The 72,089-nt window shown below is 40.3% G+C and overlaps 3 protein-coding genes across 5 annotated transcripts in view; 1 reads left to right on the top strand and 2 right to left on the bottom strand.

The window, feature by feature from the left end:
- sytl3 (synaptotagmin-like 3) overlaps positions 1-3,240 on the bottom strand; it is a 9,197-nt gene extending 5,957 nt beyond the window's left edge. For all 3 annotated transcript variants that reach the window (XR_011105409.1, XR_011105410.1, XM_068737372.1), the window contains exons 1-3: positions 3,151-3,240; positions 468-730; positions 1-116 (exon numbers count right to left, since the gene is read on the bottom strand). The exon at positions 1-116 is cut by the window's left edge and continues 100 nt beyond it. Coding sequence is in view for 1 of the 3 variants with exons in the window: in XM_068737372.1 (XP_068593473.1) it covers positions 1-116; positions 468-565 (214 nt within the window). In the remaining 2 variants the exon portion in view is untranslated. The remainder of the gene's footprint in view (positions 117-467; positions 731-3,150) is intronic.
- Positions 3,241-3,404: 164 nt separating this feature from the next.
- On the bottom strand, positions 3,405-27,936 carry enpp1 (ectonucleotide pyrophosphatase/phosphodiesterase 1). The gene is made up of 23 exons (XM_068737305.1): positions 27,601-27,936; positions 24,030-24,102; positions 20,385-20,448; positions 18,865-18,962; positions 18,702-18,781; positions 17,851-17,970; positions 16,474-16,583; positions 16,284-16,349; positions 16,112-16,184; positions 15,692-15,800; positions 14,752-14,883; positions 14,604-14,635; positions 14,339-14,466; positions 12,569-12,638; positions 11,622-11,709; positions 10,465-10,649; positions 9,656-9,695; positions 9,418-9,578; positions 7,747-7,882; positions 7,013-7,087; positions 5,815-5,947; positions 5,118-5,262; positions 3,405-4,953 (listed from the first exon to the last, which is right to left on the bottom strand). The coding sequence occupies exons 1-23, from the start codon at positions 27,733-27,735 to the stop codon at positions 4,801-4,803; spliced, it is 2,406 nt and encodes an 801-aa protein (XP_068593406.1). The 5' UTR covers positions 27,736-27,936; the 3' UTR covers positions 3,405-4,800.
- Positions 27,937-39,176: 11,240 nt separating this feature from the next.
- On the top strand, positions 39,177-68,570 carry kcnk3a (potassium channel, subfamily K, member 3a). The gene is made up of 2 exons (XM_068737368.1): positions 39,177-39,531; positions 66,954-68,570. The coding sequence occupies exons 1-2, from the start codon at positions 39,249-39,251 to the stop codon at positions 67,859-67,861; spliced, it is 1,191 nt and encodes a 396-aa protein (XP_068593469.1). The 5' UTR covers positions 39,177-39,248; the 3' UTR covers positions 67,862-68,570.
- The last annotated feature ends 3,519 nt before the right edge of the window (positions 68,571-72,089 follow it).

The raw sequence follows: 72,089 nt of genomic DNA, 5'->3' as shown, positions 1-72,089 counted from the left end.
AGTTCCAGAACTTTCCCAGCGGCCTCTGGCAGCGGGCGCAGGTCCGCTCGCCGTACTGCCGGGTCAAACTCTTTGCGCCTCTCCTTCGAAGCTCCTGGAGCTCATATTTCATCCTCCTGAGATGAATATGGAAAGAGTCAAACATTTTTTTAAAGCTATTTTCATGAAGAAAACATTAAAGTGTAAAACCTATTTTCAGTTTATTTGCAAAAATCCTTTCTTTATAATTTGATATCCAGATTATAGAATGTACTGAAAGACAAAGTAGGAACCAAAATGCTTTTGGTAACAGAAAAAATATAGATATAAACATTTGTTTATATCTATATTGCTGAAATTACAATTGTTTTTTGTTATAATCTTGTTTGTTGTAGGTCTCATGATGATCAATGAAAGAAGGATACAGCCTCCCTTCAGCATCAGTGAGAAGTGCTTGACAGCCATGAAAGTGGTAAACAAAGCCTCACCTTATTCTGTCCTCTTCAATAGTACGCAGCTGTTTGTCTCTCCGAAGAACCTCCAGGACTCTTTCTCTCTCCAGAGCTTGAAGCGAACTTAAATCCATCGTTAAACAACAGTCTCAGTCTGATTATCTGTGTCACTGTCACTGGTCCTCTTCTTCTCTGTCTCTCTCTGCTTCACCGGCTCTTGTTTTTGTTCCTGTCTCCGCCTCCTGTCCTCTTTAACCCTCCCCTTACTGGACCCAGACCTCCTCTTCAGTTCTCTGGAGCTGAAGAGTTAAAAAGAAAAAGAAGTGAGATAGTAAAGGTTATTCAACAGTAAGTGCTGTAGAAGGTCCCCCTTTTTCCTGATTCTGATCTCCACGGAGACCCCGTCCACGTCAGAGCCGGATATAGACCTCCTGAGCAGATACTTGTATTGTTTCCACTTGGATGAAACTGTAGAAAAACCCTCTTTTGATATTCTTTTCCCAAGAGGCGAGTTAAGGACTACAAGTTTGCGACCTGATGACGCAGACAGTCAGTCTACTAGAGTAATCTCAGACCCTCTACGATACAAGTTCTGATGACATTTAAAACAATCTGCACACTACTGCTTTTGGCCAATATTTTAAGGTCCAAATCCTGATTTTATCAAACTGCTCATGTCCTCATCTTGATTTTCTATGTCAGCGTCACAGCCCCCCCCCCCCCCCCCCCCCCCCATTATTCAACCCCTCTCCTGGCAAACCACCACCGATTCCTCAGCTGCAGGAGGAGCAGTGATGCTTCACTGATGGCAGAGCTGCAAACCAAACCAAATGCCAACCTTTGCATTATTGATGGCTGACGTGCGTCTGTGTTCCAGTTTCCTTCTTTCCTTTTTTTTTTTTTTGCAGGTCACTGCACTTCAAATATGAATTTCAAAAAGAAATTCATCACCTGAAGCCTAACATTGTGTGAATACAAATGAGGTATGTTTTTGTAAAACATAAATTAAGAACCTAAATTCTTTATTTTAGAGGTGAAATTCCTAAAATATGCTCATTTGCTTCTTTTTTTGTTTTGTTACCAGGAATTAGAAGAGAACATTGAGATTACTCTCATGTGTAGGAGTGCTATCAACCTTTCCCCACCTCTTGGCAAGAAAAGGGAATAAACTAAATGTCAAACTATTCCTTCAATGTCTCCTTGATAAGAGGGACTCATTTTCAAACATCTCAATTTGGACCACACCACTTCCCCTTTCAGTAGCAGACGAGTGAAGCGTGGGGAGTGGAGAGGAAGCGGCCAGCTGAATAGCTGGATGCCAGCCTGTGTTGATAGATAAGAGCCTGTCCTTGTTACTATCCAGAGCTGGAGGCCGGAGAAAACAATCAGCGTCAGCCGTAATTAGGCCTCATGGCTCACAGAGGGACACAGCTGTTATCTGTCCTCTGCTGACGTGCGCCACGCCTGAAGGGATTCTCTCAGGTTGTAAATAGAAATGAGCGAAGATGTGAAATATGCTCAACAGGATGGACGTTTTAATTCGTCATTCGAAGTAGCAATAGCTCTCAGTTTGACGGTTTGATAAGAGGCTTTTTTACTTGTATGGAAAACGATCATCATCACGTCAGTGCGAGTCATTTCACACACGCCTGTATGCAAAGGAGCACGATGATACAAGCGGTCCGTGGTTCAGTGGTCACTGCGAGTTAACATCCGAGAAGAGAGGGTGGGAGCACGTATCTGCCCATCACAGCAGTGACAGTAAAGGACATCGACTGATGACACTGGGACCCAAATACGGAGTCTGAAAGCCGTGAGAAAGACCAAACCAGTCACGAGGTCTCTGATGCGTTTCCCACCCAGAGCGCAGTTTCCTGGAAGACCTGTGCAAGCGACTGCATTACCTCGAGTCAGATCTGGCAGCATGTCTAAGCTCACAACCAGACTCATCACCACAAGCAAATTCCAAATTAAAAACCAAACGACTGACGTGGTCACGAACGCACACCACAAGGGCTGAGGGTCCTTTATCTTTAAGAGGTCACACAAACCACTGCTGTGAGCTGGAAGTGTCAAAATACCTTGCAGGATCTTTTTTAAGTCATGGTTTTGACATCTGTGTACTTTTAAAACCACGTAGCGCGTTTTCTAGTAATTCTCAACGGCTCATCACAGAAATGTCGTGTCAGCTAATAGTAAGCAGAGCAAAGTTGGAGTTCAAAGGAAATTCACTTGTTTCATTTTCACTGTGCTGAGAGCAACGCTCAAACATCCACAGATTACACATGAAACAAATGAGGTTACTAAACAGGACCTCTGGTTTTCCTCTACATGTCCAGATGTGCCTCAGTCAATGTGTGACGAAACAATGCAGAACTTCGATACACCTCACACAGTCAGCACGACACCAGGAGATGAGTAACAATGATAAACTGCGCAGAGAAGAGGGACTTCCACTGAAACGGAGCATTCAGACTGAGTTTACTCATTACTGCAACAGTCATAGACTTTTCCATTGACGATGACTTAACTGTGAGCTGCGATTACAAAACATTTGCTCAACACTACCACTTTCTTGTTAAATCTCAACTGGGACATCGCTTTGACTCCAACAAAAAAACAAAAGGAACCTAAAAGGGAAAGTAATCTGAAGTTTGTGACAAGAGAACTAGGTCAGAGTTAAAAGTGGTGCAGAGCAGAACGCTGCAAGATCTCTTACCTTCAGGCGGGCGCTGCACCGCAGTAGAGGTCAGCCGGAGGAAGTAGCAGATTTTATACACGGAGGAAACCATCTAGAGCTCAGTTTCCTTCCTTTTTGAGTTCACTCTACAGCTGCAATCTGGGGAGGGCCAACAGAGAGCCGGCTGGTTGGTTATTTCTCACATTTTGTTGGATACTTTATGCAGGAAGTGTTTCTGTGCAGCCCTGATCTCTTTGTGTAGTGGGTAAGGAATAAAGAATACAAGTCACGAGGTCAGTGGAGAAGAGTTTTTATATGAAATTGTGTATCTGACCGTAATTGCCATTTCTGATAATACCAACAAAAAAAAACTGGAATACATGATTGAGGTGACAAAATCTGTTGAACTTTTCTTATTTTCCACAAACTACCTGCCAACCTTAATTTCAAGACAGTCGCTGTTAAGAGCAAAGAAATGATGTTGATCCCAGAACACACACACACACACACACACACACACACACACACACACACACACACACACACACACACACACACACACACACACACACACACCATTGATTACCGATACTGGGCACAGACAGCTCTCCTCATCTCCAGCATAAACTAATTACTGAAGTTCAGCAGTGGTTTTTCAACAAACAGCTGCATCTGACAGTTCTGCTGCTTCACCTGCAGAATTTCATTAGAAGCAAAAGGATCATGAAGAGATGCAAAATTACCCAAAAGAAAAAGACATAAATGGCTACAATGAGACAAAAAAAAAATATGGAAAAAAGGCGTGAAAGAACTTTAAAGTGAAAACAAGCACAGAATTACACAAAGCAAACTTAAAAGGAACCACACTGTTTGCAGTCATTTAGTCTCTTTCAGTCTGGGTGTCTTGCTCCTATGTAGGGGAGGTGAGAGGCTTGTCACATGTCAGCACCCTGGGGCAAATCTGTCTTATTATCCATCCATGCACACAGTCTACACACACACACACACACACACACACACACACACATACACACACTCAAAATTGTAGAATTATCTCCAAAATGGCATTAACCAAACCAAAAATTCACAAAATACTAAAAACAACATTGGTGAAGTATAAAAAAAATAACAACCATAAACATACAATGACATCTGGCAGGCTTCTTTTTGTACTGCAAAACCTTTTTTTTTTTTTTTTTTCTTAAATTCTCTGGTGTTTTTGAGGCTGCTGCTGGCAGCTGTCTAGATGTGTGCCACCAGACACATGTGTTTCTTAATGTGCCCATGCCAATAAAAGCAATTGTAGTATAAATAGAAGTGTCTTTCATCAATAATTCTTTTCCCTTTTATTTTGTTCCCATCCGAGGAAATGCTTCGGAGCCACTCAGCAGATGTGACGCCGTCTTTGGTTCAGTGCTGCAGAGCTCTAAAGCTATAAAATCATCCATACAAAAAAACATCCTCAAAAACAAATATACAGCTATCACACATTGACTAATTATACACTTTGGGGGGAATCAGACATATCACAAAAAACCCAGATGGAACTTAATGTTGTGCTCAATTTGGTTTGGACACAGGAAACAAGTGAGGCACCCGTTAACTGTGTCCATGTGGACTGAGGCCTGTGGTGCAGACCAATATGGCTTCCATTGGAAATTAAAGCTTCATTTGATAATGTCTCAGATTTCACGCAGTCTGCAGCAACGTCTTGAGCTGTAGCGTCTCTTCCACTGATAACCTGTCGTGGTAGAAGCTGAGTCCCGCCAGGAGCTCGATGTCTCGGACTCGTGCTGTGTGAAACTGCAGCCAATCTTCCACCCACGTCAAGTCTGACCCGTTCTGAGGGGAAAAGTAGAAAAAAGGGGAAACATAAGAGAGAAAAGAGGAACAAAGAAAACGTATTAATTTGTTTGTTTTTTTCCACTGTAGGATCTGTCAGCAGGTTTCTACAGAGAGGCTGATGTGTAGAAAGGCGTAGGAGAGGACTCAGTGGTGTAACTCACAGCACAGCTCTCAGTGTGGTCAGGTCTGTGGGGCAGGATGAAGGACTTGGCCTGCAGGGGACCCTCGCAGTCAACGGGGCCGAAGGTCGAGTTCCCACAGCTGGTCAGGATCACGAAGAAATGTGTCGGGATAGGAGCTTCATTCCTGGAGAAACAAGAGATCTCAGGTTTTTTTTAAAAAACTGCTGCTTCCGTTATAGAAAGCTCTCATTTTAACTTAATGATTTGTGCTTAATTTATATGAGCTCCGCTGAGGTGGACAGGGTCAAAACTAACATGCCAGTCATGTTAAAGCCCCTCAAAAGTATTTCATCTATAAGGTAAAATAATCCTGTATTAGTCCCGCAGTGGGGACATTTACAGGATTACAGCAGCATAGTGGATAGTGCAAACAAGAGACATAGTAAAAAAAATAAATTAAAATGAATTAATTAAAATATAACTATAACAAAAAAATATTATATATACAGACAGAATAATTGTTGTATGACATCAAAATGAATAAATGCAGCTTTTGGGCTGTTAGTCGGACAAAACAAGTTATTTTAAAATGTCACTTTGGACTCTGAGAAGATAAAATCGGGCATCTTTTTCACCTACAAAAAATAATTAAGAAAATAGGAAGATTAATTGCTCATGCAACTAATTGTTGGATGCAGCCCTAATCGATCGCCTGAAGTACGTGCTGCTGACTTACCCTGAGATTGCTTTGAGCGCGTCAACATTTCCGTCATAGTCTTCATCAAATATCGGCCCACTCATGACGGTAACTCCGTTCAGCTGTTGTGAATATTTTGGAAGAAGGACATCATGGACATGGATCCAAACATCTGTGGAAAATGCACACATGAACCTTTTAGTTCTCCAAAGTTACCACACAACTGATGATGCTGTCGTCATTGGAGGGATACAGGTTCAAACTGAAGCTTATTAATAAGTGTTACCTTGTTTGTTTAATCTTTACTAAACACTACTGTGAGAACAAGATATAACGTGTTAATCAGAACTCATCCATAGAGGTTCACACAGTGCGGGCACAGCGATGTGCCACCAGGGGGCAGCATCTGTTCACGGCTTCATATATAGGCCTCAAACATACACAAACAACAGTTACATGGACGGGGTTTTCCTTCCAATGGGACCTCATACTAGTGAGAGAGAGAGTTTCCATTTATAGTGTGGGTGGTCCCAGTGGAAACCCGGCCAGAGCTGTGTTCTCTGAAACACTCAACTTTTCAATACATTCATCACACAACACCAATTTACAAGTTATCAAATAACATTGATCATTTAAAACACAAAAGAACGATTGCACGCGTACTCCCGTCTACTGTTTGTTAGAGCACAGTCTGGTGAGTCAGACCATCTAAAAAGTGAATGTTAATGTGAAGAAACCTTCAGCGCCTGCAGTCAGATGGCACAAGGATTAACTCTGGAAATGCTCCTCTAGCAAAACCTTTTGATTGTGCTTTAGATGAAGAGCTTGACTAAATTAAAGTACAGTAGTCCCACATAACCACAGGGGTTGGATCTTTGGACTCCTATCCTGTGTATTTAAGAACCAAAAGTACAGCATGTTTTTAAGAAAAAAGTATAATATTGAGCAATAAAAATGGTTCACGAGAACGGACAAACCACAATATCTGCACTCGGAAAACTAGAGTGTTTAACGCACAAAACAGAGTCTGACATAATGTCTGGTTGTGATCCAGAGTATCTCTTCACTCCACTAGATTCATTGAATTGTTCAGCTCTCATTCAGCTCTAAAGCTCCCATTCAGTCGGCAAATGAAGCCTTCTGACATCTCTGGAATTCAATATTTAACTCGTGCATCAGCATGATTCCCAGCTGCAGCTAGAAAACCAGGAGCAGAGATTTTGGAAGACTGACTCACCTTTAAATGCAGGGAACATTGGTGCCATGTTGCTCGTGATTAGAGAGTCTGTCTCGGTTCCGTTGGCGCTCAGATCTAAAGGGAGAAAATGAGAAGTGAAGTAAAATTGTATGCGTTTGCAATTTAGGTGTGGAATTAAAACGTTAACTGTATGTTGTAAAAGTCTGGCGTATACAGTCAGACTGGCTGAAACGGATACTTCACATGTTGGTGGAGATAAATACAAAGAGGTAAAATCATTTACAGCTGCAACTAACATTTCTTTTCAAATCTGCTTAATTTTATTCAATCCATCTTTTTTAATTCTTTTTCACAATAATCACAATAATTCCCGGCCAATTGACTTATCGATTAAGCAAGTCACAGCTCAGATTTCATTTAACTGCACAAATCAGAGCCATGAGGGAACTAAAATGTCTCATTTTGGTAAGACCAACATTCTTACAGCTCTTTCAGAGCTTTTACTTCTCTCTTTCAGTCAGTCACTTCCCTTTGTGGAGCTACCTGAAACCTGAATTTCATTAAAAATACAGTGAATCTACAGAGTCTCAATAAGGGGGGGGGGGCACTCTTTACTGTAGCAGACAAAAAGCATGGGTGCATTTTTACATGAGAATGTGGCTCTGAAACACGTCAACTTGAATTCAACACCCGGCTGGGGACGGTGTGCTGTGACCCCCTCCACTATTTACATACTCACTAACACTAACACACACACACACACACACACTCACTGGGGGGATGCAGCAAGCCGAAGGACAGAGCAGAGTTGTTTCTGTAGCGCAGACACAGCTGGCTGCTGGCCGGTGGGATGCGTACGTCAGCACGAACGCAGTCCTCCAACTCTGGGCTCAGGGGTCGGACTCTGGTCTGAGAGAGAGGATCAGTCAGTGGTTGGAAGTTTGGAGCGGGACACTTGCGTGTTGCGTAAGATCACTCGGCTTGGTTTTGCTTTGTCAGTGTCAGCGAGGACACTGCACTCGTTCTGTTTGCAGAGCTTTCTAAAGATAAGCTCTCAGCTCACTGCCCTCCCCTGTCATAGAAGACAATGTCATTTTTAATAAATCAAATTTGCGATTTTTGAATTTTCTTTATTCTAGGGCTCATAATTTCTAAATAATTTCCAAGAAGTTTCCAGGTATGGACCATATAAAACTTGGTGCTCATTATAAAACAATAAGACTGTTCACTTTGTAAACCTGACCTCCTATTTCAATCAACTGCTAGAGTAACGTAAAGAAACTCAGCGAATAGCAGGTCAGCTGTTCTTTTTACTAAATGCTAACATCAGCATGCTAACAGCTCGCAATGAAAGTATATATATATATATATATATATTTACCATGTTCAACATTTTAACTCAGCATGTTAGCACGCTAACATTTACTAATTAGCAGGAAACACAAGGTGTAGCTGAGACTGGTAGGAATGCCATTAGTTTTGCTGATATTTGGTCATATACCAAAATACTGGACGGATTGAGAGTTTTGACTAATTGATGGTGCTAAATAAAAGGTCATATGTTCACCTAATGCACTAGGATTCATGCTTTGAGGATCATGAATGGCTGTAAAAAAAAAAAAAATCATGGCAATCCATCCAATTGTTGTTGTGACATTTCACTCTGGACCAAAGCGGTGGACCAATATTACCATTCATACACAGTCAAGCTGCTAGCGTGGCTAAAAATGTAAAATTTGTTTACAGGCGAGCATACAATTCAAAATCAATGGGGAATAAATCTACACAAGTTTATAGAGCTCGTTATTGGAAACGTCTGTGAAAATATAAGGAAAATCTGAGATCAGCATTGTGTCTGAAAGAAAGGATAAAAAGCTGTGCATATTTTCAAACTATCCTATATGTGCAAGAATAGAAACGTAGCATGGCCTCACGCTTTTCAATGATTAATTGATTTTCTAGTGGGCAAATTAGCTTGAAGCTAGCGTCATATGGAGTTGTTAACTTTGACAAACTGTGAAATTGAAGTTTTCCGTGGGTGTACAAGTGAGTTGGGCAAAATACATAAAAAAAAAACTCAATCTAAGCCATGATTCTTTCAAGACAAAACACAGAACAGAGAATAAAGTACCACCATATTCAGCTTGAACTATGTTTGGGTAAAGCCGGAATGAAAACAAATCCTCACTAGCTCCATCATTCAGACAGAATAGTACAAACTCTCCCGGGAATGTATCACTCCGCCTGAAGTCATGATTTACACTAAACCTCAACCGCATAATGAGAAAGACAAGAAGTGTTTGAGCCAACATGAGCGCAGAAGATGAGTAACAGCTGCGTCAGAGAAGGGATTCAGATACTCAAAAACAATCTCCTGCCGTGCATCAACCACAGATGAAATACAGCTGGAACCATTCAACCGTACAGGCTATGTTTAGACTCACCAGAGGCTGGATGGTGTACGACACCCACAGGGGCATGAGGCGGTCTTTGCTGTATCCGTTGAGGTAGTTGGATTGGTGGAGAAGACAAAAGGTGGCGCCTGGTTGGACGACTCGAGGGGTGCCAAAGGGATGGTGGAGGCGACGTAAACTGGCTTTGACACCTAAAAAGGGAAAACGGATAAACATGACACAAAGTTTTCTGACAAGAAAATGAAAAGAAAAACAAAACAATACTCACTGGAATTAGTTGTCATGAGATCCCTGTTCATATCGGTCACCTGAAAATAAATTCTTGTCAGTATGCTTGTGGTAAATACATTCAAATCGACACTTTCACCATTCAGTGTATAAAGCCTGTGACGTTTTAAAAAAAAAAATATATATATATATATATATATATATATATATATATATATATATATATATATATATATATATATATATATATATATATTTATATATATATATATATATATATATATATATATATATATATAAATATATATATATATATATATATATATATATATATATATACATATACTCGAACGGGCTGAAGCACATGGAGAGGGAAACATTAACTGTAACACCAAAAAGGTTACGAAATAAGAGTCCACAGCCATGTTAGCGGACTCTGTGAGGCTATACATGGTGGATACACTGTGCTTTGAGCTACATGCTAACATAAATAAATAAAATGCTAACTTTTGCAAATTAAAACACAACTCAAATCCCAGCTGTGGCCGATGGCTTTGCAGGTATTTAGTATTAAAGATTTTAAACTGTTAAAGCACTTTCAAAAATTACAATTCATCCTGAGGGGATAATGAACGTGTGTATTTCTGTATTTCTACGGATAGAAGTTGAGACATTTACACCGGATAAGTGAAAACTGAGTGGCATTTATCCTCTGGGAACATCAATATCTTCATCAAATTCCATGTTAATACATCCAATAGTTTTTGAGATAGTTCAGTCTGGACCAAAGTAGTGGACTAATCTAACAGACAAGCACCGCCATGACCTCACTAACTTGTTGGCACGTACCGCTGCCTTGTTCTGGGATGTGCAGGTACACTGCAGATCGTCTGCAGGGACTGGGTCACTGGCCTCACAGGGGGTGTCATGGGAGAGCTGCGCTGGGTGGACCGGCAGGTGGACGGGATTCTTCAGAAGGTGGTTCAGACTGCCGTGGGTGCCGTTGTTTGGAGCGGGACGAATACCGAGAAGATCTAGAGCAGAAAGAGAGAAGCACTTTGTTTCTATCACACACACACACACACACTGGACTGAACACGGCATGTCAGCAATATTTTTGACAAACCTTTTCATGAATTCGGCCAAGTTAAAATAATATAATCATACAGTAGAGATACAAGGATTTGATGACACTAGTGACATAAGGGATCACACAGATTTCAAACTACTACATTTAAGCAAAAACAAAGGAAGAAAGTGGCCTTCATAAAAGGTTTCTTCATATCATATAGGTACTACCAGTCATATAGGGCTTTTTTTTTTCTTTTTGCAAGTCATATGTAACGGCCCATAATTGAATCGTATCATCTGAACAAATTACTTGGAAGAGAAACTGTGTACAATGAACCGTCTGTTGCTAACATGTTAACTAGATTTTGGAGAGCTTAACTTAACTGTAGTTGTGAGCAAATATAGTTTGTTCGTGTCATGCATGTTTTGTGTGTTACTCTTTGGTTGAAACACCTGAGTTAAACTGTGGATCTTCATCTGATGGTGTCAGTTCCTCTTTTTTTGACGAAATTTGGTTAATGTGGCCGCTCTATATTTCCTGCTTCTCTTTTTTTTTGGAGGCCCCAAACTAACGGAAAGTCGGTGGAGGGGAAGTGCACCTGTTTCATTTTCTGAACCGTGTTTGGAGATTTCTGTAAGAATTGCATTTTTCAGCAATTGGATGGCAAGCCATTCACCTCCAGAAACAGCTCAGAAACACAATTTTTGTCAATATACCTAAAAAAGTCTCTGGATGCCCAAAGTCAAAATACACCATTTAAACTGTTTGCAAAATGTGTGGGATTATCATAAAGTGGACATGTCTGCAAAGGGCAAACTCGTGGGTAAATATAGAACCCATTTTCATTCACTTAGTGGAAGTATTCCTTTAAATACTAAAATAAAAGACTAAAGAAGAAGCTACAGGAAAGGAGGATAAAGTACAGTTCCCTTACCACACATGAGGTTATATAATTCAATGTTTTCAAAAGGAGGCACAACAGTGTTTGCTTTCAATCCTGAACCGTAGCCAATGAAGATCGCCTGGAAAAAGTAGATACACGTTAACACATTGACATTAATGCATTTATTTGGAGACATTTGAAAATGAGAGAGTACAGTGAAGTATCCAAACAAAAGCGTTGGGGCCGCAAAGGGAAGCTTAATTTAAACTCTTTCTGTAAATAACACAATGTCTAACACGAGTAAATATTTGAAATGAACTAAAGCAGTACAATGACCTTACACAACCCTGAGCACTCTTCTAGGAAACATTTGGGTCGGGTGGGTTTGGGGATATTTGCAGGTGACTAAACTCTATTTTCAGCACACTTTTCTTTGCTGTGTGTAGATCTTTTTTTATGAACACACAGGTCTTTCTCTTAGAGAAGTCAGCACCTTTGTAAGCTAATTTAACCAGGTTCAAATTCCAGAGTGAACCACGTACGGAAACATCCGCTCACGTCTTGTGATGACTAACGTGAAGGTGGGCAGACACTAACACATTTCAAAATTAAACCAACTCCATCCACAGCAGAGAATGTGAAGGTGGAGAGCAACTTCTGAAAACAACTGGAATTACTGCACTAGAGTAGAGTTTTAGAGCTCCACAGTATTTTTTTGTTTGTCTTTGGTGTTATTCACAAACATAAAACAGCAAATACAGAGATGTATCTGTTATTTAGACTCAACATTAACTCCTAAATCTAGTGACAACAGTGGACCAAGTGTAACTGAAGCAGAAACACTTTCTGGAGGCCAGTCCAAGCACTAAAACATTCTACAAGTTCAAGGCCTTCAAGGCCTTCAAGGCCTTCCAGACTCCCCTATTTTCCAGGATTCAGGATATCGTGATAAACATGTATCATGCTGGATGAACACACAGTTCTTTCCTGCCTCTGACCTGCATGTTGGTGAAGAGGTTATCTGAGCCGTGGAATCCACCGTTGCAGTACTTGAGTTCCTGTCGGTTACTGTCGGAATAGAACAGAAACATTTTTATCTGAGGACTTCAAATAAACACAAAGTCAGAGAGAAGTGAAGGGTGGACGTTACAAAAACACTGATAGTTCTTTGCATGTGTTTTCATCTCACATTCAATTTCAATTTCACGGTCAGACGAGTTAAAATCTATATAAGCGAAAGAGCGAGCCGTTTCGCACTGCAACTGTATTAAAGTGGACTGAATTCTTCAGCTTGAAACAATTTTCCATGATTACATGGTTGCTATCCATCAAACGAGTTGTGCAACTCTTCTTCAACATACTATGCCTCATTCATTATAAATTATGGCAAACACTAATTACTGTAAATGCTTCAACTTCTGTGTGGCCAGAGAAAACTCTTTTTTTTGACATTTACGTTCGTAAACACACTCTGGTAAATTCCACTGCATATAAACTAAAGCTGATCTTACTTTGTACTGTCCAGTCCTGTGTTAACTCAATGGTAAGCACCATGGCTTTATATTTATATTATTTCAACTTTGTATTTTAGTCTTTTACCAAGCTAAAAGAATACAGTCGTAGCTCATTTGTTTTCTAGCTTTGGCTTAACTTTTAAGATTGACATTAAATTAAATGTACGGTAAAGGTAGTTTTGCATCCCTGCTGCACTTTAAATTCTCATTTAAATTCAATTAATGGAACAAAAATAACTGTGTTATTGTTTTTTTGTCATTTTTTTTCAAACATAAAGCACATGATTGCAAAATGCTTTTTACGTCACAGAGTAAAAACAAACCATACAACCATAAAACAAAAGTGGCTTATTTAAATGTTCTCCCTTCCAGTCAGTTAGAAAGCTTTTCTTGCTGGCAGGCCCTCCTTGCCACTGATTAGCAAGGTAATGACAGAGTCATTGTATTTTCTGTTTTGAAAATAATAAAGGAACATCGTAATCCTCCCCAAAACAAACAGCTGGATCAGCCCTTTTGGCTATTTTTATGCCACAGATAGCAGTTTGGAGAATGTTCTTTTTATGTCTTTTTGAAGGAACAGAGGAAAACTGAACATGTGCAAAATAATATAAGCTCAAAAGGTCCACAGGCTAATTTTTGAGTTTTCAACCACTTCTAATGTTCTTCTTCAGTGAATGGAGCTGACTTCTCCAGGCTGCATGTAGGTGAATATACACATGGGTTGTTTGGAGATGGTTGTGTAGCTTTTTCTTTTGTACTTCTACAACTGCATATTGTTTTTTTCATTTTTCAATAATGAGAGCGCCAGCAGCCAGAATCTGGCAAGTACATTCTGTGGCGTCATTCATTCCAAGGCCATGTCAGGACACCGGACATGGCCTGATTTCTTCCAGCATGCCGGGTTTGGACCGAAGCTGAGCCAGGCTCATTAAGGTACCTGGGTCTGCATGACATATTGTTGAGATTTTGGAGGAACTACAGTTACTCCCTTTTCTGTGTTGTTTTGAAGAGACATTTACGTGCGTTTTGGCAGAATCACTGTATCGGCTGGTGATAACATGCATTTGTATGAGGTCATAAAGTTCAGGAATGACTTTCCAAGCTCAAACGAACAAACACCAAAGGAGTTTGTCTGATTTAATGTTGGCTTGAACTATGCCTGTATTAGGTTTACTCCCCAGCACCACATGCTTTCCAAAAGTTGTCGTCTTTTCAGCTTCTTTATTCCATTCTTGACAAAGTTTGGTGACTTACAGCGCAGCCTGCCAGCCATTCTTCATGTAGAGGTGTCCTCTCTCTATGCGTTTGTTGTTAGCAAAGTGCATCCTTTTGGGGAGATTTTCTTTGAGGTACGGCCTCATTGGCTGGTCATCGGTCCTGCACTTCAGAGTAGACACAGCAGAGGAGAATCAACACACAGCACAGGCAGAATGGGATTGTTTGACGTGAGTTCAAGCAAGCAGATAACTTTTCATTGTTCTTATCAACACAAAAGTCACATTTGGAATACTTCGCATACCGACAGGTTCTTCATCAGACCTTCATAGTCAACTGAGGAGCAGAACACAGGGACAAGGTCAGCCACACTGGTTACAAACAAACTGACTCTGAGTGATACTGCAAAGCTGGGAAGAAGGGGAAGTCGGGTGTTATCAACAGGAACTCACAGGAGAAGAAATCCTCTGGGAGGCGACTTGGTCGGATGCGAGCAGCCGCGCCCTGGATGACAGCAAAGCCATCAGTTTTGTTCAAGTAGGTTGACATATATGCTGCCTTTTCACATGAAGCCTCCTCCATGCCTGTAAAAAAATAATGAATTTGTCCTCAGTTTTTGTATTCATATATGGTGAAGATTTGTGTTTGAATTTGTAAAGACTTGACAAATCTAGCTATGATTGCATGAAATATGTGAAGTTTGAGCACCAAAATCCATGACTCTACTGTGTGTGTATGATTTTTTTTTGTTTTTGCTGCTGTTGTTTAACTTGAATGCTCTAGGGACATAAAGGTTGATCTAGTCAGAAATGCAGTTACTTTGTCAGTTTCCCGGTTTAACAGCCTTTAAAATTATAGATTTATATTTGTGTGATATGTGAACACTGATGAATCCTTCTTGTTTCTTGTCCTTGATGGCTGGCTGCAAACTAATAACTACGACATCACAACAAAATGCATATCTTCTCTTGGAAATGATGTCTTAACTGGGCGTCGCCCCTAAACCACATTGATTCCCGCGCACAAAACATATGGTCTCCAGATGTCCAGAGACACTTCTCGTCACAAAGTATCCTGCTAACATACCACTGAGGACAGGTTTTACCAGATAACACACTAATTTTTCATCAGATTACTCTCTAACATGGAACTGTAGTTTTCTCATGTACCAGGTGCAGTCACTCAACCAAGTCAAACATTTGAAGAAGACACTAAGTCTCTGAAGTCCCTTTGAAACACAAAGAAAAAGACAAAAAGGGACGGAAAATATGACTTCCTCCGTTTGTAAAAATAATTCTCATTGCACATTTTAAAGAATTTATGGTATTTTACCTGAAAGACGGACTTCACTTAGACACTATAGACTGTATCACAGCTGTGTGGTTATCTCACCGTGGTCTGATACGATTATGATGTTGACACAGTGGTGCAGGTCTCTCTGTGTCAGGCCATCCATCAGCAAGCCCACAATCTTGTCCACATTTTCCAAGGCCCGAAGGACCTGAAGGCACACCAGCATTTAAAGCTTTCACAGAGTTCACGCGTTACTCAGGAGAGCAGGAGAACAATATTCAGGGAAACCATAAGTCCACCGTGAAAAACATCTCAAGAATAACTTGATTCAGCAAATAAGTAATTATCAAATTCAATGGACTAAAATGGCTTCGTCAGCATGGTTCATAACCTTGACTATTGTTTCCAAGGATAAAGAATGAACTTCATATATGTAGGTGTTCTGTCTCGTCTGTTGTTCTTGAAGGTAATCAACAACCAGCTTATAGTTGCAGGTTTAATGTTTAGCGGCAGGCTAACCTGGCTGCTCGCCGGTCCATAACGATGTCCTGATGAGTCAGGTTCCTCCAGGTACAAAGTGTAGAAGTCAGGTCTAAAATGTAGAAGGCAACAGTTAGGTGAGATGTTCAGTGGGTTTTGGTGGTGACTCACAACATAATATTTTTGAATGATGATGGAGAACATGTGATACCTTTCTCCCTGAGGTAAACTGAGCCATTCAAACACTGTCGACACTCTCTGCTCAAAAGGAATGCTCCTGTTCCCAAAAAAAAACCATATTATCTATGAACACATTAAAACACCACTACGGTATGCCATTAATATTCTTGTCATGAATTTAGAATTGTCGGAAATTTAGAACAAAATGGCATCGCTCTTACTTGTCAAACAACTTGTATAAGTCTGGGAAAGTGCCATTGATTCTTACATCTGAGCCAGGCCAGAAGAAGGTTCCTGCTTTTAGTTTCTGACGCATGGCAGTGATCCAGACCTGAGGAGAGAGGAGGGGAGGAGAGGGAAGGAGAGGAGGACAGATGAGGAGAGGAGAGGAGATTGAAGGAGAGGAGAAGAGATCAGGAGAGGAGAGAAGAGGAAAGGAAAGGAGTTAAAAGAAGAGGAAAACAATAGAAAGGAGACGGAAGGGAAGAAAGGAAAAGGAAAAAAAAAGGAGAAGACATAAGAGAAAAGGAGAGGATATGAAAGGAGAGGAGATGAGGAAATGAAAAAAGAGATGAGGAGACAAAAGAAAAGGAGGTGGAAGAGAAGAAAGGAAAAGGAAAGAAAAGGAGAAGAGATGAGAGGAAAGGAGAGGATATGAAAGGAAAGGAGATGAGGAGAGGAGATGAAAGCAGATGGAAAGGGAAAAAGGAAAAGGAAAGAGAAGAGATGAGGGGAAAGGAGAGGAAAGAAAAGGAGAGGAAAAGAAAATAAAGAATACAAAACCAGGGGAGATGAGTGTCATCTGGGTTCATGAATAATTCAGAGAGACTAAAACATAGCAGACTATTACCTCATTCGTTCATCTCAGCACATCTCATGTTTAGTCCATTAAGATAAAAGTGTAATCCCTCACAGCCCAACCAAGACTGATGGAAATCTAACTGCATATGTGGATGTTAAATCAATACTTATGAGACTGATCTGCAGGTGGAAGTGTTTTGTTTATGCAGCAGACTTGTAAACATGCTTTGGCAGATGCACTTAGTTGAATTGCTTCATTATGAATGAATTCATTCCAGGAGTCGTCACTCATTTATTTCTCCTTCACTCCTGGAAAGCTGCTGCATGGAGTATTTTCTAGAGGAGCCGCCTGTCACACAGTTGAGGAATTAAGGATTTAAGAGACCTCCCATTTAAACGGGAACCACAAAGCGTCTCAACAAGCACAACTCGCAGATCCTCACAAGCTGTCATTTTGCTCCAGCAGAATCCATAATTATATCAAGAAACTCATTACTGCAGGTGGGGGAGCGGAGTCTCGGCTAGGAAAATCTGAGCGCTGTGTTTCACATTTCTTACACAAGACAAGTGGCTTCTCCCGATTCATGTCAGGTTGACCCCTAAATCAGGGTGTTGTTAACGTCTATATGTTCCAGAAAATACTGTCTGGCTCAGAATCTCCATGAACTGTCCTGCTGTGGCCCTGATCAATGAAAACGTAATTCTGCTAAAGATGTGGGTATTAAGTTAGTTTTGGGACCAATATTCACAGAACAGTGAATTTCCACCTTTGCACACAATATCAAGGTTGCACTTACCGGCTCTCCTTGGTACCATTTTGGGTTGTATTTCTCGTCAGTTTTCAAGCTGAAGAAAGCGTTATGGGTCACATCGTACATCTTGTTGTCCACAATCCCATGAGATTCAGGATAAAGACCCTGCAGAAAAAAAACAAGTCAAGGCGGGGATTTAAAGTGATTATGTCCTCTCTCCTATATATATATATACTATATATATATAACTGGTAACCACAGCTGTTTATTTTAATTGCGGGGTCTGTTTTCAACCAAGAGAGGTAAAAGATGCTCTGTAAGCCCCTCAGTTCTGCTGCTGATCTTCTACAAAAGCTAACATAAGCCATTAAACCTCCACTGTAACATCTGTGCTACTATGAAGAGACACTGGGGGGGAAAAGCACCAATTCTCACAGTGCAGGAAAAAAAAGTACATTTACTCAAGTTGAATTTTTCTGTATTTTCCAAAAGGGGCATAATGCACATTTTACCCCACTCTATTTATTTCACAGCTGTAGTTACTTTTCAGGTTGGAATTTTGCATTAAGAATCAGATATATTAAACATAAAAAAATAAGATAAGATAAACTAATGAAATGAAATGCAATGTTAAAGGTTAAAGCAATGGTTTCCAACCATTTTTGACTTGTAACCTCTCTCTCAGAGTTTCTTTTTACGTTTTAGATATCATGACAGGAGCCTGTATAGTGAGTACTCTTTAATACTTAACTGGAAGTGAATATTGCTGCATACTTCTGTTTTGAAAGCAGGACTTTAATGAGTTTTCCCTCCACCACTGACAAAAAAAAGTCAGACAAAACAACATGTCCACTAAATCAGCACCTGACCCAGTGACCTGCCCAGAAAAGACTTACAGTCACAATGCTGTAGTGGTTGGGAAAGGTCTTTGTGGGATAAACAGGCCTCATGTATGGCGTCGTTGTTCCGTCATTTCCTGCAACACAGTAAAGTTCAGTCACACCGGGATGCTTAGTAAACCACGAAGAGCTGCGCGAGTCAACAACGTCGGTGACTTACGTAACTTGCTGATGACAGGAAGGTGGCTGCTGTGATCTTTCAGGTACTCCGCCCTGAAACCGTCCAAGGACACCAGGATGAGAGGAGGCCTGGAGAAACTGTGTGGGAAGACCGAGAGGAAGAAAGATGCTTTAAGTGGACACTGAGGTGCTTTTGTGAATGGGAAACAGAACAACTACTCAGCAGGAGACATGGATATCTTTGGCACCGGGAGTGTTGCAGTAGTGTTGTACAGTAGGACTGTGTAGAGAATACAAAGCAGGTCTTTCACTGGACAGGCAAGAGGAAAAAAAAGTGAATCACAGACCACACAAACACACAGAGGAGGAGAACAGGAAGAGAAATGTGACTAAGAGACGTCTGTCGTTTACTGAAGCAAGGCATCGCCCATATATTGGGAGCGCTACAGTCATTTAATTATCTGCAAGAGTTACAGGTTATTAATGCTTTACAGCGTGTGATTAGTTATACAGGCATCAAAATATTGCAGCGACATAGGGCTAGGTATTAATTATCAACCAGAGGTATCGGATAGGGTCAAGTAATGCAGGATGTCGTTAAATGATGGGTCATGTGACTGTCATTCATCTAATGTCAATATATTAAAAAATATTCATGTGTCATGTAAATGATTAGAAACCATTCCAATAATTTGTATATAATTGGACCATGAAATCAGGAATGAATTAAAGATTTTACAAATTGATTATTAATACAATAATATTACACAATAATTGTATATTAAAAAAATGAACATGTTGGAACTGCTGATTGAACATTGAAAACATGTTCAATCAGCAGTTTTGAGAAGAGCTTCCTCTTAGCGTGTTAAGTTTTCATAAAGTAAACGTGTGGTTTACCAACAGAAACAACAGAGACAAACCCGAGACAACAAGTGACTTTGAGATAAAAGTACAGACAACATTCATTTCCTTAAAGACACTTTCAAACCAAAAACAGCTTCGATGGAGCCACGGGTTTTCTTTTCCATAGTATAATAAGTCTGTCTGGGGTTACTCCCTTACCAAAGCAGAAAGACACAAACATGTGACCACACACTCATACACACACACACACACACACACACACGCACATACACTCACTAACACATGCCTGATTACTCAGAGTCATTAGCCTGGATTCCATAAAAATAGTTGCTTTCTTTTTTTTTTTCAGAAAACCAACACCGTCATAAAAGAAAGAATCCTGTGTTTGGGTTATTTACACACTGCTAGAAGACAGACAGTGACAGAAAAGCCTTTCTATTTTTCTCTGTGGTCACAGTTTAATTTCCACCAAGAACTGCCTGCTGGGAACAACGGGCTCAACTCAGGAAAAACTGTGGGAGTTACAGATGAAAAGCTTCATTCTCAGCACCAAAACATGCTGAGAGATATTGCACAGAGGAGGAGAGAAGCTGCTGTAATCCAAACTAGGCCAGCTGAGATTTGAGGTATTGTTGTCCATTAAAACCACATCAGTTCTCACAGTACACCAGCAGAACAAGAGTATTGCATTACCCAGGTGGACACTGTGACTGTTGAATTCCCTCATCTGCTGCCTGCAGCCAGAGCTCACCTTCAGCTGGAAAAGAGGAGTGTTCAGTCAGTGAAAAGAGGCACATTATTATAGAGTTACACCCAATACTGAAAGACCAGACCTAAAAAAGACTAAAGAACCAGACTGTTGGGAGATAAAGTGTGTTGGGACTGAGCCGAGAAATCCTATAAGCCCCCAAAAAACTATCTATCTTGAGGTTGTTTTGTTTTAACTTTTATTTTTACCAGGATATATTCCCATTGAGATTAAAAAAGTCTTTTGCAAGGAGGTCATGGCCGAGACGGCAGCATACAAGTTTCAAAAAACAGACTTAAAACAAAACAGCAAAAGAGTTAAGAAACTACATAAGAGAGAAAACAAGTTTTTACACACAATATGTATTTTGTTGAAAAAGTCTTACATTAACAGCATATGCCAAGACTTATATAAGTGTAACGCCCCAAAAAAATGTGGTTTGTATTTCCTCTTAAAAGAAAAAAAGGGCCGAATGCTAAAACTTCTGACGTGAAAACACCAATTCTAGAGTCCTCGAGCCAGTGTTTGGTTTGTCCATTCTGGGCTACTGTAGAAACATGGAGGTGCAACATAGCCGACTCCGTGAAGAGGACCCGCTCCCCTATGTGAAAAATAAATAGCTTATTGCAAGGTAACAAAAAACAATTCTTATTTTTAGGTGATTATACACTGAAGAAAACATAGTTATTGATATTATATTCCATTTCTGCCAATAGATCCCCGTAAACTCTACACTGTGGCCCTTTAAGAGTTCACCTGGGTGGGGCGTGGTTGGGATCAAGTGCTGGCGACTGAAGGAAACAACCCCACTACTGTCATCATATTTTGATGAAAAACTCATCAGCTGTTTCCAACTGAGAAAATATGTTTTCAGGGCCATTATTGCCCATTTAATGGAATAATTCGGTCATGTCAGTGGAATACAAGAGGATGTGAAAGTGCAGAAATGCCACATTGTTATCCACAGATTCATGACACAAAGAGACTGAATGTGTCCGGTGTTCCTTGTGGCCACTGAAGTCTTTCCACTGCTTTTGAAACTAGAAGAGAGCAAAACTCTGCGAACCACATGAATATGTTGCGTAAGATCACAAATGGATGACGACACGGACAGACTCCATGAACCCACGACGACACACTCGACCAACACATTACTCAATCCGATTTTGTGCTGGAGGGGATTGTTGTCATGCAACAAAACAGGGAGAAACAAAACAGTAAAACAGCTTTTCTTAAAAGAGGTGTGGTCATTTCACTAGTGACCACATCATCAATTGAGGCCACACATTCATGCGAAACAAGAGACATCACTATCTTTGACTCATTTAATGTACGTAATCTGAGAAAACTACAGCACCTACAACATGCGCAGATCCTTTAAACCTGCAAGCAGTCGCCCTATTACACATCTGGCAGACACAACAACATTAGCATTACACAGTAGCTCTCCACCACAAACACATCTGGCTCTCTAGCTGCCAAATACTCCACTATGTTCACTAGCTAGGCGTTAACCGCGTCAGCCCGCAGAGTGCAGGGTGACATCTCTTCTCTCTTCCTGTAAAACCTGAATGATATTTTTGGGGGACTCAACTCTAACGGTTACGTAAATGTGATGATAAATGTGTGACTTGGGGTGATTAGCCGACCCCACCTGTCGAATATATAACAACACTTGATCATTCGCTGTGTGAGGAAGCTCGCAGAGCAATATCATAGTGAGTGTGTTTAGATTTCACCAGACAAAACCTTTGATTACATTTCCAAAGAACGAGGTTTAAATTATACATTTAACCTCTATCCTCCTCCTCCTCCTCCTCCTCCTCCTCCTCCTCCTCCTCGTGATACAACAACGTGGGTGAAGAGTGAACAGTTTACAGAGTCTACAGCTCGCTATATTAAGATGTATTCAGAAAAAACAAACACAAAATCTGGGATGTAAACAGAGGATGATGCTTTTAGTGAGGAAACAAAATGAAAGACAGAAAGAATCACATAAATAAGACTAGTGTTTATTTTGGTGTTGCAATAAAGTGTGATTTTAAAGTAAATCTTCAAGTATTTGTCAAGCACTTGTAACACCGGCCTAATACAAATGGAATGTATCCTCTTATTATTTTCTCCGGAGCATTTGGAAACAAACTATGTCTTGCTCAAGGTCATTCCGACAGTATAAGTGAGTCTCCTGTTAGCAGGAAGCTTTGGACCACCTCTTTCACCTTTACAGCAACCCGTCCTCCCAAAACAATCTGTCAAGTCTGCTGCTAACTGGACACATGACAGAGGGAGTCTTAGCACGTCGGTGAGAAAGCCCCTCCTCACTGCCTCTCGAGGCCAGCAGTGCGGTTTGGACCGAACACAGGGATGCCCCGTCTCAGGAGACAAGTCGCTGTGGTCTGTAAATCCACGGGAAAAACCACTCTCAGCATTTTCATGCAACACACTGGGAGCCTCAAGGAAGAAGTGGAGTCCTGGGTTATTTTCATTTCTTTTAATCTGCGTCCAAAGGCCTTACCAAGAAAGCAGCGTTTACGAAAGATGTAGACGTTCCAACAAAGCTGCATAGATGTGGAAAAACGGCAAAATAAGAGTCTGGGTGAGGGCAGAGTCCAGATTTATGCTTCCCAAATGGCTTTCATGTCAGCTGGGTGGGGAATATAAGTTAAAGAGGAATGCCGCAGCAGAGAGCACACCCCGCCCAGGGCTGGCGACAGTTGCCCACAGTCACCACCGCCGCCCCCGAAATGGAAGAGGCGTGTTTCGGCAAAGCGGTTTGCAACAAATGAATGTACTGCACCGCTGGCCCACGTATAACCAGAGGGGATCTATAGCTGCAGATGACATGCCAACGTCGGGTGAACATTCCTGTCTCGCTTAAATGCGTGTTTACGGCGCGTTTTGCAACAGTGGCTAAAAATAAAAAAAAAAATAAAAAAAACTTGGATTGCACCGCCCTGATAGAAACACATCCTGTAAACAACTAATACGCAGTTTCGGTATGAAATCTTATCTGTAAGAACAGCAATATTTGCAAATGGGGCTCAACAGGTTGTTCATAAAGCCAGTCAATAAAGCCCATATTTGTACGTTTTTTACATGATTATCTTTTCAATCATTTTAATGGTAGTTTTTTGTTTGTCTTGTAAAAGATAAACTAATCCTTATAGAAAGTGCTGTCTAGTGTGCACAGATCAATTAGTTAGTTAGTTTAATGTATTGCTGGTTCAGGACACAACAGGAAGACATTTAACAGCAGAGTGCTCCACGACAACATCCCAAACAATCACGAAATAAGTACAACGAAATGTGTGTGACACACATTCATAATAAGGACACTGCTGGGTGTCAAAATGGTCTTAAAAACACAACAAGGGTGTCGCCAAATTCAGAACTGTAAAACATCTCAATTGTAATAATAATTCTCTGTATTTTTCGTATTTCTCACAGAAAAATCATATTGTGTATTCTTGAAGTCTAAACAATGGGTTCATTGCATTTCTTAAGTTAGACTAAATAACATTTGCTAAACCATTCATTTTCAAAACGGAATCAAAAACACGCTCCAGCTGTGAGATGAAGACAGCGCTCACCTTTTTCATCGCTGCTCTTTCTCAGTGAAAGCACCACCACCAGAATGACCACCAGCAAGCACAGCAGCAGAACCTGAAATCCAGAGAACAAATCAGCACATTTTGAGGAATCATAAACTTCCACCCTCCCATTGTTGTCTAAGGACGGACAGTGTTTGTTGTTCAGTCCACCAATTCGGTCCAGACTGCAGTCTCAACTGCTATTGGATGATTTGCCATAAAATTCAATATGAAAATTCATGTTCCCCACACGATGAATCCTACAAACTTTGGTGATCGTCCGACTTTTCCCTCTAGCACCACGATGAGAACACAATCATGTTTTTTAGTGAAATGTCTCAACGACTATGTATGGACTGGTGAGAAATTGGATTCAGACATTCGTGCTTCTGAGATCTACCGACTTGTCAAAATTGAGTCCAATATTTTGGTTTATGACTAAATACCTACAAACTAATTCCCATAATCCTCAGATGTGCTTTACTAATGCTAACATGCTAACCCGCTAAACATCTGCATGTTAGCATTGTCACTGTGAGCGTCTTAGCATGCTGATGTTAGCGTTTAGCTCAAAGCACCACTGTGGCTCACAGCCTCACAGAGCCGATAACAAGACTTTTAGTAATATTAACTTTATTTGTCCAATATTTGATTCATTCATTTTTTTGTACTTGTTTTTTTGGTGAGAGTTCATCTTTATTCAAGATGGAATAAGGGTCTTGCCGCCCTGAGCGAGGGTGGGACTGTTATTTATTTCTTTAACACTGCCCAGTGTAACCGAAGCATTTGCGGCTTCCCCCATACGCCATCTACAACGATCCAAATGTAATCAGTAACTGAAAAGTGAAAGAAGAAAGTATAGTTTAGCTGCTTTTTATCAGACGCTCGACTCATATCGGCCCAGAGATGGCTGCTCACTGCGGGCGAATGGTTTGTAATTTGAGGGGCATTTCAAAGAAGTCTGTATCTGTTTATTTAGAGAGGTGGGTGTTCAGCGGCTGCTTACTTTGACGCCCCCTGACACCTACACCAGGCCTGCAGCGGTTAACATGGTTGTTTAATTAGTGTGGAGTTAGAAAGCAGTATTTTCAAAAAAGTGTTTAATCAATCTAACCATCTTGTGACCCCCTCAGATTCATCCTGGCACCGCTTACTGGGGCCCGACCAGAAGGAGCTACTAAAGTGGAACTGTGAATGCTTCCTCATCACATGACATCCTCCTCTCCACTGAAAGACGCTAAATTATCATATTGAATTCATCTCCCAGCCCAAATTAAAGTTTATATACTGTATAGTAAAGCTTATTTATCTTTTCTGTCCTCATCTTTTCACCAGTGTTGACATATACGATTTCAATTAAAATGTAGAGTACAAATCCTCTTTTTTCCAATGCAGACCAAAATATCTTTGTTCCGTTTTCAAAACTAAGACTTAAAATAAAGCTATATAAGACGCATAAATCCAACAGACACTCCCTTGTAGGAGCATGTTAAGCCATCGTTGATATACACAAGGAACAAGTTACGTTGGGGCTTATTTTTCCTTGTTTTAAGACAAATACAACGCTCTGACTGAACAATAGATGATACATGTTCATGCTGTACTCATTCATGCCCTTTAATTGAATCATTCTCAAATCTGTAGCAGTCAGTCTTAAAAGCATCACCCATGAGTAATCCATTTAGTATAATTCACATACACACAATTCCTAGACGGGTATGAAAATATGCAGCTATGTGTGCGTGCAGTCTGGGTTTGTGCACTTATTTTCTCCAGCTAAAGATGTGTGTGTGTGTGTGTGTGTGTGTGTGTGTGTGTGTGTGTGTGGGGGGGGGGGGGGGGGGGGGACTCTTGGGAAAGACGTGGCTTTCGTGGGTTGTGAAAGTAAACAGTCTGTCTGGTGGAAACCTACTTGTCTGACTACCTTCAGTTTTCTCTCTATTGTCTATACAGTAAAGACCTGATTAGATTGTTGGTAGTCCAAATGAAACTGCGACGGCACAACAAAGTCCACATGACGAAAAAAAAGCCATAAAAACTGTCTCAGACGAGTCTGAAAAACGAATAAGTAGTCCTAATGTTTGAGTAAAAATAGCCGCGCTTTCTATCTTTAGTGCCAAGATGTTGCAATCATCCTTTTGCAAGATCGTAAACAACACTGCAGTACATCAAGCACCAATATCACAATTACAAACAGATGTACAATGACTGATGTATGACAGGAAAGAGTATATTATCGTCTAGACGTTGCCACATGTGTATTTAATCAGCACCAAGCAGCTGAAAATACGAGTGCCTGTGGTTTTAGCTAGAGTTTACTAGTAAACAGTTTAAAAAGGTGTGTTAACTGTCAGATGACTTCTGACTGTACGGATTATATTTCAGCAGATCAATCCTTTTTTGTCATTCTTTTACTGTAAAATAACATGTTTTTTTTCTGATATAGCCCTTACTACAGCCAAATAAAGGCAGCGTAGTACATATAATGACATTTTTATTATGGTTTCAGTCTCCATGTAAAGCAGATTTGAGCAGATTAGTTGGTAATGTAAATAATCTCTAGTTGCAGCTCTATAACTCCTGACATTCTTCAATTCAAAAACAACACCTCTCCCTTCACTGGCTGTCCCCTCCCCTGACACGCCTCTAAATCCCTGAAAGAGTGAACTATTGCATTGCTCTCAAACGGTCAGCTGAAACGTTCCTCTTCTGGATCACAATCAGTACTGTAAAGGTCCTTTCCTGTTGAAATATAATAACTGTGGATCATCTCCACCTGTCGAGACACTTCTGGCCTCTGTCTTCTTGCACTGGGGTGAAAACATTTGGTTTGCACATTCACACAGGCAGCACTGACAGTCTCGACTCTTTGACAGCTGTGGATTACACGAAGAGCAAACATGTCGACCTCAGACTGTGTGTTTTTGATTCCTGGTGATTAATGATTCATTTCGTCTATGAAATGTAAAAACAAAAAAAAAAAACATCTTCAAACGTCTTGTTTGGTATAACCAAGTCCAAAACCCAAAGATTTGCAGTTTACAATCATATTTGACAAAGAAAATTCTCTAATTTAAGAAAATATTTGGTACTTTTTCAATATTTTTGATGGAAAAATGACAATTAATCAATTATCAAAATAGTTGCTGACGTTGTTTTTTTTTTTTGTTGTCGATCGACTAATCGTTCCAGCTCTAACAACCACTGTAAACTCAGAATCTACTTGAGTTTATGGACACATTTCAAGTTTATAGACACATGTTATGGTCCTACAGTAACACTAGAACGCCTTTTAAAAGATACAAATAGCACTTAGATGACTAGATAAAGTTTAATGAGCACAACACAGACGCACTTTATTAAAGCTGTTTTTGAAAATAGAGTAAAAAGGTGCAGCAAGAAACAATTTGTGATTAAAAAAAAGCTCTTTTTTTTTAAACAAATAATCTGTGATATTTTACTGTAAGAGTGTGAAAGTGGCCATCATGTGGCCTTCAATTAATGTTTGTGGTGTAGAGCTAGAGAAGAGTTAGGTGGTCAGACATGGAGGCATAAGCTTCATTGAACGTACCCCAGTAATGATTTTACAGTGGTTACTCCTCTTCTTTCCCCGTTCAGTGTTTGTCCTTTGACTCTCCAGCTGTGGTGTCCCAAACAAAGACGCAGCCTGTTCAGCCGAGGGGTCCTCTCCTTTGGTTACTTCCATGCTGCTGAGCGCTGCAAAACTCCTGCCAGTGTGTTCCAGGAGGGACTGTGGGGCAGGCAGAGCTTCACCCTGGTTGAGGAGTGTGTGTGTGTGTGTGTGTGTGTGTGTGTGTGTGTGTATATATATATGCTGCTGTGTGGGATATTAACCCTCTGCTCAAGGGTAGCACCGCCTTACTTCTTGACGTCTCCAGAGTTTACAAAGCAGCAGCATGTGATTGATCTAAGAGAGAGAGAGAGAGAGAGAGAGAGAGAGAGAGAGAGAGAGAGAGAGAGAGAGAGAGAGAGAGAGAGAGAGAGAGAGAGAGAGAGACAGTGGCTGCGGACCTCAACGGTCTGCTATTTTGGCTCAAGTGTAATTTTTTTCCAGTGAATTCTGTTCTCCAGTAACTTTATTCTGATGCTCGGACACTTTAGAAGGGAGTTGGAGCCACAATAGAGAAAGAAACAAAAAATATATACAGACAAACTCGTTCCCGATATTTGTGCCTCAAAAGTGTTAATCACAGCTGAGTTATGCGCGAAAGTCAGTTATTAAAAATCAATCAAACAGCTGTTGAGGAACTTCAACAAAAAGTTACTGTGGAGGGACTGAATGCTAGCGCCATCTTGTGGTCAGACTGGAGTGGTGCCTCTGTATGTCCTAATCATTATCATAGATCAAGAAGTCTTGGACAGTTGAGTCGCATTAAAAAACGAATAAAACACAATCTGAGAGAATCCGGATGACTCAATTCCTCGTGAATGCCGCATTGTTTAATTTTGCAATACAGTGTCAAACCTTCTCATATGGTCAAAACACACCGGATTCCACGTTGGAGAGTCTTTTGAGGAAAACGAGTCCACTCGAGTTTGAAGCATCGCTTGTTGTTTATGTGTTGAAACAGTATCAATAAAGTTGATAAAAAACACATAATCGTTTTTGGAGCCTGTTTTGTGCAAACATTGTGTCACGTAAGAACTCTGTAGTGCAGCAAGAAGAAGAAGAAGAAAAATATATATACACATATATATATATATAAATTAATTGTATTTAAGGGATTCAAACTCATATCATTTTGTGCAACACAATCTGCGTATTGTGTTGCCTTGTAGGCATAGAATTCAACAAGGCATAACACAGTCAGCAGTCGCTCCTAAGAGCAAATTTACCCTTGGTAAATGTCAAGTTGTCATCATAAACATTCATAATTTATATCTTATTCAGCAGGCTGCTGTTTTTTTTTGTATACATGATCCATAAATCAGGAAACATCCGTCACGTAGGAGGAACTCTTATATATTTCATATGCCATTAAAAATCTTTGCATTCTGTAGTGATCCAGTTAGCTACAGTATAAAACCATCCACAAGATGGTAATGTTGTGACACCATTAAAGTAACGCTACATTTCCTTCCCTGTAGGAGAGATGTTTTCACGAAGCTTGAAGTGCTATTAATATAACGTAATATTACTGCTCCTGATCCCTGACAGCTTTAACACGGGCATATTTCAGCTCTGTGAGGTCCAGGTTCCCTTCAGATCCAGTTGTGTCATGTGGTGTGATAATGGAGATCACATGTGGCTGGAACTCCTGACCTCTGACCTCTGCTCTGTCCTCAACTCATAAACAGCCCAGGGTTAACTTGTCTTTTTCTCCCCGTGAATGTGTGTGTGTGTGTGTGTGTGTCTGCATATCTGTCTGTATTATATGTTTGTGTGCCTGAATAGGAAAATAAACCTGTTTTGGTGTTGTTATTTTAAGCTACAAGGGTGTCCGTGTGTGTCCGTGTGTGTTTTTGTGTCTGTTTGTGGTTATAGTGACCGTGGGATACTGTTTGTGTGTGTGTGTGTGTGTGTGTGTGTGTGTGTGTGTGTGTGTGTGCTGCTCAGTGACCTGCATGTATCTCAGCAGAGTGTCTCCCTGCAGCTGTCCCCAACACAGCTGGACTTCACAACGTGACCTTTAATGTTGACCTACACATGTAGCACTTACTGTCCTCGTCAAATGTTCCTCCCGACTTCCTCAAAAGACACTTTTCATAAGAGTGTCATGAAAAGTGACAAAGAATCACCAGAACAAGTATAAAAAATGTATATATATGAGGGGGAAAAAAACCCTCACAATGCCCCTACACAGTTTCCCCCACGGTGCTTCAAAGTAAAACACCATTTTCTCCCCAGAGTGTATGTCGTATATATACTGTTTCATCTATGTTGCATATTCTGCATCTGCTTGTTTCAGCACCGCTTGTTCCAGTTTATTTACTGTATAGTCCAGATTAAGTCAATTATTAACGAAAGGACCCAAAACAAACACATAATGTTGAACCTTTCTTTGGTCGGTAACAAGTGACAGCAACAATTGATGCGGTATTTAGTTTTTATTTTTACAGCCTTCTGTGTGTCTGGAGCTCTAAAATCAATTAGACATACGTCGCAACTCAAAGCCCTCAAAGCAACATTTGAAGTTAAGTACAGCGGCTTGAACCCGGACGGAGCCACGACTTATGAATAATAGAATTCATCAGCTGACGGTCTTCCCCATGAGATTTACTGTAGGTGCCTGTCAATCTGCCATGAATTATTCATTCAACATGACTCAATCATGAGCACATTATATTGAAGGCATCTGTCGTTTCAGACATTCCTGTCATTGGCTATCTGTCTGCCAGGATTTACAGTACAGCTGAATGTCTTTGGTCCGTTTGCTTTTGTTTTTGTTCAGAAATAATGAGCAGAGTTAGATGTACACTCACCCACAACAGGCTGTGTATGCGTTGATTTTTGACAATCATTGAGAGATTGATTTTTAAGGATCTGTGTGACAGTGAAACATACATGTTTGTTTTAGATTTGTTATATTTGTTAAGAACAGCACACATCTGTTTAATAAATACATTTCCTACAGTTACTCTTCTGCATGATGGAAAAAGAAGTCCCAAAAAAAGCTCATTCACGCCTACATCAGTCTGTTCAAGAACATAATGGGGGCGTGAATTCTCCTACTTTATCTCTGTTAATGATGCTGTGAATATGCTGAGGTGACGTTAAAAAAAGACAAAACTGTCAAAGTTGCTCTTTTATAACTGAAAATGTACCTAAAGTTTGCCTCCTTGCTTCTCTGTTTGATTGGAATGTAAATAGTTTGGTGCCAAAATGAGATATCGTTTGTATCCTTTGTCATGTATCAGTTTTTTGCAGATCCGTATTGTTTCTGTCTTATGGTATTTAGAGTTTACATACATATTATAACAATAAAAAAAAATCTATCTATCTCTCTCTCTCTCTCTCTCTCTCTCTCTCTATCTATCTATCCCTCTCTCTCTCTCTCTCTCTCTCTCTCTCTCTCTCTCTCTATCTCTCTATCTATCTATCTATCTATCTATCTTTAAATGTTAAAGTATGAAAAGGTAAAAAGCACTTGTCTTGCACATTATGTTTTTTGGTTTGGTTATTCTTTGAATTGCATATTGTCTAGTGTGTAGTATGTTGCATATATACTGTTTTATGACCGAATGAAACTAATCTCTCTATTGAATTATTATTTTCTTTATCGATCTATATATTTTGAGAAATTGACCCCAGAGAGAGCAGCAGGACACCACATCCATGCAGCACAGTGACAGAGAGGGACACGTCTCTCTCTCCACACAGTGAGATCTGTGGAGGAGTTCTGGTCGGCGTCTGCTGCTGCAAACATTTTCAGGTCGGGATTAAATTCTATCATGCGGTCTGCCAACCCTGATCAGGAGTAACATCCAACCTTTTTTTGTTTTCTTTTTCTCACTACAGCTCCTTCAGTCCTCTTTGTTTTCAACCTGTATCTGGTTTATTAAGCCGTCTGCTTCCATCCCATCGGCTTTCCTAAAAGCAGCAGTGGCCTTAAGGTCCCATGAAGGGTTTACTGACTGGAATGAAGAGCGCGCCTGACTGTAGCTACACAAGGCCATTTCATTCAGGAGAGACGAGTCAGATGAAGAAAAGATCATTGTTAATTATTAGCAGATGATATGTGATGATAGAGTCTTTACAGAGTCTTTGGCGCTTGGAGTCTACAGGGAGATTTGTAATGGAGGGGCGTCTGCCCTCAGCAGCAGTGAGATAAATCCCCCCGTGGAGTCCAGACACTGGTGGTGACTGATGAGGCTGATGGAATGATGAGCTGATGAATCTGATGAATCTGCGAAGATTGGGTGGAGATGGGGAGGTGGTGGGGAGCGTAACAGCAGCGCGAATGCAGCAAGATGATATGCTAACAATGTAATTGTGTCGCTCTGTTATTGGATAGAGGAGACCAGCTGATCTAAACAGCTGATTTCCTGATTGACAGCCCTGAACATATGACAGCATGGAAATAATGAGAGAGCATGAGCGAGGAGTGAATGGCAGATTCATGAGATATTCTTCCCGACTGAACTTATAGAGCTTGATTTGTTGGAATAAAGTTCAAAGAGGTGTTTCTTTAATGTGACCTCTGAATATTTTTCTGATGCTATTAAAAAATGTTTTTTAAAAAAAAGCAATATGTTGAACTTATTTGCCTTGAGGGGGAAAACAGGACAGCAGAGCAATCAGTTGCAGACAGAAATCAAGCCAACAAATGTGGCTCACTCATGCAGTCCCCTATGACCAGTGCAGTGCATGTGGAGTATCTAAAAGTAAAGAGCATGGAAGAAGATTGACAGCCGGGCTGTGGGAACAGAGGTCACTAAAAAAAAAAAGAAATCCTGTCTAAACACAAGCGAGTATCTAACTCCCAGATTGAGATTTTACAGAAGAACTAAGCTGGTTAGTGTCTATGTGTTATTTTCTTATTGTAGATATGTTTTCCCAAACCCAACAGACAGAATGAAACTAAAAAAAAATATTCTAAAAAACTCCCAGAAAATAATAAACGTAAAAATATGTTTCTTAAAGAACTCTTACCCCAGTCTCTCCGGTAAAAGTCCTGCATTTGTTCCATTCATCAACCACTACTCCCTACATATACTTTGTTATTTTTTATACTACCGCTACTATTACTATTACTAAATCCAGCTAGCTATTGCTAAAATAAGTAGCATTTTCAACTTGTGTGGGTGTAGATAGCCGTGTGACTCATATCACGCAGTTCAAATAGACACTCGATATTCAATTTCACATTCATTGGACAAATATAGACATTTCTTTTTTGTGTGTGTGAAGGAGAAAGAAGTTGTGACAGGTTTTTCTGTTGGATGTAAGATGCATGACAACAAAAAAAAATGTGGAAACGAGCACTGCAGTGAAACAGCCGACTGTGCAATGTTCTCTGAAATTCAGCACAATGTTGGAAACATCGACACAATGGAAGCATACATACGATAGCGCTGTGTCTTTAATTAATGGGAATTAACAGTAGGATGTGTTTAAATGTTTGCCAACACTTCATCAACTTCTCAACAACAACACTTGTGATTTGAGCCAAGACAAACAAAAGTTATCGCCTTAATTGATCTGACATATTTCATGAATTGCATTGAGAACCTCTGTTGAAGAAATGTCTGAGGGAATCTAAAGAACAATTAACATTGTTGTTAGTTAGAAAGATATGGACCTGAGAGACATTCAGACGGTCTCATGTCCCAAGAGACGCTCAGCTCGAAATCTAAGGAGCTGTTTCGTGTCAACAACAAGAACCCCAAATTTAATCTCTTAATCATTAGCATTCATCAATATTACAGGAGGGCTTAAGTGTCAATAAGTGTAAAAGAGGACATAAACAGAAGATTTACTCACATAATATGTGATATTAATTATATCTAAATGCATAGTGAGTTATGTTAACTGTAGTATTTTCTTTACATTAGCTTATTTTTGGCCTCCTGAAGGTGTCCTGACTTGTCCACGATTAATAAATATGTCCGTGGTGTTTTATGTACCATTGATCCATAACTCAGAGTCAGTCCGTGATCTCCCTCCCATTAGGTTTAATGAAGGTCACGCTGTCAATGTTGATTTCCGGATCTATGGGAAGAAAAGCTGGTGACAGGGCGGGTAATCGCTGCTGAAATATTCACATCGAGAGACAAGTGTTACGTAATATCACAACAGCCATGTGACAGTGTTCATTAGAGTGGATGGTGTTATTGCAGGCAGCGGGGTGACAGAGACTGAGACAGACTGTGGATGACAGGTCACAAGTAGATGCCTTCTTCTAACTGTATAAAACGAATGGGTCCTTGGAGCAGCAGAGGAGTGGATGTTGACGAAATTCAAACCGCTATTATTTTGATAATCAATCGTTCAAGGGATTTCTAAAAAGCAAAATGACATCACATTCTCTTGTCTCACTCCTCAATTGCTCAATTGTTCTTTGTCTTATGTGATAATTAACAATATATCTTTGGATATTGGATTGTTTGGATTGTTGATCAAACCAAACAAGACATTTCACAATGGCTGTTGCTTTCTTTTAATTGTTTTCATTTGAAATTGACATTTCTTGACAATAGCGCTATTGACATCTATCCATCAACATTTCCCATTAGAATGAAAGTAATCTTAGACAACTTTATTGTATGTGTTGTTAAAAAAGGCCCCATCACAATAGTATGTTTTAATGTATATTACAGTATAGAATCATACTACTTTTCCATATTCCATATTTGACAGGTCTATCATTTCCCTAATTAGACAGAAAAGTATTTGTAACCTCTCAGATACAGATATAATCAATTCTGAAATTAACCAATTTCACGCATAATGATTTTAGGTTTGACCCGCAGTCACATGGTCCAGTGGCACAACTCAACCGTATCAAAATATCCAAAGGTCTTAGAGGGGAAGACGCAAGAACCAGAACCAACCGGTCAGGTTGACACTCTCACTGCTCTCATACTCTCCCAGTAATATCTACATTACAGTACTTTACTGTCTGCCACCATCTCATCCTGGAGCAGGTGTATCGCGCTCACTGGGGTGCCGAAGCAAAGAAACAGATTCACCACTAATTGGTGGGATGTTTGGAATAATTATCAAATGACAGCAGGAGCAGCGGCGGAGTCACAGAGGCAAATAATGTGAAAATGAAAGACTTTAATTGAATGTCAGCAGGATTCTGCAGGCCACATTGAACTTCGTGTAATGAGATGTAGGCAGCTGAAGGGCACCCCTCTCAGGATGCAGAGGGTGGGGTGCAGACTGGGGGGGGGGGGGGTGGCCCCTGTCTCCCTAGAATTGCCTTAATGATGTCCTCATATTATGGCGTTATGTAATGTGCTCTCCAGTAATGTTTAGTCAGCCTTAAACACCTCAAGCCCCGCCAACGGTATGAGACATGACATGAAGCTGTGTGTGTGTGTGTGTGTGTGTGTGTGTGTGTGTGTGTGTGTGTGTGTGTCTTTGTGTACATGTATATGTTGGAGTTATTTTAGCCTGGATAGTCTCACAATCAATGTACCTTGTTTCTACAGGAGCCACAGATTTTACTTTCAGTTTGCTTTACAAAGGATGGTGAACTGGGGCTTTGTAAACGGGACATTCATGACAGAGCATGTCACAATAGGACTTTTCATCAGTGAAATGTTCAAAGATGCTGAATTACTCTGCAGAAAAGAGCTTGTTTTGTGCTATAGTAGTTGAGGACACACCTGTGTATTTTTACTTTTATTTTCAGCTCAGTTAGAGTCACACATGGCGCCCGGTGACCTGCTTGTATCCGTTGTTTCTCTCCTCTTATTACCTGGCTGTCTTTGCGTATCACAGAGGACACATTTCAGAAGAGTGCGTCATAAAACCGAAGGCCTGTTCTCATATGAGAGGCAATGAATCACAACAGAAATCACAGTTTAGAGATGCATAACAAATACACGATGACACTTATTATGTCTGCTGGGGGTTTCCTGTCTTCTTGACTCATGTAGTCTCAGATAAAAGTCTCAAAGAAATATTGCAACGGAATTTATTTAGTAAATACAACTCTGCTGTGGCACATGATTTACAGTTTGCACTCTGGAGATTACCTTATTAAAAATGATGTTTAGTTTTTTAGACACCTATTTTAAAGCCCGAGAGCATGAATAAAACAACAATAACATCAATATCTGACCAACTTAGTTCCTCAGTGGATAGTCACTATTGGGAACTTTAGTTTTGCAGCGGTGTACTTTTTGGAGGTTTCAACTCTGAACACCCACTAGGTTCAAAGTACATCAAAGCTCTGACTTCAGTGTGGACTTGCAGGCCCTCCAAAATTGCAGTAATGAGGGTCTAGGCTTGATCCGCAGCTCAAACCGCCGGGGGTCAGAACCTGCTACCGGAAAAATTTCTTCTGATGAGCCAGTGGCTGCAGGAAATGCTCTCGCTCGTGAGGATGTATTTATGATTACACAATGGAGGATACTCAAAGAACTGACCGGCCTGCAGCTGATGCCCTGCAGACCAAGGGCCAACGTGAGAAACACACATGTTGGTCGTGGCTTTGCTTCGATGCACAGGGGAAAGAGCGGTCACTGGAGAGTTCCATGGGGCCAAAGTAACAGCTGCCTTCTGTTTCTATGCACTTTACTTTGTTTCTATTCACTTTCACACACAAAACCGAGCAAAATGCCGAAACATTTCTCTCATAGAGCGGTTCCTCCTCTAACGGGTGACTTGTTTATCATGAGATTAATACCTTTTAGGCTGTCACCACTGTAAGCAGATTGTACCTGTAACAATTTAAAGGTTTTCAGTATTTTTCTTGTTCTCAATAAATGAAAAGAAAATAACCAACAATTGATTTTACCCACAAGTATTGCCTGTGTATCTAAAGCCTTATATATATATATATATATATATATATATATATATATATATATATATATATATATATATATATATATATTATTCCTCTGTACCATAGAGCTCCATTGTTGTTCAAAACTATTCCAACACATCAATGAGCAGCATTGTTGCACTGTTCATGTATTATGATCAGATCAGCATGGGCACTGTAGTTCATTTTAAGTTACGCAATCCTGCTGAACTACTTTTCTCCAGAATCAAACGTGTTAATCCACAGCTGAAAATAGTCCCCGACGAATGCACTTTATATCTGTTTGAGTAACATCTAATACAAATTACAATATCCAGGAAATTACTGAGCCATTTGAAAAATGTAACTTTATATTTTTAAAGATTTACGTCTTCGTAACAAATTAAATTGGGACTAGGAACCCCAGACATAGGACCAAATGTATAATTGATATTAGTTCTACTATTTATACTTTATTTGATATTCATAATTGACATATATACTTTAATAATTCATTAATATATATACTGTATACAATCAAAAAGCCTTTCTGAGATGGGGTATTGATGCTATTTATAATGCCCTCTTTACCTTCCAAAGAGAATTTTATGAAAGGCCACATTTTTGATCAAAGTGTCATGGATTAATTGATGTATTGATGTGGCCGAGGCCTGCAGCACTCCCGTTAGTGAAGGCAGGATTTATGCGGGCTCAGTCACAGTTGACTTGACTGACCTGGTTATTGAAGCTAGAGCTATTTTTGGCCTGTCTCACAGTGTGGAACAACAAAAGATTGGCCAGAATCTATCAGTCAAAGATTGTGCAGGTGAGGTGCAGTGGAGATGTCATCGTCCGTCAAAGGGTGGTAGAACTATGGTTGTAGATTTGTGTAATATTAGATGAAAATAGACTTTTTTGTATTACTCAAAAGTAGCAAATAAAACATGTTTCTACTCAAGGAAAGACCTACCGGAGGTTTCAGCAGAGCAAAGCTACGGAAATAAGGTCTATGACTCTATGTGTGCAAAAGAAAGCATTTGTTTGGGAGGATGAATCGACACTATTGAAAGAAATAAAAGCAATCAAATCGTATCGGGATTGACTTGACCTCGTCAAAGTCTCCCTGTCAAGCAGCGTCTCCGTCTCTCACTGACATACAACGCATCAGGGAACCATGACTGGAAACCGGTGACACTGAAGGTCTTGAAATTTGGCCCCAGTTAGACTTTCACTTGACTTTTTGTCTCTCTGCGTCAAATCATCATCATCATGTGTCACTCGTTCAACTTAGACACACATTAGATTCACTCCGCACATACAACACACATAAACATACAATATGTGTTTGTTTTGAATTTTTTTTTTTTTCACTCTCAAGTTTTTAAAAATTTGCTTCTGGTTTTGCCTCGATGCACAGGGGACGGATAAGTCCAAAGAGAGGACATTTGAGAGTTCAATGTAGCTGAAAGTAACAGCTGGGTTCTGTATAAATTTAGTGGTGAGTCATGTTGAGAGCATCCCCAGTAAATGGAGAAGTTTTTGGGTTTTTTTTAATTTGAAAAAACAAAAACCTTCTCACAGCGGTGGATGTGAATGAATATCAGAGCTTTTTACCCCCAGCTGCTCTGTTCAAGTAGCTCAGTGGTCAACCAAAACAAAGCTGCTGTAGTCCGACGTCTCATTGGAATTTATATGATTCTACTCCAAAAAGCAGTCAAGTTGATGTTATATCCACTGAGAAGTGACCTCCCTGCCATGTAATACTTTTTTTTTTGGGTCAAGTTACGTTTTAGGGAGTTACAATTATTCACGAGTCGTCAGAAAATATATGTATTGATTGCAGCTCAAGTTGATACCTTAAAATGCCCCCTTTTTTGTGTCATACATTTATTAATTAATGGATGATTATGTAAAACAAGGGAAAACAGCAAATCCTCACATTTGAATGTTTGGCATGAAAAATTTCTAAAGTGATTCATTGACGTATATATATAATAATGTACAATATGTAATAGCAATAATACATTTTTAATGGCATTGTCATTGGATGATCAGTTATTTGTTGATCGTATGTTAAGGAATTGAATTAATTAAAGAATGATCGAGGGATTACACATTTTGGAGGATTTCAAACTTTTTTTTAATTGCTGTCTAATTTATGTATTAAAAGATGATGAAAGAGCAGATATACATATATACTGTATATACATAGTGCAACATGCTGATATTGTTAAAGTTCACATTCATGCCCGGCCAAACCCCCCAACCAAGAGTAAGAATAAATAACCTCCCTACCACTGCAGCTAAAATATGACACAATTAAAAAATGTGCACTTAGTTCACACAGTGGTAGAAGTATCAGAACTTTAAAGATCTTTAAGTAAAAAGTACAATATAGTTGCCTCCAAAATGTAGTGGAGTAGAAGTATTAAGTATATCGTAAAATGAGCAAATGTACTCCGTAACAACCCAAAGCTGGTCCAGTCAGTGTTTTGGGGTTAAACTGGGATTCACACAGTGTGTTCTCTGAAATGGGAGTGCAGATAGAGATGGGGTGATGGAGGGGTGGGAAGGGGAGGGGGGAGGATTCCGCCAGTGGGAGGGAGGGAAGTAAGGAAGGGAGGCGTGGTGCTGAATGAACAGCTCCTCGGCTCATAAAGTAATCAGAGAGCTTCTCTGCTCCGTCAGAGCAGCGGAGCCATGAGCCAGCCGAGCTCCCCGTCCTCCAGACCCGCGCTGACACTCCGCCCGTCCCCCTGACACGCACCACACCACCATGAAGAGGCAAAACGTGAGAACCCTCGCCCTCATCATCTGCACCTTCACCTACTTAATAGTCGGCGCCGCGATCTTCGACGTGCTGGAATCCCGGAAGGAGACGACCCAGAGGAGGGAGCTGGACGTGAAGAAAGAGGATCTGCTCAAGACCTTCAACCTGTCCACGGAGGACTTTGACATGCTGGAGAAGGTGGTGCTGGATTTGAAGCCGCACAAAGCTGGCGTGCAGTGGAAATTCGCCGGCTCGTTTTACTTCGCCATCACAGTGATCACCACCATAGGTAAGACACTGAGATCGTGTCTCGGAACTTGGGCTTTTATTTTACTGCAACCAAAAAAAAAAAAAAGTTGCTATATTTGGTCAAACATCAGTTTCTCATTCATTTGAGGCCAGATGCATGACTGTAAACCCATATGACATGACGTGTTAACATCACCTCAAGACTACATGCTGAAAGGAACATTGCAGATACCACAAGCATTTAAAATTAATACTTATGGGATCATTATATTTTGTATACAGATTGAGGATAAACTCAGTGTCACACAACAGGTGGAATGTACAAATCCCCGTATGCTTCAATCAGATATCCTTTCTTGATTATTAGATATTCACAAAAGTAAAAAAAAAATAGCAATACTGCAATGTAAATACAAATTCTGCATTTAAAAAGGATTATTAATTACTCTTAAGTGTCTAAATAAAAGTACTCATGGTGCAGGTGCATGGTATATATATATATTAGACTATATTGTCTTAATGCTACATATCATTTTGCTGTTGCAGTTTGTTTGCTTACAGTTTTGTATAGGCCTGCTGTGTAGTCTAATCAATAGCAATGCATCTTATTTTCTAAGAACATCCTACTGTATTGTTCTGAACGAGCAGACACTAGCACCTGTAGCTGACACATGTTTCAAAATGTACAAAAAGTGGAGAAGTATAACGTAGAATTAGATGGAAATACTCAAACAAAGTACACAAACCAACTTACTTCAGTACAACACCTGAAGACATAGAAAACATGCGTATAGGTACATAACACAATATGATATGCTGTAATGATAGCATAGATATAGAGGTAATACCATACAATGCCATATTATTTATAAACAGTTGCACTATGAATCCCCTAGCTGTATTTTAATAATATATCATAAAATGATTGCACTCTAAAGTCTGATAACATGGCATTCAATATAAGAGCGACAGCAAAGAAGGTTAAAGATACCATAAATAAGATCATCTTACATAATGGTTTGAAACCCCTTTATTGCAGTGTTAACATTACAGTATGTGTATTGCTTCATGCATACTCCAGAGATATGAGACCTTTTTTTTTACAAACAGGTTATCATCAGAGCCTTTTATATGAGAGCATTTTTATTGAATCATGGCACTGAAAGGGGTTGCACCAAAGTCAAAATTGCAGCAGCGGAGTAAAGGGCTGTCGAGGACAAGCTTAGCTCATAACTAAAGGTTGTTTCTGTAGAAGATGCTCCAGGAAACTTAAGTTATGAGACATTCATTTGCCTCTTCTCTTGCGCTCTTACTCATTACTCCTGCTCCAAAAGGTCCTGCAACACCACAAAGCTCCCAGCTCCTTACTCACTTTATCACACGGCCTTTAATCTGAGCCTGTTTGTTATTTCATTCCAACTTCCCTCTGCTCTTTGCATAACACTCTGCTTGTAGCTACTACTCCAGAATAGACTTAGTCAGACATGTTAAATATTGGAAGACGAGAGCAAACAAAAAGAAAAGTATGCATTGTTTTCCTTTGTCCGATAATTTGTCATCTTTAAGTTTCCACCTTTTAAAGCAGCTTTATGTAAGTTTTGCCTAACAGCGACCACTGAGGCCACAGATGGTAATTACAGGCATTGAATTTGCCTTAATCTCTCTTAAATAAGTTGCTTTGAAGACAAACGTGTTTATCTGTAACACACTAGAACACAGTGTCACAGGAGCGCAAGTAGCAAAAGGGCCATGAAGTCAGCGTCTATCTAAAGTTTGCTAACATTAGTCATCATAAACTACTGGTCATACCAAACCAAGTAAGACTAAAAATGGCAAAATACTTGAGCGTATTGACTTGACAAGAGGGACATTGTGTTTTTATTCTCATTTAAGTCCCGTAGTCTCGCTTTAACGTCTCCTTTTCATCCCCTAAAAAGCCGTCCTTATTGCCTCCTATCTGAGTCTTCCACTTGTGTTCAGTGGCCGGGCCAGTTGTCAGTAGTGACCTGTGTCTTGTAACCCTATCAGATGGACGCCGCTAATTGTTCACTAACCCAAGCCCGAGCGTCTGTAACCGCATTTTGTAATTGTGAGCCCAGAGGCTGCTGCAAACACAGCGATTGGCGTTTCAGCCTGCCATTACGTATTAATGACAACACCAGACCCTCGCTGTTCCGTTGTGCTCCTGGCACACAACATGAACGCTGCAGATACTGTACTGTACACTCAATATCACGCAGCCATGACTTGCACTGAGGTCTAAATGCTGAGCCATGATATGAGGGTGAACCTTTTGAAGCTTTTATTTGAAGCTAGATCTGAGCCATAGATGTGATTTGTGATCATGTTCTCATGATAAAAGAAAGGATAAAACTATGTATGTCACCAACCAAAGTACAAGAATAGACATGAACCTCTTATTTCCTGTCATATTCTTTGAAATTCGTCATAAAGTCATTTTATAAATGAGGGCCTCAGGACATTCAGATCCAACACAGGACACCCCCAGGGACCAGAGTGCTAGAGATGATGTAAAAACATGACATGATGTTCTCGGTATGAAAAATCGAATAAAACAGGTAACAAGTCAGTCTGAAGCCGGCTAATTTGAAATTCATATTGTATATAACACATTGGGTATCCACGTGAGAACACATCATTTTCCTGGGAAGCTATGCCCAAATATACACATTTCATATTTCTAAAATGCACAACCTCTGACAAGATCTGGCCCACGCATGCTCTACTAATAATTTAACATAAGTGAAGGAGAGAGGAGAAGTCATCCCTTTCCACAGAGGAAAGAGGAGGCATAGGGCAGGGTGTCCATTTACTCACCAAGTGTGGAAGGGGGGGGGGGGGGGGGGGGGGGGGGGGGATGTGATGTTTGTGAGAAACATCACAAGGGGGAAATAAATGACAAAGCGCTTTCCAGATGGAAGAAGTGGATAAAAGTCTGAGGCTCAGGAAAGGTGTCCTCCTGGGTACAAACTCAGCGCACATCTCGTCATCGCTACATACGCCGATGACACATTGAACTCACCGCCCCGGCTGCTGCTCAAGGTCAAGTACAGACCACATAGAGGACACATTGAAGGTTAAGTACAGAGCACATAGAGGACACATGACACACTGTCTTACAAATAGGACATGGCTCATATCTTCTGTGTGTTAGCGGATGTGCTGTATGACATCTGATAAGGGGCGGGATCATTGTTGTGTTATTCTTTTTGGGCAGCTGGCTTGTGTTTGTTTTGGTTCATCACACGTTGACATTGTCATTTTGTGTAACACACACAATGTCATATCACACTATGTATACACAAACCTATGTAAATCAAGTTACACACACACACACGAAACACATTTTTTTTTTTCACTTACTTACGGTTTTATCAAGTCATGCAGAAAGTTTTGAGTGACAGTGACATTTCTTCTTCCGCCTTCAACTCAATGGAGGTGAATGGAATTCTAGCATTGACAAAAAAAAAAAATACATATATAACATGATCTCTTTCCAGAAACAGACCTCTCTATTAACAGTATTGATTAGAACAACTTTCTTGCAAAGGAATTGTTGCAGTTAATCTGCAGTTAATATTTAGTTAACTTTATAGTTTAGTCTAGGAACTTTTCTTTAGGAACCTTACCCTGCTGTACCTCTACTTAGCTTACTAAACATATCTTTAAATACATTCTATTTTCTAGAACCACAATCTTTCCTTTAGCTTAACTATACCGTGGTGGCCATGTGCAGGTATTGCAGTAAACAAATTGTCCAGTATTTGACACAGTTGTGTTTATTACAGTATTTTAACAGCAAATTCAAAGGGTCGGTTCACACAAATTTAAAAGAAAACAAATCGTAGTTATCTCAGGCTGTGTCTAGCCATCTAGATATCTGTCTCTCTGATTTCTGCCAAATTCAATGGAGGTGGACGGAATTTTGTTTTGTAATTACATTCTAGTCATTTAAAAAAAAAAAAAAGCATGTTTCTTCCTCTTGGCTCACAAACAAAACGTTTCTTTTTTTTTTTTTAAAGGACCCTTTAAAGTCACCATATGGTTGTTGTTAGAAAAAAATCCCTCCTGGATTTTTATTATTGTGAATCACCTCTTGTTAAATACTTGATGTTCAAAGATCATTTGGCATCTTGCAGATTCGGTAGACATGACCTCATTGCTTTCCATAGAAGAGCTCAGACTTCATAATTGTAGAGAGAGGAAGTAAGTACAAATGCATTCAGGGCATGCAAACCATACGAGTCGCTGTAATCCCAACAGGTAGCATCCAGACACTGTTAAAGCCTTGGACTCTGTGGGGAGAATCTGCTGGTTGGTTTGCGGGCAACACTCCTTTATCATTTTAAAAGTGGCTTGGCTCAGAGAGCTGAAGCCCTTCCAGCTCTGCTTTAGTTGCTCCGTCACCTGCAGTGCATCAGTTGTTGACGTACTGGAAAGCTACCAAGTGTGGAAGCACATTAGCGTGTGAACGTGTAGCAGGCGGTCGCCGAAAAAGCGTCGCAAATCCTCCCTGGGTCAGTGCATCTAATGCTTCTATATGTGGACCTGCAATGAATAAAATATCTGATCATTTTTCTATTTTTACGTTTGACTTTGATTTGGCACCAGCCGTGTGAATCATTTACAGCCGTTGAATAATTAGAGGTCAGATGGTGAATTATTGATGATAATTACTTACATTAGTATCATCATTATTATTCAGTCAGCTTAAGTAAGTGGTTGAGTGCACAAAGAATATAACTCTTACCAGCTATGTTCCACACGGAGTCCTTTCATCATCAGACAGACAGACAGAGGGAGATGGATACTTCAGCACAGAGAGCGTCGGCAAGGTGACGATACAAAACAACATACAGCCGCATTGCACTCAGTCATCGAGTGATGTATTGGCATCATTAGTGAGACAATATAGATGCTTCTATGGGGTTTCTCTGTATGAAGGTATGGGGGGGGGGGGGAGTGTTTTTATCAAAAGCTTTTAATTCAACATACAGAAACATAAACATGCTGTTGCTTTTTTTCCCCCCCCAGTATAATCACATCAAACAGACTTTGACTTTTCTCATCTGTCTGTAATCGAGGTGGATTGGAAACAAAATGTTCTACCCAGACAACGAATCCTTCAATTTGTCGCGATCTTCTGACTTTTACCTCTGGCGCCACCGTGACTTTCACACGTGTGGGTCAGAGAGAAATGTCTCGACGACTAGATGGATTTCTCTGTCACTCATGCACCACTCAGGATTAATTGCAATCATTCTGGTGATCGTTTAACTTTCATCGAGTGCCACAATCAGGGCCAAATTGTAGTTGGTCCAACTCTAATGAAAAATGCAAAATGAATCACATTATTGTGCTAATCATATAGCAAAGGACATAGAGATGGTGACATGCTCACGATTACATCGACTAAACACCGTTTGCATTGTCATTGTGAGCATGCTGCTAGTGTTACTATTTAGTTTAAAGCACCTCTGAGCCTTACAGCCACACAGAGATGCTTTTGTCTTTGTTTTCTTATGTTCTCAGAGCAGTTTTATTTTTGTGTTCTTTCATGCTAAAGACCAGAGCTCAGCTACTTATTGACGTTCTTATATTCAGACGAACGAGCCAAGAAATACCGTAGAGGCTTTTGATTGTTTTGGTTTTTTTTTCTTTTCTTTTTCATGTGTGTGAAAAAGTGATGACAAAACAAGCACAGACAAGAACATGAACTCACAAACAGCTATGGGGATCATGCAAAGTAAGACAGATGACAAAAACAAAAGGCAAAGACAAAAGCAATTCATGGAACACCTTGGGACATCAGCGTTCTCAGCAGTCGTGTTTCCATTCACATATTTTCTTGTGCATTTTGAAGTATTGCAGTAGAGATGCTGAATGGAAAGTGCAAAAATCTATAACACTTTTTGCATTTGTCCAAAAACAGTGGATGCGCTAAGTGGATTATATTATCATAACGTGCAAATGCTTGTCTTCATCTGCCGACAGCGTGAAACGTGGCCAACAGCAGCAGACATGAAAGGACTGTGTAAAATTGCCCAATTGAAACCAATTCCCGAGGACGTGTCTCCATGTTGTTCTCGTAGATGAGTAGATGACTTGTTTTGTTTCCAGATGGCAGCCTCTGTTTGGCGGATGACAGACATGCCTAGCCTATAGCGCCAACTTCTAAACAGTTTATTTGCTCCAAACTAGATGATGGAAACACACCTTATTCACACTTTTGTTGCAGTATTTCAAAAGCTCATTCAAAATTCCCTTGGCAATTGATTGGAAACATGGCCACTGACACTTCTAAAAACTCGGTATTTAAAATTGGTCAAAAATTAAATAAAATTGGAAGTGCTTCATGCAACCTATCTTTAATGAATAAATTGAGAAGTAATGGTATATAATCAACCAGAGCCGTTTCAGTTTACAGTTTAATTGGATTAAGGAATTGATCCCGGCACTGCTGTGTAGCTGCTGCTGTCTTTTAAGGGATTTGGGAGATAACTGTAACTTTCTCTGGTGCATAACCCAATGTTGTGCTCTGCAGTGAACCGCTGTCCTCCTCAATTATCATGCAGACACACTAAGATGTAATGTGACATCAAGTGAAAATTCTAAATTTCACGAAAGAAAAGAAAGATTTTTTTGTTGTTGACTTTAACCAGGTTTTAAGATCCCAAATTGCACAGCATAAATTGTACATGACATTTATGTGCATGTTAACAATATGTTAATTAGGAAAGAACAGTGGACAGTCGTTGAGTCAGTGCGGCCTCGAGCTGATAGGATGACTAATGTTTGATTGACTCTTCGTGTGATTTGCCCGTCTTACAGTTTGTGTCACTAAGGTTACAAGAAGATCACACACTTCATAATAAAGACAGCTGTAACTGTGCGGCTGAGTTGGACACTCTGGTCACGATAGGTGAAGGGGGGTAAGGAACAAAGGTATCGGCCCTTCAGACGTAATTTGAAACGGCGCTGAGCAAGTTGACATGCTGGCAGGTGTGGAAATTGAAATCTACTGCAATGATTATAAATGTCATCGAGGTAAGATGTGTCAGGTCATGTCAAGTTGGCTTCTCTGGATGGAGCGCTCATCCACTGCTGATTAGGATCATTGTGTACAACCTTTTTTGGCTTCTTACCCTGTGGAATGGCAACAGTAGCTTTATCTGAATTCTACTAAAAGTTATTAAATAAAATACACGTTTTTACTGCTGTAGCAAGGCGGCCTTCTACTTTGACATGACACATACTTGATTACATCACATGACCAGGAAATCTTCTTTGCACTTCCTTTTTCTTTTTTTTTTACCGTGGATAACTACACCGCCCGTCTTCCAGCTGCGATCAATGAAAATTGACTGTGATTGCGTAAGACAGTAGAATACCGTTACTAGCGATGGCACCGAGAAAAATGCATCGTGATCTCGCAGAACTGCGTGAAATGAACCAGGACCTCGACAGCACATTTGCATGGCGGTGGCTCAGATTGTGTCTACATGGACTTTGATTAAAAATGTATTCCTGTTGAACCTGGGAATTGACACCGTGAAGAAGGATCTTGATTGATTCTCCATTGGCATTGTTTCCATGGTGCCGGCACGTCATTTCAAACACATTCCGTGCCACAGCCACGTAATGTGTTGTTAACATGTCATGGTCGTTTCACGTGTCTCTGTGAGATCAGATTGAACAGATTTGAAGCCTGTCCTCTCACCATGTTGCTGGTTAAGGTAACCAACTGGCCAAAATCCCATCATTTCTTTTTCTCGTTTCCAGACAGTAATTATAAAGGAGATGATGCAACTTTTATACTTTGTTGATTTGTTTAACATAGTTTACTACAGTTTCTGAGTTTACTAAGTGGACCTGAATGAGCAATACACTTCAATAAAGACGGCCAGCGCTCCGGTAAAGTGTGTTTCAATGGGATCTTTGTTTTCGTGATCATAATTATTGTCCTGGAGTTACTGAATAGGGTAAATATTACAGATAACGGGAAGTAAAACACACCGACAACTCCATCAGCGAACAGTTGTATAAATAATTAGACCCAAAGCAAACAAATCCCTGTGTGACAAAGTGTTTAATGGATCTTGCGTGTTATTTCCAGCGCTTGCAACATGCAGTCTCTTTAATTAAAAGCGCCTTAACAATATTGCTTAGATTTTAGCATCAAAGGACCCAATTTCACTGAGCTGTGTGTCCAAAGTGAGCGTTTCAGAGAGAACTGTTGAAGCAGCTATTATTGGCTGAGAAAGCTTGCTGCTGTTCTGGATCAGAAGGAGTAACGTCTGAGAAAGTTGACAGAAGTGACTCTCATTGCTGCTGCTGCTCCGTTCACATGGCCAGCGAATGTTTACCTATTGTACGTCTGCTTTATGCTCCGCTGCCTCAATGGAAAGTTGAATGCTTGCCTGACTCACTAAACAAAACATGACTTTGTATTTATTAGACTTCATAATCCAGCGGGGGCTGACTGGAGTTTAACCAAATGAAAGTAAACAGTAGTGAGATCTGAAACTCTTTCACTTGAAGTTTCCTACTGATTTTCTTCCAAAGTATAAATATACACCGAACGACATGTAAAGTCTCTGCTATATTGTGGCAAACTGACTCCTGTGAGGTTTATCCTCTTTCTCTATTTCATCTCTGAATAGCCTATAATCTCATATCCCGGAATATTGAATGACGTGGGTGTCTACAACACAGAGCTTTTAGTGTTGGTTGGAAACAGTCGCTCGATTAATGTCCTAATTATTCCAGTTGGACATTTGAGATTAACTGAAATGTGTCTCAGTCGTTTTATGTGGTATTCAAGGGCAGGACCATTTGTTTCCTACTGATGGGGTAAATCTTTAAAAATGTATCACAAAACTTTAGTTTTTTCTTGTTTTTTAAAGCAAAATAATTGCACAAAAAACAGCTGGCACTGTTGTTTCTAGCTAACATTACTGAAAAGCGAGTAAATAGTGTTTTGTTTGAGGACTATTTTTAGCAGCGGATTAACACACATTAGATCAACTTCAATTAAAGTAGAGTGCCCATGTGCATAGGAAGGTGTCGCATGTTTTAGTGGAGCTCTATGTAAGATATCATATATATCTTGTTAGGAGGATCAATTCATTGTTTGTCTTTTCACCAGACTGACGCTGGAATGTGTTTCCATGGTCTGCATTTCTGTGCATGATATATCGTTTGGGTGTTTTTCCACGAACGATAACAAAGATCATAAGTGACTGACTGAAACTCAACGGAAAAAGTGTGTCAGTGCACCGTGACACTGACTGGCTGTGAAAGTGTCATGGGGCTGTGTCACTGTGCTTCTTCTCTTGACCTGAAAAGGAAAGGTATTGGAAACTTGTTCAGTGTGCAGACAGTTCAGCTGGGAGGTGATTCCAGGAGCAACGCTGCTAACAAGTTATTGTCCCTCTTTGCTTCTGCAGCAGAGTATGACGCAGAGAGAGAGAGAGAGAGAGAGAGAGAGAGAGAGAGAGGCTTTACAAGGAAAGTTCAGGATTCAAACAAACCTTTCGCTCAGTGTTGCTTATTAGGAAGGTTTCCACCTTGGGATACTTGTCCTTTGATTTGGTAGGTTGTGATAATTTGGGCTACTTAATCAGGCCCCTTCTCTCCTATAATGAAGCCGCACTCAGACATTCACCCTTTTTGTGTAATTCTGATGGAGCATTAACATGTTGGTCTGATGTCTGAACAAGCACCCTGCACACTTGTTGTCAGGAAGAGTGGAACAGGTGGACTTGCAGGTAAACGGAAAATTGAGGAAATCTCCTCTGTATTCATGAGTCATCACAGAACAACAACAAAGATCCATTAAGAGTGAACTGAAAACCAGGACTCAAACACAAACTAATCTAACGAGGGTATGACGTGCAGTTGGAGGGATTTGCGGGGGAAGTCCAGGTGAAGGGAATGAGGTTATCAAGGAAGACATTTGCGCTACTATAATGGATATAGTTGGGTCAGGTGGGTGCAGGTATTACAAAACCCAGACCTGAACATCACAGAGAGTGTGAACATATCAGAATTCCCATATTTTAATATGTTTGGTTCAATGAATAGCCTAATTGTTTTGTATGAATTATAACTGCAGCCCCTTGCGACAGCTTGACGGCTCCTTTTTTTATTAATTAATATGCTGCAAATTGCTTCTTATGTTTATTTACAATTCATTTAGGCTACCAGGTAGAGGACACTCAGTGCATTGTGACCATTTAATGTACAGATTTACTTAGTAGGTAAAACTTTAGTCGACCAAGATTGTCTTTGGTTGACTACAGCCCTAGTATGTAAAGATCCCGACAGTAATCTTACTGTCAGACATAGTAACATTTCCCCGTGACATGAATGATGTCAGAATATTATTTGTTGTTTTCTACTGTTACGTTGGCCACGTTTGAGGCTCTGATTGTCTATTTTCAGTCAAATCTGGCAACACTGCCTACAGGTCACTGATCAAACGCACACTTATGACTCTCAACAAGGTCTTCCCAGAGATTCAGTCTCTCAGATATTAAATGTTTTTTGTTGTCCACACTGCTCCGGTTCGTTGGCTGTGAAAGCATTAATCAAAAAAATCCATGCAAACCATTTCATATGAGTTGACTGAAAGGACGTTGCCTTTGTGTTTATGCACAAATGCGGGAGAAGACGTTTTTCTCAACGATGCTTAGGAGACGCAGTGTTATGGCCCTCGCTGAGCCGCAAATTGTCTGTTTACTTCTTCGAGAAATGTCTGAATGCTGATGGGAACACCAAGCTCAAAATGTGTACATTGGCGTGCGTGTGTGGCGTGTATCTGTGTGTCCCTGTACGTGTTACTGCGTTTGAACTCTTTTTAACCCCCTTCAATAAGCATTAGAGCTACTGTATAGAGCCACAGCAGTGATATATTTATAATCTCCCAGCACACCGACACACACAAACAGCTCAGTGTAATCTGAAAAATGGTCAACTGACAAATAACACACCTGCTGATTAAAGTTAGAAATTCAATCATGAAAACAGTTAAAGCTGCATTGAAGGGGGAACAAAAAAAAAAAAAAAAAAAAAAAAGAAAAAAAACTAGCCTCTGCTGCTATAAAAAGACGATACACAGCTACAGTCACACAACCACACTATAAAAGAAACTCTCCCTGAGGAACTCACAGTGTCGTGAAACACAGCTCTCGCACACATTTCTCCCAGACAGAAGGGGGGTTTATACCAGTGTTGATTATGTGCCCAAAGCACTGAGCTGTCTCCCTCCCCAGCACACAGAGATGGTGGAGGAGCCTCTGTGGCATTTTCTGCCTCGCCGAGCCAAATGAAAAATCTTTCCACATCAAGCATGTTGGTTCCTCAGCGGCGTGGAAATCTTCTAAACACCGAGGTGAGAGGCGAGGAGCTAATACTGTATGTTTATGGTTCACGCACAAAACAGAGCGCTTTCATCGCTGTCCTAATCATAACAACCTGAAGTGATTTTCTCACAACTCGCCGGCTCCTGACGGCTACAACCTTCTCCTCGTGTTGAATGCTTTGATAACCCGGGTGTTGTATTGGCTTTACGCTACTCCGACTGGCTCGGAGCGGTGGAATGATTCGGTCAGACAGTGCCAAGCCACAGTAGCTCGCCAGGCATATATATATATATATATATATATATATATACTGTCTCCCAGGGGAATTTGTTTTCCAATTTGTTTCCAGCATCTGCTTAATCTCTCAACAAGCCAACCTGGATGAAGTGGACTGTCACACACTGGGGCCTAATGATAATAACAATAACAGTGATAGGTGAGTTGTGTTTACCCCCGAGGGCTGCTATCGGAGTGCGAGCTTATGAGTACACATTTAATACCCATACAAAAAAAAAAAAAACACAAGCGCCCTGTGACAACCTTGGGCTAAAACAACAGGCTGCTAACCTATTTTCTGTGGAACAATCCTAATATCACAGCTGTCAGTGTTATGTGTCTGCTACTCATTCACATGCTGCTTGTGTGGTGGGAAACAGTGCTAGACTATTTATTGTTCGTGGCAATTTGTTCCAGTGGGTACTGAAGAGCAATCTGATTGGTCAAAGATGCATTTCAAGCAACTGTGTTGACCAATAATGGCAGTGGCTGCCATTTTTTTTTTTTGTTGTTTTTTGATCACCTATTAGAGAGAACTTTGTGGATACTGGAAAATTCTGCACCTGCAATTTAAGCCTAATGCCAACATGTGTTGGTAATGAAGGAAATAGTTACTTTGAGCAGAAAGGTCGGTGATATGACCCAGGAAGTCCAGTTTGAGTAACAGATCCATTCATTTGAAGGCTTGTTTTATTTTTTATAATATTATATGAAAAGATTTTACAAATCTGGAAAGTTCTAATGGCAACTATTTTATCTGTTGTTACAACATTTGCGAGGTAAACAGTAGAAACACAGCGTTAACGTTACAGAGTAGCAAGTAAACAGGGTTTGAACTTCTTTCTCAGCTCACATTTTTTATTTGTTTCATGACTACTTCTGTCATTTTTATACAAACCAGTGAAACAATGTTAAGAAAGAAAATGTGTGCTGTTATTCTCATAGTTAAACTATTACCGCGCCTCCCCTCGCTCTATGAAGGCTGCCCCCCCCCGCCTTTGATAGTGGCCAATTAGAACAGCAATAACAATGTTTGTCTTCGGCCATGGTTGGATAACACGTTGTATAAACTAGACGCAACCCGAAGGGTGTGGAGGTGGAGGTTGGTGCATTCAAGTTTCATGGAGAGGGCTGAAGTTGCATCACAGTCCAGCAACATTGCTATTTTATTAACTATGACCACGATCTTCTCCGTGTTTTACTCACCTTAAACTTACCTTATTAATAGTTTATTTCAACCCTGCCTCCAACTAAATTACATTCTTGATCATGCTTTAAGGGAAGTGCATTTCCTCTTGGATAACGGTCGCAGTTTTAAACACGTGGTTAATGTTGTAAATTGAAACAAAACAGAACAGAAACACAAAAAAAACTACTTGGTTAGGTTTAGTCCAAAAATCATGGTTTGACTTAAAAGCAGTTTGTTTGTTATATAACTTGAATTACGGACATAAATTAACGAAAGTCAAACCTTTGGTCTCCTGGGTGAAAGTCTTTGTTTGACTCATTAGTCCATCTTGACCTATAAACGCACCTCTGCAGACAATTAAAAATGTATTTGTGACACGGGAATAAGTTTCCCTCGGAACGTAATATACAATGCAGTTTCATTGTATGGAAACATACTTTAACCAGGCTGTTTATATACCATAACCAAAATGTTCCCTAACCCTAAGCAAGCCATAGTTGCCATGTCCAGATACTGAAAATGTAAAAACACTGACATCTAACAGACATAAAACATTGTTATCTCTGCCCAGCGTTGGTTCACTGTGTCTGTTCCTGTAAGCTGCATAGTTGACTAAGACAAGGGCGTTTTACTGTGAAAACAGAGACACTCAATATTTTTTCCTCTATCCAATTTTGGTCATATTCAATTGATAAAGCCTCTGAATAATCTCATGTATTTGTTTTTACTACACTAATGAGGCAGCACCTCCCACTTTAGAGTCATCCAAATACAAAGCAGGGAGCTTTTGAACTCCTTCTTTGGTGTTTGAACAAAAAGACATTTACACTAGATTGCCAGTAATCCTACCGGCTGTCATTGCAGCATTAAAGAGTAATGATATTCATGGTCTTTGGTTACTGCACTCTGTATAACCCGTCAGTAAGAAAACAAAACAGTAAATGTACTAGTTTTAGAATGAAGAGATGCCAATGTATGAAATGTAACCTACTGTACGTACAGGATGTTCCTGCACACACTCGTATTTTTGCCTCAGAGAAACAGAAAACAGCAAATAATAACTGCTGTGTGCCACAAGATGAGTTTCAACACTATCCCTTTGTTGAATTCATATTAGACACATTGTTACTGTGTCATGATCCAATAAATCAGTGGGACAATCTGGCTGTTTGGGCTCCTAATGAATATCAGGCTGGAACATTGAGCGAAGTGACATTTGCGTGTCCTTATTATAGTGGTTTTATCCTCCAGACTGTCTGAGTTTGCCACTTAAGAAATACCACCAAATAACTCAAAGTTAAGACACCCTTTGGAAAAAAAGAAGCTAATTACTAACATTTTCCTGACACTTCAGTGAGCACACAATTCATGATGATAAATGTTACTTGACCTGCTTGGTATTTAAATGAATCAAAATAACAGTGGCACTGATGTATCCGTCCACTTCTCCAAGTAAGTTAAAAATGATGCTATGATGGATTTGCAGATACTGTGTGACCCAGTCTGGTAAGGTGAACCTGCAGATGGAGCGGAGGTGGAGCTGACGCTCCCTGTCTGTCTGCTCCTGCCATATGGGCAGCCTGAGGCACTGGTTACCTCACCAAGGTGACAAGAAGACCCGACACACAGTTAGAACTGGACGGTCATTCACACTGAGTTTGGACAAAGTTATGCAACTCTACGTGGTTCAGTGTGTTTGTCCGCTGCAAATGTTAGCGTGTCAAATTATGCGCTGAGAAGAAGCAGCAGTCAGGGCTTTAAGGTCACATCAACAAGGATGAACACTCTCTGCTTGTAATGGAGATTAAAACTTTGACCTTACAAATACACAAAATTGTATGTAAGCTACTGGCATCATCTTTACCTCTTACCATTGTAACACTTTATTTAAAGGTGCAATGTGGAATTTCTGGCCACCTGCTCTAAACCAATAGGGGGCAGCATTTCCTCATATTGGTTTCCACATAATCTAAATTCAGTGATTAGATACGGAAAAAACACTAACAGCAGGTGAAGAATATGCAAAATTCGACCAGCGCACGGAACGTTAACGTTAGTGACGTTAGCAAATAGTTTACGTTAGCCATTTGTGTGTTTATGCCACTAATATGTTGCACTGGCTGGATTTGAGCTAATTGCTAACCGCTAAATGAAGGTCCGTCTCCCTGAGCTGCCACACACTCTCTGACACAGGCTGGTTTCTGCCACTTTGGATTCATTCCAATAAACTAACTATGAAAATGTACACAGACCCTGTACCTTAAACGTGGTTGACGAGCCCTCTGGGCATCTCTACTTCTTCGTCCTCTCATGTTGGACTGAGGACAGACAGGACGCTACAAAGACTCACTATCGTCTCTCAAGGTAAGTGGTGTTACAAGAGAGAACGGACCGCAGCTAGTCAGTTAGCATGCTCTTTTCAGTACCTCTGCAACACAATACATAGAGGCTTTGACATAATGTCAACACTGCAACCTCTTCACATTCTATTGATAATGTTAGCCCATTCTTTATGTTTAAAACTAAAATTCTGGCCAGATCTTACACGTTGCATATTTAAAGAGTGCATGCAAGTTTAAGGATATGTAATAGATATGTTGCACTTGAAAAATAAATTTGGCATTAAGTCCATGCTGTGAAATACAGCTGAGGCTCTCTTGCATTAGGTTAACTAGCGTTCATTGTTTGATATTTTATCAGTTTTGCAGCAGAACAATGAAATAATCTGAAAATAAACAACAGACAACGTTATGTTCAGTATAGAGGAGGATCAGCAGTGCAGCCAGGGGGTTCATATAACACCTTAATAGGATCCATTACTTGATTTAATTGCATTTAGTCATTAAGCCAGGTGCCAGCATTAGCCTCATGCATGACGTGACATATGATATCTTTACAATGTGGCAACGAGCCCAGCCAGGCAGCTCAGCCAGGACTTTGATGGGCACTCATGTCGCCAGTAGAAAGCCATTGTCAAAGGACCACACACACTCTTTGTGAGAGTGTTGATGTGTGCACTGTCTGTGCAAAGCACACACAATTTCCTCATATGGGTTTGTGCATGTGTGTGTATCTTCAGTGAGTAGAGTTAGAGTTAGAGTAGAGTTATTGTCAGCCTCCTTTTCTGTTAATTACAATTTATGTAAAGCCATTGGACTCGACTTGACTAATATTGAAGTTAAAACAAAAAATGAAAATGAATTATTTCAGTCAAACCGGGAATGTGTGGAGTTAGAGTTAAAGCGTTTCCTACTAGCTCCCTAACCACATGTAATTGGCTTCAATAAGTAGTATTTGTCTTATATTTCATGGTCACGGTTTCTTAAATTTAGGAGGTCAGCTACAAGTTGGAACAAAATATCTTTTGTAAAAACAAAACTGTTCACCATATTGCACTATAAAAACATCTTAAATAAGAATAGTTTTTATTGTAACATGAGACCTGAAATAGAACTTAGCTAATCAGTCAAGTTTTTAACAGTAGGCTACAGCTAGCCAGGCTCTGTCCAAAGGTTATAAACATCCACCTACCAGCACAAAAGTGACGGCGTTACAACGTGCACCAACTGTTGCTGTCACTGGAGACTACTGGACATCGCTGGGTAACCATAATTACCTCGGAGTTACTGTGCATTATACTGATGAACAGTGGGAGCTGCATTCACATGCTCTGACTGTAATGAAAACAGAAGACAGAAATTTTGATAGGGATATCTTAAATTTGGTAATTAATTAATTGTGATGGAGATAGGCCTATGTGCTGAGTGGGATATAATAGAGGCAGAGCACAAAGTGTCATACTCTGAAAACCACTGTAGGGAAAACAACCCACACCACAACCAACGGCTGAAATGCTGACAACATGCCTGTAGCTAAAAACATCAGATTTCAGAATGTCTACCAAGGATGTGGTTAGTAACTGAATTGATAGGACAGACGAGCTAGCTATTAGCTATGGCACCTTGCAAGTTGCTAATATAATACTGCATAGCTTTCTGATTTACCCTTTTCTGTTTTTTTCTAACAGACGAAAGAGACAAGAAGGAACCTTCATGCAATACAAAGTTAATGGAAAGCGCCGAATTGTTCTCCCCTCCGGTGTGGGCGGGACTTAATTGCGCTCTGTCTCTCTGCAGTTGTAAAAGAATGAAAAAGAAGTCAGTCTTTGGTGGACAAAGCACGTCATCTACACACTGTTTTCTAATTCTCCTCAAACTGGCATTGCAGTCTTGTTATTCATCAATGGGCTGATAAACTGATCTCTCTATGGGCTCTAGTCTAAAACAACAACATAAGAAGGACAAGGACACCCTGCGATATGTACAGGATGTAATTTCTGTTTGCATTTTTTCAATTAAAATTCTTTGTGTTATAGGCACTGATGTTTATCATTGTGCCTACGTGTGTTCCTCTCATTTAGTCCTCTCACTCAGTTTGCTGTGTAAACCGATCTGTGTGTGTTATGTGGTGGCTCCCCTTTAGCCAACACATGTCAGTTTAGGACAGCATCTGTTCCCTGAGAGCAGCTGAACGAGCTAAACTGAGGCCAGAGCGTGTACGCATATCAGAGGAATCAGGTGTCAGAGCCAGGTGACTGCGCTGCAGAGGCTGCGAAGAAAGAGCACATTTTAGACTGATGGGACAGAGAAATATATAAAGAAAGGAGGGTGGGAAGTCAGAACTGGAAGGAATACAAATGGGGCTGAGGGAAAAGAAGCAGCAGAGATAGCAAGACAAGCAGCATCTATTTTTAAAAAGAGCATTCAACTGAATAAAACATTATGGCGCTGCAGTCCAAATTAACAGAAATCACAAGGCAGGCGTGAAATAACCATGTCAAACAGCAGGCTTGTCACATATGCTTTGTTTTGTAATAACACCAAGCTGGACTATTTCCACGTGTAATTTCTCACATGTTGGACCACAAAGACTCCCTCCAGAGTGTCAGGAATAACAACCATAACATTGAGTTTATGCTCTACACTGTATCAGCTGTCGCTTCACCGTCTTGTGTGTGCAAAAACAAAACGTGGAGTGCAGAATGAGGCAGTTAATAATGTGTGAACCACACTTGGCCCAGTTCCTAGCCTTCATGTAAGTGTGTCTCTGCTCTTTTTATAATCCACAGAAAATGATCGTCATCATCCTCACCATCATCAGCAGCAGTGACATCTGTGACTAATTATGCCCACTGTAGTCTGGGCAAGGGCCTCCCAAATGTCTCTGTCTGACGTACTCCGACAGCCCTGTCGGATTAACTCCTTCATCAACATTCATGTCCCTAATTTGTTCGTGGTGACTGATTTTAAACTGAATGATTATTTTTCAATCAATTACACAGTACTCTCAATATTTAGTTCAGTTTGGACAAGTTCGCAGTTGTAGGACAGTGAAAGAACCAGGATGTATCCGGTACTTTTAGCTAAATTTGGCAATATAACACATTTATCCATTTGATATTTCAACACTTCATCCATTACTGTTAGCTGTAAAGCAGGGTATGCTTTAGGGCGTGGCTACCCTCTGATTGACAGGTCGGTCTGGGAGTTGTCTGTGTTTTCATCTGACAACTTCACCTTTTCACGGTGTGTTTTCAGTTCACAAAAAAGTTAATTGTAACATTAAGGTCACCTAAAAATGTCTCGGTTGTACTTCTACAATCTCGTAAAAAACTAAGATGGTGACGACCAAAATGTCGAACTCAAGGCTTCGAAAGGTTGGTCCACAAGCCACTGGGTTTGTCTATGACCAAGTCCAGTTTTTATATACGGTCTATGGTCCATCCCAACCACCTCCAAACACAGACTTTGTCCTTCTTATAATACGTCACCTGACTTACTTAGCGTCCCGCCTCACAATTCAAATTAAAGTGCATTACTTAAGTACAAACAGGGAACGAGAACAACCTGAACTATGCCAATGGTTTATCTATTACTTTCAAATATGTATTTGAATTATCTATCCATAACTTTTAGCTGTCTATTTAAACCATTTAATGATTATTAACTATTTCAATTTCTCTGCTCTTTTGCTAACTCACATTTTAATTGCAGCGGTGTTAAGCTACATTATTGTGGATCTCTTTTTTCCAATTGGTAATTTTATTCTCCATTTGTTGGTGAAGTGGAGCTATTCCACAATCTTTCCACGTACCCTCTAGGTTACAAGTATCTCTGGATGGGAATCACTGTCCAGGCTAATTATGGCGTTAGTAGACAGATAACACATTGGCTCAGCAATCATGTTGTTATTCTGTGTATCTCTACTCGTTCTGACTTCATGTTGTTATTATTCTTGGCAGTCATAGGACGGTATATTTTTCCCTCTTGACAGCTGTTTACAACATGGGTTTTAGCATCTATTTCAAATTCTAGTATTGCATTACACAACATGTTCTCGCTTTCTCTCGCTCTCTTTTTCTCTACTTGCCCACACAGGCACACTTTAAAAGCAGATAGCCCAAATGGAGCACTTGGAAACTGATACGTCTGTTATTTGAGTCGACCTCGTAAAAGCCTGGAAAGAAATTGGAGTTCCTACATTAGCAATGACTACAAATTAAAGGCTTCATACCATCTAAATTACGTTTTAAAGCTTTAAATGTGCCTTCTATAATGGATATTATTTTTTATGGATTTACTAAAGTGTAGAGCATGAGTTATGTATTCAAAAACGGTTTCCCTTCATTTCCTTTTATATTTCCTCCTCCTTTCTTCTCCTACCCTTACCTCCTCCTCCCTCTGCTCCCCCGTTGTGTATAGTATCTGTGTAAGTGAACCCCATTTTAGTCCAGCTGTGTTGTGAGTTTTAAAACAAGTCCATATCAACTGTGTATCAGGTACATAAATCATGTGATTTATTTAATTAGTTAACTCCCCCAAGGATCTCACACTCTGCATGGAATGCCTTGCTTACTGACCTCATGGAAAACTGTAGCCTGCCAAGTTTTCCTTTCATATCCCCTAAAAAGGAACCTTAGGAGTACTTTTGGAAATAGACCCTGATAGGGATTTTTTTTTTTTTTTTTTTTTTTTTTTTTACAGTGAATGCAAAACACAAGACTAAGATGGTCTGAAACACAGATTGTTGCTTTTGATTTTCAGATGACGTGTGAATAAATGTTGTGGGTGAATTGCGCGTGATGATTGGAGGGGTTTTATTGCAACACAGGTACATTCGGGGAATAGAGTCACAGCTCTCTGATGTCTGGTCGCTTTTGGTCTTCAGGCTTGCGATGCTTTAATGTTTGGGCCTCAGCTGTGAGCTGGACGAGAGCACATGCTCCCAGGCCCGATTTGGAGCCCACACAGGGGTAACCGAGTTAAAGCGAACCCAGACAGACGCTTTGCCAATGCGCTGTCTCCTCTGGTGTTACATCGGGTTGCTTGAGATGAATACATCCCGTATCCCCCTCTTTCTTTCTCTCTCTCTCTCTCTCTTGTACTGGCTGGACAGGTTCATCGTTCACTGTCGGGGCTTATAATGAAAGTTTAATTAGAGAGATTATTCTTACTATTTTACGGTCTGCTGACAGCAACAACAGAGTAATGTCAAGTTGACACAGCTGACATCATTGCAAGTACAAAAGTACATCCCTGCAAATATTCTGATCCAAGTTAAAAAGTATACTGCAGAAATGACTGACGTCTGAAGTCATTTCAAGGTACTACCATTCATTTATGTATCCTAATTGTGTACATGATGAATGAACTGCATTTATGTAGCCTCTTTCCTTATTCACCCATTCACACACACACACACTCACACAGATATTCACAAACTGACGACAGTGAGTTTATACCTGCAATCTTGGCAGGAAGGGACGTACAAAAGTGGTCGAAATAATAATGTTCTTCTTTGACTCTTTCCTTTTTTTTGTGTCACTGGTCAGTCCTGTGCGTTGCACGCTATCCCACAATGCCTAGCGAAGCAAATTGTTCATGTCACATTGAAAGCAAACAGGGGCAAACTTTAGGGAGAAGGTTGGAGTAGAAACAAGGGTTTCTTTTAACGATGACCACGATCTTTCCCTAACTTTAGCCAATTAGTTCTAGTTGTATAAACCTAACCAGACATAAAATAGCAGATCAGAAAAAGGTCACATGAATGATTGGCAGTGGTTTTGGAAGGGGCTGATAAACAACAAGTCTGGTGCATCGAGGCCTAATGTTGCAGGACAAATAGACTTGATTAACTGATGGCATTTATATATGGGCTGCCATGTCTTACTATTCAGTTTTGCACCTTTGCTGCCTCACTACATAATACAGCTTTGACATTTTTTAAAAATAGCCGAAAAAGGCTTCTTTATAATCCACTGAAAACAAATGAAGCAACTATGGCTTTTTTTTTTCTAGATTTATAATTTCACTCATTGACTTTAAATATGAATAATGTTTCCCCAATAAATTCCTCGAGTTCTCACAGACATTACACAGCAGCTGTCAGCAAGGCCTCGTGGGTCAAAAGCCGGAGGGAGTAATGGACAGAGGAGGGAGGACCGGAGTTTGCGTTTGAGTGCCTGAATAAACAATCGTGGGGTCGTCTGGAGTTTGAGGTGTCTGTGAGTGAGAATTGATGGGGCTGTGGGGGTTCACGTTCTAGATAGAGACGGGACATCATTTTGTGGGAAATACAGGATCATAGTCGACTTTGATGAAACATCTTTTGGTGTTTTCTGTGGAAATCCTTAATGCTAACAAGTGGACAAGAGTTACAGTGTGTCGGGTCGTGTAATGATGTCTTTGGCCAGGCGCAGCTGGAGATGAAAGGGAGCTGCGGAAACAGCATGCTGGGAAGCAAAGTGGGCCTGTGCCAAACGGATGACATGATGGGTGTTTATTTGCACGATTGTACAGAACATTCCTCAATCTGCGCAGCATTTTAAGGGATGACGTAAACGCAAAATGACGTCTTGCCAGGATTGCTGCTCGGGCCACCTGTACAGTGAAGAAGTAGTCTGGCCATATACGGCTGAATATTTAGATTCTGCGTAACACCTCTGAGCACACTTCAGCAGTGCAGCAGGAATTTGTTTACTGACAGTTGTGTCTTAGTAGAGCTGTAAATGAACTACTGCAGTTACTCAGCTTCAATAGGAGTTTTTAACTAACTGCTGACGTGGGAACTTTCAAAAGTTTGTGCTTGTATTTCAAATTTCAGTTGTTTTTGACACTGAAACGTTATTAAACGACTAATCAGTAATCAATTCTAACTCTAATCTAATCTAATCTATATAAATAATAATACAAAGTCTGTAAAATCTTTTGGCTTTCAAATCTATTCAACATTAGTATTTCTCTCTCATTTTACACGTTTGACATAAAATCGTGTTATTCCGCCTGACAGCATCATATTCATGTTCATCAGCTTGTTCAGCTCTTCTGTGGTTTACAATGGCTGCGCTGTTTAATACATTGCTCATCATTTATACAAATTTCCCCATAATTCACATATATTTGGTAACTTTGGAAAGATTCGGACCAAACCTCATCACTTTCATGGATGACAGCGAAGACTTTGCGAGTTTTTCCGAAAAGTAATTACCAACATGAGATGCTATCCGATCGTCGCACAAAGACAACAGTATCCAGTCGGCTATACTGATTTCACCTTTACCTCTGAGTCTGCAGTGAAACCCTGCACCACACACACTCAACACACACACACACACACACACACACACACACACACACACACACACACACACACACACACACACTGATGAGTGTGTTGTATAGCGTGACACTGTTTGGTCTCCAGGGTGCAGAGATGTCTGAGGACATTATCAGTCACCACTGAACCCCAGAGAACTGAGCTGCCACCAGCGTTTCTGTTGCTGAGTCCACATCCTGAGATCTCCTCTCCGGAGACTCTGCGGAGACTTTTTGTTCGATGTACATAACATGCAATGTTTCATAATGTGATTTGTAATCCCTCTGGTGTGCACATATTTATATTTCATGTTATATTTTTACCATCTGAAAACACATATTTCACCTATTGTGTTTTTTTGTATGTATGCTGATGTTTCTTATTTTTACTCGAACAAGCTTCTCCTTTTTTCTTTTTTCTTTTTTTACAAATTCCTAATAAATTAGCCCGGATAAATGTGCCGCCTCTTTGAGAATCCTGCCCCATTAGCTGAGGTGATGTGCTTGATGAATGGGCTGTGCTCCTCATCTTGTTGGCGAGAACGGATTGTTCCTGGTAATCAATGAAAATGTAATTGAGTGACAGGGAGCTGGAGACCTGTCGGGCCCATTATGCCATTCTTTGATGTATTTTCAAAGCCTGCCTCATTAATCAGTATAATGAAGACTTCGGATGCAGCGGGCGATGCTGTGTTTTAGAGGTAGACGAGGAAGGAACTATTCACACTGAGCTGTCATCTTTGTAGGAATCACAGCACCAAAAGGTAAAACAACAGCCAGCATCTATGATAGTATTTGCATTGCTACAGATGAGCAGTGTTGGAAGATAACATGTATTAAGTAAATCTGAATGAAAGTGAATGTGGCACATCGCTGAATAAAGAAGTGTGTCCATTAGCTGAGATGAATGAGAGGATTCAAAATTGTGAAATTAGAGGGGAAAAGATGTATTAAAGACTTTGAACAATGCATCTTCAAATTGTATTGGCAGTGTTTTAGAATGGCATGAGATATTGCATGGGAATATTTCTGCTCTCTGTGAAATGGTTTGTTTTGAAGCCTTTAATGTAGTCTGTTGCTGGAGGCTTTTAACCTGAAAGATTGGCTGTAAATTATGATTCTGCAATGAGAGGCAGCAGAGAGGAGGGAATTAGAGTTTAGAGTATGGTGCACCTGTGTTCTGCTGACATGCGTACGCCCGAGCCTCGTCTGCTTGTCAGTTTTGCCTAATAGGTCTTTCAAAAGCTCTTATCGCCTTTCAATGTTGTGCAATTTTCATATTTCCTTTCACATGATAATTACAGAAATTAGGTTATGAGACAATCAGCCTTGGGTTGCGGCAAAGTCTTTGATTTCCCTTTTATATGTTGCAACAATTCTTACACAAATTGAGAAACAGAGCTAAATTTAGAGGGAATTACTGTTTCCTTAGGAAAAACCTGAGAGCCTATAATTTCCCAGATGTCTTCTCTGGGTTTTTTTTTTTCCCCCCTCTCTCCATGAAATATGTGCAAATAGCTGCAGCCAAAGTATTGAGCATTAATGCTTTAGCTTCAGCCAGTGCAAGAGTCTGGGGTTCTCCAGATGTCAATCAAACCTCTTTGTTAGGTCCATTGTTTTTTCACCTTTCAGAGCAGTGTAGCTGCACTTTTCCTCTGTCAGTGGCAATGACTGTAATCCGTGTAAACAGAGCGAGTGGCCCTGATGGCGTTTCCCTGCGTGCCAGGACAAGCCGTGGAGACGTCCTGTCTCATGATAACTTTGTCACTGCTGCGGGGGAGCGGGGAGGCAAGGGGAGGAGAGGGGAGGAAGAGCTTGTCATGCGGGCCGCCCCCCTCTTCTCTCGCACGGCGGCCGGAGCGCCGGGCTTGTCGCCTCCAGCACCTGCGTCTGCTGTTGACGGGCACTGCTGTCACTCCAGTCGTCCCCACGTCTCGATAAGCTGCTGCCTGCTGCTGACAGCTACTGACAGGCCTGCAGCTCATCCCGTGTGCTCACCTGAACACAATGTCCTGCTCTTTCTGTAATGAATGAATGGTCAACAAGTGGATTTACCTTATTTACTTACAGGCGTGGACTTATAATATATATATATATATATATATATTATATTAAATACTTCTCAGAGTAACATTTTAAACAGGAAATAACACAATCTTCCTCTTAACATTTTAAAATACTCTCAGGGGTTTTGCTTCTACAGTGTTTGATATGACCAGTAGGTAAAGGTAGCCATAATTAGTCAGTTTTCTATCTTTAATTCTACAGCTCTTCTCTCTGCCCAGTTGCCGGGAAAAAATGTTTCTGGCAACTGGGTTGCTTATGTACTTGTGCTATGTTTAGGCATATTTATGTGTTTTTTTTTCCTCAGACCTTCATCAGGTGAACTTCATGTAGAGAAACCAGAAAGTGATGAACAATGTGTTGGGTGTTTTTGAACTGTCTTATACAAAAGAAGCATGTTTGTATGTGATTTGTATAAAAATATCTTAACCTTATTTAAATATGCCCTGGCCTTGACCAAAATGCATCCTCACTGAATTTTCACTAATCTAAACACCAAAAATGTAATCTAAACAGTACTGTAATTTTGTATGGGATATGATATGAAAATGATTATTGTTCCGTTATGAATAAATGAGACTTTTATGATGGGTAAAATATGTAGTACTTCATACACTGGGGGTCAACTCTGTGTACCTTTGGGTGCTTGTCAACACATTGGATAAGTTCCCTGATGAGGCAAATGACAGAACACAAATCAAGATGCTGGGAATTTGTTTTCATATAAAACAGTATTTCCATTGGATTCAGCCAAGAGTTAAGTCAACATAAATACTTGTGCGAGGTTGAAGTAAATGCAATTTGGAATTATGATGTTTTCTGATGCAATGCTTGAGGGGAGCTTTGTACCCTCTCAAATAGAAGCAATAATGCAAATTTTCCTCAGAAGGGTTATGATTTTAATATATATTCATGATGGATCAATAGAACACATGGATATTCACAGACCTGTGCTGTAATGTTGGAGAGCAGAATAATGTATAGGATAATGTATTTCTGATTAGCAGAAAAAATTGTGGGTCAACTCATTTAAAAAAATGGGAATTTCAAATGATGGAAATTAGTAAGACAAGAGATGTTGAAACGGGAAGCTTGAAGTAATGGATGAATGCTTTTTAGAGTTAGGTCAAATGAATGCTATGAGTTTTCAGAAGAAAGCATTACATATAAATTACCCGTTGGGGTAATTATATGTAATGCATAAATGGTCCACTCGCTAAAAGTAACAAAGTAATGGATGCAGCTAAGACGGTTGACAGTCAGCAAATGACGAATGCTTGAAATAGATAAAAGTACTGAATAAAAACTTGAAATTGCTAGCTAGATAATTGGTTAATGGTTGAAGCGAATAGAAGTAACGGATAAATTGCTAAAAGTATTGCCCAAACATTTGATTTAACTATCTTAATTAATGGTTGATCTAAGCTAAAAGTAAATTCTTTTCATCAAACAATTGAAATAGAAACCTGAACTAATGGCTACATGGTTGAAATGTGCACTTGTCTACGGCCATCAGAGAGTCAGTCTCCTTGGTAAAATGTTTTTTTAATAAATCTACTACGAATCAGAACAGAGTACTCGTCAGTCATCTCTCTGTCATCAAAAAATGGGATGAGTGTCTTTGTAAGAATGAGATTAAAAATAGGCAACGCTTCATAAGAAGCAAAATGTCTTTTTGCTCCTGTCAGGTTTTTCCTTCCACAAGGAGATACATCAGTTGTAATGGCTCTCATTTTGGCGGCCCAACTGGGGAAGCTTTAAACAGATTTGGCACCAGACAGACAGATGGCTCAACCGCACGGATCAGTGTGACAATAAAACCAGAGCCCAAAGAATTAAATCAACCCCTGGAGTAATTACATTCAAACTATTGGTCAACCTTTTTCCATTTGCTGATCCCAGTGTTATCAGGGACATCATCTGTCGGCTCCTGTGTGCAACAGGTCCCCATGTGGGGAATATATTTCACCCGGTAATGATGTTGGATGCGAGGGTGCCGTATATGTAGGAGTGAGAGGATGACGTCATGAGACGAAAGGTTGGCGCTTAACCTGAAATGTGCCGGAAGGAAGCACAAATCCATCCTGAAATTCATGAGCTCTACAGTTTGAGTGCATACTGAATCACTCAGAGTCAGTGTGAGTCATTCCGTGTCTGAAATTGGCTGGTGGTGAGCAGTCGACAGTATTCTCCACCCGGCCATTTCGGTCACTGACAACACAATAGATCTATATAGTAAATGGTTTATTAATCAGTCACGGTTTAGGAAATGCATTATTGAAAAGCTCCTTCAAACTTTGGCATGTTCTGCTGCTGCCTAACTCAGAATTTGGATATCATTTTTTGGGGCTGAAGGCTCAGTGGAGCGCACACAGACCGCGCTGCTGACTCATTCTATTCTGCCACGGGGGCTGTTATAATCCAAAGAACTGCAGGACAAAGAGTGATTTTACTAAACAAACAAAATAAGCTCCAATATTTGCAATGTATCCTGTAGTGTCCTGTTTGTTTGATCCGGAAAAATGTAGAGGCCTAATTAGGTGCAAATGTACTCATTAGCTGAAGTCACTCTGCAGAGACCAATTGTCAATGAATTATTCAGGCACTCTCTCTCTCTCCCATACAAGACATCAATACTTGGCCATTCCCGCCACGCTGCTGTTCATTCTCATCTTCAATTGCATCCTGCCTCTGTGAAATGAAGAGTCTTTGAATTTATGAGATGTGCTGCTCAAAGAATACAAATCGTTTGTGTCTGTCTACTCAGGGTTTGACTTTCCAAGCCTCCAGCCTTTCTTTTCTCAGACCCCTGCCCGCTGCTCTGCAGATTTTATTAGTTCTGCCCTAGTAACCCCACATCTTTTCTTCTTCTTCTTCTTTTTCTCTCCCCCAGGATATGGCCATGCGGCCCCCAGCACATATGGAGGGAAGGTGTTCTGCATGTTTTACGCCCTCCTGGGCATCCCTCTCACCTTGGTCATGTTCCAGAGCGTAGGTGAGCGTATCAACACCTTCGTCAGGTACCTGCTCCACCGCCTGAAGAAGTGCATTGGCATGAGGCACACTGAGGTCTCCATGGTCAACATGGTGATCATCGGCTTCATATCCTGCATGAGCACGCTGTGTGTGGGGGCACTGGCCTTCTCACACTTTGAGGGATGGAGCTTCTTTCACGCGTACTACTACTGCTTCATCACGCTCACCACCATCGGCTTCGGGGACTATGTGGCGCTGCAGAGTAAGCAAGCTCTGCAGAACAAGCCGGAGTACGTGGCGTTCAGCTTCATCTACATCCTGACGGGCCTGGCTGTGATCGGAGCCTTCCTCAACTTAGCGGTTCTGCGGTTCATGACCATGAACGCCGAGGACGAGAAGAGGGATGCCGAGCAGAGGGCTCTTCTCGCTCACAACGGTCAGGCGGGTGGACACATCCACTGTTCCGCAGACCAGGCCTCCTCCTCCTCCACGCCATCTGGGTGCGGCGGAGGAAATGGAGTTGGAGGCAGTGGGGGAGGGGCGGCAAGCCGGGGTCTACGTAACGTTTACGCTGAAGTGCTCCACTTCCAGTCTATGTGCTCCTGCCTTTGGTACAAGAGTAGAGAGAAGCTGCAATACTCCATACCCATGATCATCCCACGTGACCTCTCCAGCTCGGACACCTACATGGAGCAGGGGGAGGCTTTTTCCAACCCCCTGCACTCTAACGGCTGCGTGTGCAACTCGGGCATCAGCTCAGTCTCCACTGGTCTACACAGCATCAACAACTACAGAAGACTCAATAAACGCCGAAGCTCCATCTAAACCCGGAGGATTTCATGCTTTAAGGTCAAGTCCCACTAAGGGACCCCTTCTACTGGTAATAAATGAGCTGAACTCATGTCCTAAAGAGATGTGTGCTTCTTTCTGGCGCTGAAGAGCCTGGTGCTGAAGCCTCCAGACTCCATGTTTTTAACCTCCATTAGCTAAGCACAAACCATTTAGGACTAACATCGTTACCGATGTCACTGAGAAATAATGCTTATGGTTGTTTGAGACGCATTCGTTACACAAACTCTGGAACTGTTGCTGTTAGAAGACAGGTGAAAAAAAAACCATGTGCAGCTCTCTCTCTGCACCTCTGAATTCTAATATTAACTATCACAATGTTGAATTCAGTATTTTCTTTGTTCATAAGATATGGTTTCATGTTCTGATATGAAAAAGGACAAATTACACTGTGAGACATGTTTTTAAGAGGGATTGTGCATTATGTCCCGAAATGAAGAAATATTTTATTGAATAATCTTAAATACACTTTTTTTTTTTTCCAAAAGGAGTCTTTGGTTGTAAGTAGTATACTCACTGCAGTGAAATGAAATAATGTATATGTTCGGACACTTCACTAGTTCTGTAGGTGTTAGTGAGAGAAAGCATATTTTTTTAGTGAAAGATTTCAAAAAATATTCTCAGTGTCTTCTCCTGTGTGTCTGTAACTGAAATTCAGGTTCAAACCAAACTTTCTCGTCTTTTTCAGCCTCCTTCCCTCCATGAGAAAACTCATATTGACGGCATTTAAATGTTTTGACGGAGGGCGATCGAGCATGTTTGGCTTAAATGTCTTGCTGGTTTGGACACTTGTAGCTGTTGTGGGAATCAAACCCGTGACAACGTCTCTCACCACTTAGCCCCCTCCCTGCCGACCCTTTCAGACCTCATCACTATGAATTGGTTTTTCATAGTTTCTTCCCGCACATCAAACTATTTGATGTACTTGTTGCTCGTCATATGTTTTCATATAGCACAACTATATTCTGATAGTTTATTAACTTAGAGCACCGTAAGCTCACTTTGTGCAAAGTACAGAGTCATATGTTATTCACTGCTGCACCTTAGAAGACAGTTTGTATATGCTTTTGGGCATTCAGCGCACTATTTTAATTTTTTTATTTAATGGAATCACATCATGTTCTGTTATGAAAATGATACGCCCTAATTAATGTTATCAGTCTGCAATGTTTGACTCGATACTCTGTGTTATTAATGATTGAGAATAATAGCTAACCTCACTTATAAAAGGCCTCAGAGTTTGCACCTCATGCACTTAGGGGGTCTTTGCTCCAGCCCACCTAAACAAACTTGATTCAGCCAAATGAGGTCTTTATGCGGTGTTAAGTTTTGTCTTTTCTTGCATAATCATGATTATTATTTCTGTCTTTTTTTTGTTGTAGTTTTACTTTTTCTCAATATTTTAGTCATATCACGTTCATTTCAGTCACATTTTCAGCTTTTTCTCTTTCTACTGGAACAGTCGTATCAACATTGTTATTGATGTTCGTCCCTCATGAACTGAACGAAGGACTGCAGTTGGCTCTTTGTGTGGCTAAACATTTACCATGTGTTTTTTTCTTCAGTCATAATAAAACATTATTTAAATTAAAACAACTGTTTATTCATTTCAGTGTCAACTGATCTAATAACTGTTATCTTGTTATTGTTTTTTAATTTTGCCCATTGTTATTTGATATCATCAGTGTTAACTCCTCATCGAGGCTTACTGAAGGTCTAGTGAAAATAGCTGTTAATCATTTACTTTGTTGAGAAATCTACTGCAATGAGTACATCATTCCATGCAGAAATACTTTATAAAAATATGCATTTCAATCACACTAAACAGCCAGATCTTTCAGAAAACATTGTTGGTCCTGTTTATGTCGACGGAGTCATCGTTTTGCTAATATTATTGATTTTCACTGATCTTCTGCCTGATTTGTTTTTGCCGGACAACATTTGCTGCTTCTGTTTCCACTTCCTGTTTTCACTCAAGATTGGTTTTATGCTCAGGAATTTGCTTTTTGATTTATAAAACATGTGGAATCACTGAAACATAAACATTTTAGGGAAATTCATCTTGTTAGATGGTCTGTTCGGACACTGTTGCAGCAAAACTCACTCATCGCTGCTTTTATGGCGACTAGCTTTTCAGCGAGGCGTCGGTGCCACGTTACATAACCAAAGTTAGGACAAGGTGACTCTAAGTTTACTCACCCCTGTTGTGATATTTATTATGTAACTGTCACATTCTCACCTCTGTAGCTGCAAATCATGAACTCTTCCACTCCACTTACAAGGAGAAGCGTTCCGCTGGGATCCCGATGTCCTAACCTTTCATCCTTCACCAGGCGATCCCTGACATAAGGCCTGACATGCTCTACAGCTCATTGTTATCTTTACACCACCTGTCGTTGTGATTTATACGACACCAGCACACATATAAGAAGGCGTCACAAACTTAACCATTAACAACAATATAGATGTTTGACATATACGGTAATCAATGACCTGACATTAGGTTTGTTCATGTCTTGCAGGACCAAAATTTTGGGATTATGTGTTGCAGGCTCTTATTTTGGATGATGGAGTTCCTCAGGGACACATGTCTGGCCCAATTCCATTTTCTTTATAGGCCTACAGTGTATTCTCCCTGTCGCCAGCAATATCACTAATCAGATTTTCAATTAACTGTATTACGCAGATGAACAGCAATTGTTTATCCCAGTTTCTTCAGTCAAGTCTAATTATATTTAATTGAAACGAGAAGTATGAAGCATTAGAAGAAATCTTTTCAGATTGAGGAGCTTAGGATTTAAATGTCATGATGCCACATCCAAATACTGTACATATCTTGCTACCTTTTAAAGACCAGTCAGTGTTGAAGTTCATTCTTAAATATCAGGAAGTTGAAAAGAAAGGGTATGTTATCAAGTGGCAGCACTTTGCCGTATGGGATTGTTCTTTTATCATAAGCAGGACTGTACCCAGGATTTTGGAAATACTAAGGTTAAGAGTTCAAAGTCCCCCAGTGCAGCAGACATTTCTCCTTTTTGACAGCCACCAAATAACCAAGATAATCATCATAACATTAGTGGACAAACATTGATTCAAAATATATAAAGAAACAGTTATAAAATCTCTCAATGGGTATTTTATATGTGCACTTCAATGGAAGCTTCTCCTTCTTTACCAAATTCCCCAAAAACAATAGTAAGAACATCATGACGCATGATTTGTATGGTTTTGTTAATTCAATCTCTACTTTATTCAGTGTTGTAGTTCTGCACTATTTATCCAAGCTTTTGTAGCGCCATCAAAACACTTGATGTCATTCTTAGTCCCGTCTAAAAGACTCTGATGAACACGTCTTTGGAGCTGTGTAATATGAGCAAACTACAGAAAATGCATGGATCTATGAGTTTAAGGACACAAATGACATCTGACAGGCCTCATGCTTGGTCAGCCAAGCGTTACAAAATAAACTGAAGACATTTTCTCTCTTAAGTCACGCTTATATTAAATCATTTGATGGCGCATTAATATGAATTGCAAATACGTATGTACATAGTGCCTGTCTTCTTATATATGGCATTTCAGGTAAAAGTAAAGATTCTTGGAGGTGACAGATAAGCAGAACAAAAATCCATTAAATAGAGCAGTCTCTGCAACAGAATGGCTGCTAAAAAGCCATTTCACCAAGAAACCAGCTTTACCTTGTTAGAGTAGAACAGTGAGCACTGAGCATGCTGTCAAATCAAGTCATTGATTTTGAGGGAAGAAGCCACTCGAGTGTTTGTAACTTAACAAGAAGGTTAAAAGGGGGCTGACAGGAGAAAAAACACTACTCCTCAAAAAACATCTATGCCTGGAAATGTGTGAATTCTTCATCATCATCCTTTTTTCTTCAACATTTGCAAACACTCAGCCTCCTCCTTTATTTCCTTCAAGCTTTTCCTGTCACTCTTTTTGTCTCCCGAGATTGGCAACTTGTGGAACACGCAGTCATTATTTCACAGAATAATCTCTGGATGAGTCCTTTTCAGAGTCAGCAGAGCATATTCACATGCAGGAATAAATGAAAGTGGAGAGGATGGCGCTGTTTGTTCAGTGGATGATGGCTTTCTAATCTTTCCAGAGCCTCGACCTCTGAATGTCCACTGTTCAGTTCCTCTCACACCTCGATCCCATTGCGTTGCATTAAGCCAAATCATTTTTCCCA

Source organism: Cebidichthys violaceus, unplaced genomic scaffold (assembly GCF_023349555.1).
Source record: "Cebidichthys violaceus isolate CVI_PGR_0920_01 unplaced genomic scaffold, fCebVio1.0.p SCAF_78, whole genome shotgun sequence".
NCBI classification, from domain to species: domain Eukaryota; kingdom Metazoa; phylum Chordata; class Actinopteri; order Perciformes; family Stichaeidae; genus Cebidichthys; species Cebidichthys violaceus.
This window is presented reverse-complemented; position numbering and strand designations above follow the sequence as displayed.

What these genes read in the sequence shown, in the direction of transcription:
- enpp1 (XM_068737305.1), bottom strand. Translation starts at nt 27,735, where the DNA reads ATGGAAGTAACCAAAGGAGAGGACCCCTCGGCTGAACAGGCTGCGTCT. An exon ending in TTATACAAGTTGTTTGACAA is followed by an intron (nt 16,350 to 16,473) that starts GTAAGAGCGATG and finishes TTTTGGGAACAG; the next exon opens with GAGCATTCCTTTTGAGCAGA. An exon ending in AATGGCTGGCAGGCTGCGCT is followed by an intron (nt 12,639 to 14,338) that starts GTAAGTCACCAA and finishes CTATTCCGACAG; the next exon opens with TAACCGACAGGAACTCAAGT.
- kcnk3a (XM_068737368.1), top strand. Translation starts at nt 39,249, where the DNA reads ATGAAGAGGCAAAACGTGAGAACCCTCGCCCTCATCATCTGCACCTTC. An exon ending in CACAGTGATCACCACCATAG is followed by an intron (nt 39,532 to 66,953) that starts GTAAGACACTGA and finishes TCTCTCCCCCAG; the next exon opens with GATATGGCCATGCGGCCCCC.